Below are 72,089 nucleotides of genomic sequence, written 5' to 3'. Positions count from 1 at the left end.
GCAAGATATAGTGCTCTTCCTTATCTCTTTTAATTCAATTTTTGCTTTTGCTTGATCTGAGATCAGGATGGCTACCCCTGCTTTTTTGACTTCACCTGAAGCACAGTAAATTCTGCTGCAGTCTTTTATCTTTACTCTGTATGTATTGTACTGCTTCAAGTGTATTTCCTGTAAACAACATATTGTAGGATTCTGGTTTTTAATCCAGTCTCCTATCCACCTCCACTTTATGGGGGAGTTTACCCCATTCATATTTATGATTAAAATTATTAATTCTGTATTTCCTGCCATCTTGTAAATCCCAAATTGTACTTTTTTTCTTTCCTTTTCCCCTCCCTCTTCCCCAGTATTAAAATTATGAGCACCACTTGCATCATGCAGCCCTACCTCTTTAGGATCCTTCCCCTTCCCTTAGAGTCCCTCCTCTTTGCTTAAACTTTTCTCTTACAATTTCTGTATTCCATTATATTTAGGATACTCCTTCACTTTTTTCTTTTCCCCTCCCACTTTTCAATGAGGTGGAACAAATTTCTCTGTAAACCAAATATGTCTAAAATTTTTCTTTGAGCCAATTCTGATGAGATTAAGATTCACATTGTGTTTATCCTCCTCCCTTTTTTCCCTCAGATACAATAGGTTTCCTTTCTTCTTTGTGAGAAGTACCTCCACTTTTCTCTTTTTCTGGTACAATTTCCTTTCTAGATCATTTTTTAAATATTATAATAGTAAAACCAAATTATACATATACTCTTTTTGTATACTCATAACAGAAATATAGTTCTCTAGAGTTCTGTTTACTTTTGTATGTTTCTCTTTAGTCCTATGTTTGGAGGTCAAACTTTTTGTTTAGTTCTGTTTTTTTTTTCATTAGAAATAAATGGAATTCACCTATTTCATTGAATGTCCATCTTCTTCCCTAGAAGAAAATGCACACTTTGGCTGGGTAAGTTATTCTTTGCTGCATACCAAGTTCCTTAGTCTTTCAGAATGTCAGATTCCAGGCCCTTCAGTCCTTTAATATGGATGCTGCTAGATCCTGAGTAATCCTTATTGTGGCTCCAATGTATTTGAATTGTTTTTTCTGGCTATTTATAGTATTCTTTCCTTGGTCTGATAGTTCTGGAATTTAGCCACAATATTTTTTGGAGTTTTGATTTTGGGATCTCTTTCAATAGGTGATCAATGAAATTTTTCGATGTCTATTTTACTTTCTATTTCTATAACATCTGGGCAGTTCTCTTTAATGATTTCCTGAAAAACAGTGTCTAGACTCTTTATCATAATGATTTTCCCAAGTAAATATTTAACATTTTTTCTATTTTTCTTTTTCTTTTTTTTTTTTTTTTTTGTTTTGCTTGATTGATTCTTGGTGTCTCCTCAAGTCATTCATTTCCATTTGTTCAATTGTGATTTTTAATTAATTATTTTCCGTATTTACTTTTTTATTACTTTTGTAATTGTTCAATTGAGTTTTTAAATTAGTTGTTTTGTTCTATGGATTTTTTTTTCCATTTTACCAATTTCATTTTTTTAAGGAGTTATTTTCTTTTTGCAAACACTAATTCTATTTTTCAGAGAGTTAATTTCTTTATCCACTTTATCTTTTAATGAGTTACATATCATATCCAGACCCACTTGCAAAGCTTCTCTTTCTTTTCCCCATTTTTCTTCTAGCTCTTTTGAAAGAGACTTTTTAATTTCTTCTATGAGAGCCTTGTGTGATGTGGACCAGTTATATCATCATTTGGGGCTTCATCTGGAGACAATCTGCTTTTAGTTTCCTCAGAGTTTGAAGTCTGCTCTCTTTCAGTATAGAAGCTGTCTATAGTTAGACCCTGCTTTGCCTTTTTACTCATTTTTTACACACACACACAAAAAAAAAGCTGCAGTCTGCCTTTAGTGCAATGTGGGGTTACCAAGCTTCCTCTACAGACAACAGGAAGTATCAGTGAAGCAGTAGTGGGACAGCAATAACTATGTTGGGATTAGTGTCTGCACTGAGATTAGTATCTCTGCTGGGGTCAGTAACTGGCATCTGCACTGGGTGCACTGAGATTGTTCTGAGTCCCTCCCAGTGCAGGGTGGGTGTGGCCAGGTCATGAGAGACTCTAGCATTTTGGGGTTATAGTCTTTACCCCTGTGTTTATAGATTCTCTGTTGATCTACTGGCTTGCTGCCAGAGCAAAGTAACTCACACTGTGGTAAAAAAAACTCCCCACAAATTTTCAGCCTATGAAGACCACACCCCTCTCCCCTCCAGTATGCTCAGCCTGAGCTATTTCCTGAACTCTTACTGCCTATCTGCCTGAGCCTGTGTTCCATCGCGGCACACAAGTAAAAATAGATGTTTTCTGGATAATTTCAAGATTATCTTCTGTTAATAATGTGTTGTACTCCCAATATCTGTGGGTTTTGACAGTCAAGCACTAATTCCAAGGCTGATTTTCATAAAACTAGTTTGAAGGTAACAGAGAGCTCAGAAAGATACGTATGTCCTCTCCACCATCTTGGCTCTGCACTGGACTTAGATCTTTTCAACAATAAGGTGATTCAAAGTAATTGCAATATACCTGTGATGGAGAGAGCCATCTGTATCCAGAGAGAGGACTATAGAGAATGAAGGTGGATCTCAGCATAGTATTTTCATCTTTTTGTTGTTGTTTGCTTGCTTGTTTTATTCCTTCTCATTTGTCCCTTTTTGATCTGATTTTTTTGGACAGTATGATTAATGTGGAAATATGTTTAGAAGAACTGCACAAGTGAAACCTATATTGGATTACTTGCTGCCTATTGGAGGAGGTGTGGAGCGACAGGGATCAAAAATTAGAATACAAGATTTTTCAAGAGTAAATGTCATAAAGTATCTTTGTGTTTTGAAAAATAAAAAGCTTTTATTATATATATAAAAAAAGATTTTATGGAGTTTCAGGGAGAAAGAGGGAAATGCTATGATGGCTAGAAAACTTCATAATACCTAAAACCCTTTGAATAATGGTTGCTATATTTATACTATGCCTTTAAAATTACATAATCTTTGGCTAAGATGACAGGAAAGTTAATGATGAATGTTGGAGGGGATGCAGGAAAACAGGGACACTGATGCATTGTTGGTAAAGTTGTGAAAAGATCCAACCATTCTGGAGAACAGTTTGGAACTATGCTCAAAAAGTTGTCAAATTGTGCATACCCTTTGATCCAGCAGTGTTACTACTGGGTTTATATCCCAAAGAGATATGAAAGAAGGGAAAGTGACCTGTATATGCAAAAATGTTTGTGGCAGCCCTTTTCATAGTGGCTAGAACCTGGAAAGTGAATGGATATCCATCAATAGGAGAATGGCTGAGTAAATTATAGTATATGTATGTTATGGAATATTATTTTTCTGTAAGAAATGACCGGCAAGATGAATACAGAGAGGCTTGGAGAGACTTACATGAACTGATGCTAAGTGATCATTATACACTTCAACAACAATACTATATGAGGATCTATTCTGATGGAAGTGTCTATCTTCAGCAATGAGAGGATCCAATTCAGTTTCACTTGATCAGTGATGGACAGAACCAGCTACACCCAGTGAAAGAATGCTGGGAAATGAATGTGGAATGCTTGCATTTTTGTTTTTCTTCCTAGGTAATTTTTACCTTTCTAAATCCATTTTTTCTTATGTAACAAGAGAACTGTATAAATATTTACATATATAGTGTATTTAAGATATACTTTAACGTGTTTAACATGTATGAGACTGCCTGCCATCTAGGGAAGGGGGGTGGAAGGAAGGAAGAGAAAGATTGGAACAGAAGTGATTACAAGAATCAATGTTGAAAAATTTTGCATGCATATGTTCTGTCAATAAAAATCTATACTAATAAAAAATTATATAATCTTTTTCATATCAGTCTTATAATTCTTACATAGAATACATTTCAAATATACAGGTAAATAAATATTTCAGGAAAAGAGACATGGTAGCTAGTTCAGACAATGTAGAATATGCTTTTCATATGAGAAAATATGAGGATATTCCAAAAGTGCATAATATTTTTAAATATGGAAACAGATTTAAACAGATGTAAAACATGTTTCTCTGATAAATGTCTCCTTTCAAAGACTTAAAAAAGTGATTCAAATTTACAAGTTATCCACGATCAAGTAGGATTTATACCAGGAATACAGGGCTGGTTCAATATTAGGAAAACTATCAGTATAATTGGCCATATTAATAATCAAATTAACAAAAACCATATGATCATCTCAATAGATGCAGAAAAAGCATTTGATAAAATCCAACATCCATTCCTATTAAAAACTCTTGAGAGTATAGGAATAAATGGACTTTTCCTTAAAATAATCAGTAGCATATATTTAAAACCAGCAGTAAGCATCATATGTAACGGCGACAAACTTCAACCATTCCCAATAAGATCAGGAGTGAAATAAGGTTGCCCACTATCACCATTACTATTTAATATTGTATTAGAAATGCTAGCTTTGGCAATAAAAGTTGAGAAAGAGATTAAAGGAATAAGAATAGGCAATGAGAAAACCAAACTATCACTCTTTGCTGGTGATATGATAGTATACTTAGAGAACCCCAGAGATTCTACTAAAAAGTTATTAGAAACAATCCACACCTTTAGCAAAATTGCAGGATACAAAATAAATACACATAAGTCATCAGCATTCTTATATATCACTAACAAAACCCAACAGTTAGAGTTACAAAAAGAAATCCCATTTAAAGTAACTACTGATTGTATAAAATATTTAGGAACCTATCTGCCAAGGGAAAATCAGAAACTTTATAAGCAAAACTACAAAACACTTTCCACACAAATTAAGTCCGATCTAACCAACTGGAAAAATATTAAATGCTCTTGGATTGGGAGAGCAAATATAATAAAGATGACAATATTACCTAAACTAATCTATTTATTTAGTGCTATACCAATCAGACTCCCAAAAAATTATTTTGATGACCTAGAAAAAATAACAACAAAGTTCGCATGGAAAAACAAAAGGTCAAGAATTTCAAGGGAATTAATGGAAAAAAAAATCAAATGAAGGTGGCCTAGCTGTACCAGATCTAAAATTATAAAGCAGCAGTTATTAAAACCATCTGGTATTGGCTAAGAAATAGACTAGTTGATCAATAGATTCAATGGAATAGGTTAGGTTCAAAGGACAAAACAGCCAATAACTTCAATAATCTAATGTTTGACAAACTCAAAGACCCCAGTTTTGGGGATAAGAATGCATTATTTGACAAAAGTTGCTGGGAAAATTGGAAATCAGACAAAGAAATTAAAACTATTAATAGTCATATGAAAATATGCTCCAAATCATTATTAATCAGAGAAAGGCAAATTAAGTTAACTCTGAAATACCACTACATACCTGTCAGATTGGCTAGAATGACAGGGAAAGATCATGCGGAATGTTGGAGGGGATGTGGGAAGACAGGGACACTGATACATTGTTGGTGGAATTGTGAACACATCCAGCCATTCTGGAAAGCAATTTGGAACTATGCTCAAAAAGTTATCAAACTGTGCATACCCTTTGATCCAGCAGTGTTTCTACTGGACTTATACCCCCAAAGAGATAGTAAAAAAGGGAAAGGGACCGGTATATGCCAAAATGTTTGTGGCAGCCCTGTTTGTAGTGGCTAGAAGTTGGAAAATGAATGGATGCCTATCAATTGGAGAATGGTTGAGTAAATTGTGGTATATGAACATTATGGAATATTATTGCTCTGTAAGAAATGACCAGCAGGATGAATACAGAGAGGATTGGAGAGATTTACATGAACTGCTGCTAAGTGAAATGAGCAGAACCAGGAGATCATTATATACCTCAACAACGATACTGTTTGAGGATGTATTCTGATGGAAGTGGATCTCTTTGATAAAGAGAGCTAATTCAGTTTCAATTGATCAAGGATGGACAGAAGCAGCTACACCCAAAGAAAGAACACTGGGAAATGAATATAAACTGCTTGCATTTTTGTTTTTCTTCCCGGGTTATTTATACCTTCTGAATCCAGTTCTCCCTGTACAAGAGAACTGTTCAGCACTGACACATATATTGTATCTAGGATATACTGTAACCTATTTAACATGTAAAGGACTGCTTGCCATCTGGGGGAGAGGGTGGAGGAAGGGAGAGGAAAAATCAGAACAGAAGTGAGTGTAAGGTATAATGTTGTAAAAAATTACCCTGACATGGGTTCTGTCAATAAAATGTTATTATAAATTAATTAATTAATTGATTGATTTTTTAAAAATCAAATTTATAAGTTAAATACACTTCACAATAGATAAATAGGTAAACAATAACAAATAGACAGTTTTCAAAGGCCAGAATCCAAAAAAAAGACAGCCACACAGAAAAAGTATTTAAAGAAATAGTAATTTTGGAAAATATTAAAGGACTTTAGATTCACCCACACAGCCATCACATAGCTAATAGAATGAAAGAGGAAAATGACAAATGTTGGAGATCCTGAAAGAGGAAAAATGATGCAAAGATGGTGGAGCTGTGAATTTTGGCTGAATTATTCTAGAAATCAATTTGGAACTATTCCTCCAAATGATTAAGGTATGCATGATCTTTGACTAAAACATACAACTATTAATATATACTGAAGAGACAAGAAAAGAAACTACAGCATATGGAAATATATAGAGAAATTAATAAGGGTGGGAAGGTAAATATATTGTATCTTCTGTTTTTGATGTTCATATTTTATTATTTTGTTGATCAGTTCCAAAATCTGCCAAAGTTCTTTTCTTTGTAACTGAATTGAACAAATTCTTCTCCTAATTCTGTACATTTTGCCCTGTATTGGTACATACAACTCTTCAAACATTCTCAGAAGACATTTTAGGATTAGAATGAATGGTGACTGTACTGAGCATGACAATTGTCTCCCTGATCTCAGGAAATATCTTCTCCTTTTATTTCTGAAGAAGTATGGATTGACTGATTTTGATTGCTATATATCTCCCATTAACAATAAAAGAATGATTTCTAATGACATGGCACTAGGATTCCTTTTTGTATTTCAGACTGAATTCAAGGAAGTGACTGCTTCCTTCTGGGCCTACATATCATCACTTTCTTCACTGATTCAAAGCTGAGGCCCATAGATATGCTATTTATCCCCCTGGCATTTGTCAATGAACTGGTGCTTCTCTTAAAAGGGATCCCTCAGACAATGGCTATTTTTGGATTCACCAATTTCTTGAATAATGTGGGATATAAACTTCTCTTTTGCTTTCATAGAGTGGCTTGAAATCTTTTTCTCTGTATTACCTGCCTTCTGGCTTCCAAGCCATAACTTTAAGGTCTGGCACTTTTCAGTGGGCAAAACTCAAAACTAGAGCCCCAAAGTACCTTTTCCCATTCTGTCTCTTGTGCTGGACCTTCCATTTACTGGCAAATTGGATTATTCTTGCATATTTCAAAAACCCAAAGGGAAGCAATAACATTACTGAAAGCCATGATTTCATTTATTGTGTTGCTAACTTTCCTGTTTCATTTTATATTGCACTGTATGTGTTCATAATTTCCCTTCCTGATGCTTTTTCTTTAGGAATCATGATGGGGACCAGTGCATATATGATTTTTGTTTTTTACAAACACCATCAAAGAGTTCAGTATCTACATGGCAACAGTCTAACACCTAAGAGTTCACCTGAAACCAGAGCCACCCACACTATCCTGCTGCTTGTCATCCTGTTTGTTGCCTTTTACTCAATGAATTCTCTCCTGGCATTATATATTCACTATGGGAAATCTTCATCCAGGTTGGTTCATAGCTCTACCTTCCTGGCTGCCTGTTTTCCAGTTTGTAGCTCCTTTGTTCTAATGGTCAGTGACTCCCACATCCACAAAAACTATTTCAGTTTCTGGGAAAAGATCATGATACAGTTTTGATATGGCTTAGTTTATAAATACAGTTTTACCTCAAACTTTTCACCAAGGATAATATAAAGAAAGAGAAAAATGATAATTATTGCATGGGATGCAGGAAATTGGGAACAATAATGCAGTCATCCAGCTATGGACAGATCTGACTATTGTAGAAAGCAATTTGAAATTGTACTTCCAAGATGATTTGTGTAGCATACCATTTAACTACTCTCCACCAATACTTGATAGGATGGAAAAGGAACTTATTTGCAAATAAATATACCCAGAAGCTTATTCCTTAGTAGACCCAAACTTGAAACTAAAAGAGTATTCTTCTGTTGGAAAATACCAAGAAAAATGTAGTAGTATGTTATTAGAATTATCTTTTTGATATAATAAATAATGTAATAGTTTTCCAGGAAATTAGAAAAACTTCTATGAACTGATTCAGAAAAAGTAAATAGAACTAGAACATCTTATACAAGATTGTAAGTGAAATAAATTTGAAAGATTCTAGAACCCTGATCAATTCAAGGATAAATAATGAATTCAGAGAACTGAAGAAGAAATACACTGCTCAACTCCTTCCATAGAAATGATGAACTTAAAATTCAAGCAAAAACTTTCAGATATGCCAAAATCCAAATGTTTTTTTTCCTGAACTATATGCATTTCCTATGCTTTTTTCCTAAATTTTATGGCTCAGTGGGAAATGGCAATGTAAAATATATATATGATAAATGCATGTAATATATATCTTTAAAGTTAAAATACCTGAAAATACCAATCATTTAAATCATAAGGGTCTGAGGAGAAGTTCCAGTATAGATTCTATGACTCCAAATTCAGTGATCTATAGACCATAGCTTCTAATTACATGTTATTCAGTCTCCTTTCTAATTATTCTGCCTCTTGGTATAAGAAGGGTAATATCATTTCTATAGCAGAAATAGTAGAATGGATGTTCTCTCTTCATCTTCTCTTTCTTCATTCTTCAATCTTCCTCTCACTCTTTCTTCATCTCCATCCATAGATGTCTACACACCATTATACATTTCAGTGAGATTAAAAACTCAAGCAAAATCAAAGATGGCAAATTAAGGAGCAACAAATGAAAGGAGTCCCAGCAGTACCAAAAGTGAAAAAAAAAGGAAATAAAAAAGGAAATTCAAACATATTAAATTCAAAGATTCCTGAATGCTTGTTCTCTCTCTCTCTCTGCTTTCTACATTCCCTCCCTCTCTCTTTTTCTGTCTCTCTTTCAACACACACACACACACACACACACACACACACACACACTATCTCTCTCTATCTATCACCTAAACATAAATGCACAACCATTAAGGTACTTACCTAATATCTTATAGAGATCATATAATTTAAATATTTCTCAGACTTCAAAACCAAAGCACAAAAATACATCTCTTCTTCTGGATACTCTGTCTTCTGACAAATTGCATTATTCTTGGATATATGACAGGATCAAAGAGAAAGAAAAAGATCACTGAAGTATAAGATTCCGTTTGTTTCCTACTACATTTTTTTTAATTTCAGTTAATATTTCTTTCTCTTTTTTCTCATTCTTCCTTCCTGATGTTACCTATGTAAGAACATAAATGAGCAGGGCTATAAGGATCAATGCGGAACACACATGCAAAATGAGTAGGACATGGATGATTTTTCAAAACAGAGAGGGAAAGACAGACAAAGAGAGACATAGAGACAGACAGACAGGTAGACAGACAGAATGAAAGAGATTATTTAGACAGGTAGGAAGCCCCAGAAATTTCACTTCATACACATATTTCTTTCTACTGTACAACATCCTTTTATAGGGGCTTGCTTGCCCCTTTAGACCCAGAAGCAGTCACATAGCCTTCTGCAGGTGTTTAATTAATGTTCATTTCCAGCAACATTCTGGAAACACAGAGGACTAAAAACAACAAGCTAGAGTTCTAGCCCTCATTATCCCTCACCTAAATGATCATGACAGTGCTTTAAAATATCTGATAATAAAAATTGTCTTGAAGGTTCAATTGGACATCTGTCAAAATGATTTTCATATTTTTTTCAAAGACAGCTTATATTTTCTTGTAGATCAAATATTATTTATCTTGGATATCAATTACTCCTGCTTTGTACTTTTTTCCTAATTTGAAACTTAATAATAATACTATATACTTATTAAAGACACACTTGCATTACACATTCTTCATTACAAGATAAATTTTACTCCAAAGTCATAATCTAGCTAAATCATAGACAAATGAACATATCAAGCTTTTCAAAATTTTTCTTTATCCCTATTTTAGAAATATGTATTCATTTATATTAATTTAATGGCTACCTAATCAATTTTGGTCTTTGCAAGCACATATAAGATCACTCACTGATTTTTTTTCATCCTTGAAGTTACATATCTTTGCTCTGTGTAAGGGTGGAGGAGGAGTCATGTCCTGAGCAATCAGGAAGTAAAAAGCCTTGTAGTCTGAGATCCCCAGAAGTAGATTTCTGTGAACCAGCACAGATTGCCTTGTAGGTGGGAACTCTGGTCGCATTAAGGTCCATCATCACTGGCAGGCATCTCCTTCTCTAATTGGCTATGTGTGTGACCTCATAGACCTATTTAAGCTGTGGAGATGAGGAAGTAGGTCCTTTTTACTGGGAGTTCTACTAGGAGCAACTAAAAGTGGGCAGGAGGCCAGAAGGATAGGATGTAAACATGTGAATAAAAGATCCTGAGCTTACATACAACTGCTCTCGAGTGCTATATTGTACTTTAAACCATCGCTCCATGAGGTGATAGCCAGAGATCTCTGAAGACCTAAGATTAAGGTAAGATTAGTATAAGCACTGTACTTGACAGTGTGATGACCGTGTTTAGCACCCAGGGTATTTTAAAATCAGCTAGAGTCAGGATAAGGGAAAATCCTTGATCTTTATTCTTTGTGAAGGTGAAGGGGAATGGCAATATGAAGTGAGAGCAATCGCAACACGAATCCGGCCGGCAGTGCCTCTGGCTCTCACACTCCACCCACCAAATCTTCTACGCATTCTCCTATACAACACAGTAAACTTGCACAGAGAGTGTGTGGGGCCATTCTTTCTCCAAGCATATATTAATAGAGTATTGTCCAATTGCTAATTAGCTTCAAGTGCTTTGACCTCAGTGCATCTGCTCAGCATCAGCCCATTACATCTCCCACTTTCTTTTGTTTTAGAACACAGGTGTACATGCTATCCCTGACCTCTCAGGAAAGGAGGTGAAAGCACTAAAAAGGAGATAATCACGCCCTCCCTGACATCTCAGGAAGGGAGATGAAAAGCACCAAAGGGAAGTGGAGCTTGCTAGCGGGTTTCTGGGCTGAAGGGTCTTCTTATGCACAAACCCATCAGCATGGGAGGTATTACACAAACACATAGCAATAACGCAGAGGCTATTAGTGATGACTCTCCCCACAGTCAGTGCAGGCTTATATGTGGTGTAACAAACATGAATTGTACATGCAAGTAGTGATATAACAAACAATATAAATCAACATGGTGTTGTAAAAGATTTCTAGAAGTCCTAGAAGGAGGGTATGTAAGCAGCAGTCACACATACACCTTCTTCAGCAGGCAAGAGATAGTTCAAAACCAATGTATTATTCATTGCTTCACATGTCAGGGAATCCAATGATCCCTCCAAGTTTTTGAAGTCCTGCAAAAGTCTTTTTATGTGTTAGGGAATCCAATGATTCCAGCAGATTTTGAAGTCCTGCAACACTCTTATCATTTCTCAGAGAATCCAATGATTCCTTGGGGCTTTCAAGTCCTACAACAGTCTTATGTCTCAGAGAATCCAATGATTCCTGAGGGTTTTGAAGTCCAACAATTTTCGATGTCCATGAGTCAAATGCCATAACTGCCATGCTCTTTCAATGGTGAGCACAATCAGCAACAGAACCACCTGATATTTCTTGGGTCTTCTCCTTCGTTTCAAGGGTCTGCTCCATCTCTCTGCGATGGACAAGGCGAATATGGCTCGTTGGCACCCATCTGATTCCTTCTCCACCTGGAGAGATACAAGCAAATCCTCTCTCCAAGCAGTTAGCCTATCTGGTCCCTTCCATTCACCACTTTCTGGGTCTCTCCACATCACCCGGAGATTATCTAAAGATAGTGGAGCTGCTCACACTGGACACTGCCCTTCCAATGGGTTATAAAACCTGTCTGCTGGAGCCAATGCATCTTTGTCAAAAATCAAGAAGTTAATAGTATAAAGGGCTAGATTTAGAAGTTCTCTAGGGTTACTTGTGGCTCCCCCTTTCTTTTGTTTTTAGAGAAGTGTCTTAATGTCTCTGTTTCTGCTCTCTATTATTGCCTATCCTTGAGGATTTAAGGGTATGCCAGTGATGCGTAAAATCTTGTACTGTGCACAAAAGTGTGCAAAATGTTTAGAAGTATATGTAGGTCCATTATCTGTTTTTATTGCTTGTGGTGCACCCATAATTGCAAATGTTTGTATAAGGAATTCAGTGACCACTCGGGCTCTCTTTTGCTGCTGGTATTGCAAAAGTGAATCCTGAAAAGGTGTTTACCACAATGTGGATAAAAGACAGATGAACAAAAGATTTATAATGGATCACATCCATTTGCCAGATTTCATTGGGTCTCAAACCATGAGAGTTTTTCCCTGGAGGCAGTGTAGGAGTGTGGAAAGGAACGCAAGCCATACAGGCTTGTACTATGTTCCTAGCTTCCTCTCTTGTTATTCCAAATTGTAAACGTAAAACTCGAGCAGCCTGATGATATTTAGAAAGATTCCTGGGCCTTTTGGTGTTGGAAGCAGAAGGCCCCGGCCCAGGTGCCTTTTCCCCTCCCCTTGCTGCAACAGAATCACGCAGGTGGTCAAACAATTCTGAGAACTGCAACCAGGCAAAACGGTCTTGAGAATCAATCTTGAGTTGTCACCATACTATGTTCCTGCTCACTGGACCAGCTATAGTCCATGTTCTTTTCCCAGACCCTACTCTACTTCTCTTTCCCATGCTTTTGCTATATAAGTTGTATCCTGAGAGCAATAAACTGAGACCTTGGCAATAATCAGCTTGGTCTCCCTCCTCTTTCTCGCCCGTTTCTCTTTTAGGCTGGATCCTCCTCGACCCCCCATGAATGACTGAATCTTGGTGGACGGGACATCTTGTAATAAAGGAGTATTGACCAACATAGTTAGAAGGCTATCTGCCTTTGAATTACCATCAAAAATGGGACCTGGAAGTCCACTATGAGAGTGGACATGCAAAATATAAATCTTACCTGGATGCTTTCTCACTTGCTCTTGAAGTTTCTTAAAGAGCTGATATATATTAGAGGATGCAAATTTTATTTGGACTGTGGCAATTCTTTGTACCACACCTACTGAATAGGCTGAATCAGATATTATATTTATATCTCCTGGATAATAAGTGAGAGCTAAATGATCACATAAAATTCATTCTGCTGAGTGGACTGAGAAGGGGTTCTGACTACTCTCTTTATAGTTAAATCATGAGAGTATACAGCACAAATATTATGTTTGGATGCATCTGTAAAGATAATTGATCCTTTAAGAGGAACTTTAGAAACTTTCAAGAATCCATTGCCAATTATGTAATAGTCTGGTTATCTTTCATGGAGACCCATGTGTAAAATTTGGAGCCATGGCTAATAAAATTTGCCACTCTGGGATGATCTCACAGCATACATTAATTTGTGTATTGGTATAAAAGATGTATATCTTGTCAGGTCTTGTCCCAGATAATTGTACTGCTCGCTTAATGGCCTTTAATAAAATTCTAGCCACAAGCACTGGGTAAGGAGTAAGGCTTTGTTCTGGTTGTGCCGGGAGGTTCACCCACTCTATCACATTGTCTCCTTGATGAAGGACTGCTGTAGGTGCCTCTTGTGTAGCAAAAACTGATATTTCCAAGGGGTTTTGAGTGACTCTTTCAATCACATTGGATAAAGCCAGTTCAACTTCTCTCAAAGCCTCGTGAGTTTCTTTTGTAAGTTGGCGTGGTAAATTTAAAGCAGTGTCTCCTCTTAAAATGTCATATAGAGGTTGCAATTGATAGGTAGTCAAGCCTACCACTGGTCGCATCCATTGGATATCTCCTATCAATTTCTGAAAATCATTTAAGATGTTTAGCTTCTCTGTTCTTAAGGACAGTTTTTATACTGTGAGCACCTTGGGGTATACTTCATATTCTAAATATTGAAAAGGAGCATGTCTTTGATTTTTTTCTGGAGCTATGTACAATTTGTAGTTCCTTATTGTTTCTATGGCCATTTGTACACATGCTTCTAACATTTGTTCCTCAGATGTACATCCCAATATATTATCCATGTAATGTAATCACATTATTTTTGGAAATGCTTTTCTTACTGGAGCAAGAGCAGCAGCAACATACATTTGGCACATGGTGGAGCTGTTTGTCACTCGCTGTGGCAAAACTGTCCATTCATATCTTTTATAAAGCTCAGCTAAGTTAACACTGAGCACTGAAAAAGCAAATCTTTTCATACCCTCCTTATGCAGAGGGATAGAATAGAAACAATCTTTAATGTCTATGACCCAAAGAGGCCACTCTCTAGGCAATTGAGTAGGAGAAGGAAGTTCAGGCTGAAAAGTTCCCATAGTTTCCATCTGTTCATTTACCTTTCTTAAATCAGTCAACATCCTCCATTTTCCAGATTTCTTTCTTACAACAAATACTGCGGAATTCCAAGAACTTAGAGAAGCTTATACTTGTCCTTGGTCAAGTTGCTCCTGTACTATATCTAATAAGGCCTGAATTTTATCGCTACCTAAGGGCCATTGTTCTATCCACACTGGTGTATCAGTTTTCCATTGGATAGGAACAGGTGAAAGTGTTGGTAGTCCTTCAACAGCAGCCCTGCCTAAAAAACCGAGGTACTCATTTTTAACCCTAATTGTTGTAAAATGTTTCTTCCCCACAGATTAATGGGGATTTTTTCAACTATAAAAGGAGTAAAAATTCCTGTTTTGCCTTCAAAAGTCCATCTCATAGGGGTAACACTAACTTCAGCTGCTATTGATCCCCCTATGCCAGACATGTAGGCGTCCGCTTTAATCTTTGGCCAGTGACTAGGCCAGTTGGCACTTCTAATGATTGTACTATCTGCACCTGTGTCTACCAATCCTTCCAATGGTAGGTCATTTATATAGATCGTGAGCATAGGTGAGTCAGCTGTTACAGCTGCTGTCCAGTATATTCCTAGATTTTGTGGCCTGGAGTCAGAATCTGGGTAACTATCACCAGGTTGCTTATTTGGAGTCTCTATCAGTAAACTTGATGCTACTACTTCTCCTGGGTGATAAGTCACACATTATCTACCTATATTAGTGACTGGGATATTATCTACACATTCCCCAGTTTCCCACATCAGTGTGTGAATGGACACTGTTTTGTACATACAAAAAGGAGGTGAAATGGTCAAGCCAACTGTGCCTGGAGGCAAGGTATCCATAGGCTGGAGAGGAACAGATTTCACCTCTCCAGGGGTATCTCAGTTGTCTCAGCTGCATATAACTCTATTCTCCCCAATTGTAATCTTTTTCTCCCATCAGATTGCTTCCTGGCTGATTGATTGTATAATCCTTTTCTCCTATCAGATGGCTTCCTGGCTGCTTGGTCATGTCTGGGTACTGGACTTTTAGGCACTCTCTGGGTATAGCATCAGCTGCCATCATGCCTCAAGTATTTTTTGCCTTGGGCCCTGAGGCTGGGCCCCTCATCCCGTTTACCTGAGTCAGTCTACATTCTGAGGCCCAAGGGAAGCCTCTGTTGCATTTTGGACATGGGGTTTTGGGTCTTGTTCTCTCACCCTGATTTCTCATTCTGTCTCTATGCCAACATTGAGCTTTCAGATGCCCTACTTTACCACATTAAAAGCATTGACGAGTATCAGTGGAAGTCCCTTGCCAAAAAGGATCCTGTCTTCCCATGTTGGGATCTTGGGAAGTCTGTATCATAGCCTGGCTATAAAAGGCATTTGTGCCCACTGTGGCACAGCATCTTATGATCTCCTCTAAAGGAGCATCTTTGCGCAGTCCTAGAATAATTCTTCTGCAAATCTCATTAGCATTTTCCTTAGCAAGTTGCCTTATCAAAATGTCTGTTACTGCATTTTCACCATTAGTTCTTGTGATAGCTGTCTGCAAACATCCCACAAAGTCAGCAAAGGGTTCATTTAGCCCTTGTGTTATTTTTGTGAAGGCCTCACCCTTGTCATCTTCATTGTGGAGAGAAGTCCACGCTTTGATAGCATTAGCAGCAATTTGCTCATATGCTGCTATGGAGTAATTAATCTGTATTGCAACGTCTGCATAGACATTAGTTGGTCATAGGTGATTGCAGTATGAACTCCACTTTGACTATTTTGTTGGGCTTGTATCCTACAGAGCTCACTATATTCAGAAAGCCTCAGCAAGTTTTGTCCAGGTTCTAAGCATTTCCTTCCTATAGATTTCCAGTCTTTAGGGGTTAAGATTTCAAAAGCCAAATTCTGTAATAACATCTTAACATAAGCTGATGTAGCCCCATAAAGAGTGCAAGCCTTTTTCAGGTCTTTGAGGATTTCTATATCAAAAGGAGCGTATTTTCTACTTTCCTGACCTGAAGAATTAAACTGTTGAATCACAGGAAAAATGTGAGGTTGGAGCTCAGTTACATCTTTCCCTTCAGCCCTGGCTTTGAGTAGTGCCTTTTGTAATCTACTCATAGGAGCAGTTGGATGCTGGGGGGAAGGTGCTGGTGTTGTCACTACTCCCCCTCCACCCACTAACCCTCCCTAAATCCCGGAAGGTGGAGTTGATGGAGAAGAGTCAATTAATTGCTCCTCACACCCTTGAGCCTCACTTAAGTCTCCATGCTCTGTGAGGATATGGTCATTAATCTGTTCATTTTCTTCCTCTTTTTTCCTCAGGCTTCTTCATCTGGCTATTCCTAGAACTTTTCTTTTTTCTATAACTTATAGGATTTTTTAAGGCCAACTGTATTGTATTGTATACATAAAATGCTTCAATGGAAATTGAACGAGGATCTCTCTCATTTTAGTCTGCACAGAGTTGTTGCTCTATTAATGTCCAATTATCTGGAGAGATTTGCTCTTCCTCTAAGAACCAAGGGGAGGTGCATTTTAATGTACCCAGAAGTCTAGCTATTTGTTCCCAAGTTATAAGTAGCCCTTGTCCTTCTATCAGCTTAAGCAGGCTTTCTATAGTGCCACTTTGGGGTGGGGGGGGATGGAGAAGAATCTTTTCCTAACATCTGTCTCATTTCAGCCAGAAAAAGGTTACTAGTTTAGTCCTTAAGAAAGTAAGTTCCCTGTTTGTCTATTAAAATACTCACCTAAGTTTCTGGTCACCAGAGACTTCTTCAGTGAAAGTAGGGTCCTTGGTTCCCACATTGGGCGCCAAATGTGATGACCCATATTTTAAAATCAGCCAGAGTCAGGAATTCAGGTTAAGGGAAAATCCTCGATCTTTATTCTTTATGGAGGTGAAGGGGGGTGGCGATAGAAAGTGAGAGCCATTGTGACACAAACCCGACCAGCAGCCTCTCTCCCTTTCTTCCTGCCTCTTTCTCTCCACCCAGCTAAGTCGTCTCTATGTCATTTCCTATACAACACATTAAAACTTGCAGAGAGTGGGCAGGGCCATTCTTTCTCCAAGCATATATTAATATTGTCCAATTGCTATTTAGCCTCACGTGCTTGGGACCTCAGTGCATCAACTCGAGCCTCAGCCCATTACATAGACCTTAGTCATGGAAAGGATATACATGGTTTCATAGCCCTTTAGACAGAGTTCCAAATTGTTGTCCAGAATTTTTGAATCACTGCATCAACATGTGTCATTTATTTTCTGTCATCTTAGAAAATCTGATAGGACTGAGGTAGTACTTCAGAATTGTTTTAATTTGCATTTCTCTAATCAAGAATGATTTAAAACATTTTTTATTTCACTATAATAGTGATAGTTTTGATATCTTTGAAAACTTCTTATTCGTATCCTTTGACCACTTATCAATTGGGGAATTACTTGTATTCCTATGAATCTGACTCAATTCTGTATATAACTGAGAAACAAAACCTTTATCAGAGAATTTGAAGTAAAAAAAAAATTTCAATTATGATTGCTGTGTAATTTCCCTCCATCCTATTTTCCCATTTATCCTATTCTCTTTCTTTTTATTCTGTCTATCCTCAAAACTGTTTGCTTCTGACTACCACCTCCCCAATCCATCCACCCTCCTACCAAACTTCTCCCCCTTCTTACCTTTCTCCCTCTACTTTCCTATAGGATGTCAACTGGGCCTGAACTGTACTCTAAACTGTGGGTAGCTGGAGATGAACAGAGAAGGCAAGGACAGAAGGGAACAATGGCACAGTTGTCTCATAGCATGATACAGAGCCAGAGTTAGCATGGTAGGCAGTACTTAATTCAGTTTATTTGGGCTCTTACAAGAAACAGAGATTGTGATTATGTCAAGAATTGTGATAGATCATCTGATTCTGGCTTTCAGGTCCTTGGGAAATAGGAGGAGCTCCCTCAGTGAAACCTTGGGCTAGTCAAAGCAATTCTTTGTCATAAAGTGAGATTATCCACAGTGCAAAGGATTGATATTATAAGAAGCTCAGGATACAACCTGATTGCTGGGCCTTGGCTCTGGGAAAGAGGTTATTTCTACAGTATATATAATATAATAAAAATGACAATACTACCTAAATTAGTCTATTTATTCAGTGCCATATCAATCAAATTCCCAAGAAATTATTTTACAGAGCTAGAAAAAATAATAACAAAGTTCATCTGGAAGAATAAAAGGTCAAGAATTTCAAGGGAATTAATGAAAAAAAATGCAAACAAAGGTGGCCTACCAATACTAGATCTAAAACTATATTACAAAGCAGTGGTCATCAAAACCATTTTGTATTAGCTTAGAAATGGAGTAGTATATCACAGTAATAGATTAAGTTCACAAGATAGAATAATCAATGACTATAGTGTTTTGATAAACCCAAAGACCCCAGCTTTTGGGATAAGAACTCATTTTTCGAACAGTGAGTTCAGCAAAAATTGCTGGAAGAATTGGAAATTAATATGGCAGAAACTAGACATAGAAAGAACCACATCTAACATGCTCTACCAAGATAAAGTCAAAATGGGTTCATGATTTAGATATAAAGAGTGATACTATAAGCATATTAGAAGAACAAAGTATAGACTATCTCTCAGATCTCTGGAGAAGGAAGGAATTCATGGCCAAAAAAGAACTAGAGTACATTATGGAATGAAAAATAGATAATTTTGATTACATTAAGTTAGAAAGTTTTTGTACAAACAAAATTACTGCATATAAGATTAGAAGGGAAGCAATAAACTGTGAAAAAAAAATTATATCCAAAGGTTCTGATAAAGATCTTATTTCTAAAACATAAAGAGAATTGATTCAAATTTATAAGACTTCAAGCCTTTTTCCAGTTGATAAATGGTCACAGGATATGAACAGACAATTTTCAGATGAAGAAATTAAAACCATTTCTAATCACATGAAAAGGTGCTCCAAATCATTATTGATTAGAGAAATGCAAATTAAGACAACTCTGAGACACCACTACACAGCTCTGAGATTGGCTAAGACAGGAAAAGATAATGACAAATGTTGAAAGGAATGTGAGAAAGAGAGAAGTGGGACACTAATACTTAATTGGTAGAGTTGTGAACAGATCCAACCATTCTGGAGAACAATTTGGAATTATGCCCAAAGAGCTATCAAACTATGCATACCCTTTGATCCAGCAATGTCTCTCCTGGGCCAGTATCTGAAAGAGATCATAAAAAAGGGAAAAGGATCCACATATGCAAAAGTGTTTGTAGCAGTCTTTTTTTGTAGTGGCAAGGAACCAGACACTGAGTGATGCTCATCAGTTGGAGAATGGCTGAATATGTTATGGTATATGAATGCTATGGAATATTATTGTTCTGTTAGAAATGACCAATAGGATGATTTCAGAGAGCCCTGGAGAGACTTTGCCTGATGCTAGTACTGATGCTAAGTAAAGTGAGTAGAACCAAGAGAACATCATACAAAGCAAAAAGATTATACAATGATCAATTCTGATAGACATGGCACTTACAGCAAGGTTTTTCAGTCCAGTTCCACTGGACTTGTGATGGAAAGATCCATCTGCACCCAGAGTGAGTACTGTGGGGAATGAGTATGGATGATAATATAGTATTTTCACTTTTTTTGTTATTTGCATTTTTGTTTTCTTTCTCATTTTTTTTCTTTTTGTTCTGATTTTTCTTGTGCAGCATGATAATTGTGGAAATATGTATAGAAGAATTATATATGTTTAACATATATTAAATTACTTTCTGTGTAGAGAATGGGATAAGAGGAAGGGAGGGAAAATTTTTGGAACACCACATTTTACATGAGTGAATGTTGAAAATTATCTATGCATATTTTTGAAATTAAAAAGTTTTACTAAATAAATAAAATAGAAAAATCTAACAAAAGTGAAAGGGAAGAAGTGGGAGACTTTAGTTTAACTGATTGTAGGAGAAAATAAGGGGGAAAGAGGAGGATATTAAGTAACTGAATAAAAGAAAAAATTTTAACTAATAAATCAAGTAAAACTCTCAAATAAGGAAAGAGATGAGCCAATAGAAGAGAGACAGAAGTTGAAGGAGAAGAGAAGAGAATTTATATGAATCAGTTGTTTGTACCAGAGAAATTCACAAAACCAGTAGTGGTAGTAATGCTATGAAATAAAAAATATATATATTATATTCACAGAAATAAGGAAATTACACCACACTTAAAAGAGCCATTGACAATGAATCAATCACATTTTTAAACTTAACAAACCTAAATTTTATAGAATATAAATTCAGGGGGAGGTATAGCCAATATGGCTGGAGTAAAGGCATGGACTCCCAGAGCTCTTCCCTAAACCCCACCAAATTCCTTTAAATAATGACTCTAAACAAATTTTAGAGCATTAGAACATACAAAAAGATGAAGTATTACAATTTTCTAACCAAAAATGACTTAGATAGAAGAACATAGCATAGTATAGGCCCCAAGTATTCCCAATGCCTACTGACACTCTTGTAATTCTAAAACTTAAGTGACCTTGCTTCTTTTGTGCAAGTGTATTTTTGGTAATGCTCTGGCCAGTAGCCACTTTTGTCTATACCAAAATGGCCTGCTTGGGGCAAGGAGAGGGGAAGCTGGGCTAAGACCTAGAGCATTAGTTCTGATTAATGCTACTGAAGCTGCTTCTGGAGCTGACTGCCACCCCCAACCCTTCCTGCTCCTCTTGATTTGTATAAAATTGAGCTATTATTATTACTTCATATGTTTTAAGAAACAACTTTTTGTTTCTCTTGCACTCAATTTTCTCTCATTGTTCAGCCTTGTATGTTCCACATCTCTTACTTATTTTGAGAAATTCTCCATCATGGATTCAGTTTTTTCCTATGCTCACAGAAAATGTATGTGAATTTTCAAACTGGTAGACCCATTTCACCTAGAAAGGTAAAAAGGAATTTAAAAGGATGCCAAGCAAGGCTGAAACACAATTACCACCATAAAGAGAAAATGAGAAAGGAAGAATTGTTTTGTTATATTTAATATAAAAAGGGCTACATGTACCATATATTGGCACATGAAAGAAAAATGAAAAGTTGATGGTACAGAAAATGGGGGCTGCGAATAAATATCAAGAAAAAAAGGGGTGGACATTTCAGTGCCACAGTAAATAAATATATCCTTATCAGTAAGTCCAAATGTTTTATTTCCATCCAGAATCAAAGGAATTTGTTGTATAAAGCTAACTGAAAATTGAGAATGTAGCCTACAACTGCTGTCTTGGACAATTGGCATACAAATGCCATCATCATTTGGATGAGGATAGTGCCATCAAATGACATCAGACTATTTAAGAAACATCAAAATAAAATATATTTATGACCTCTTGAAGATTTTGACATTAGTTACCTGAGTGGCAAAAAAAATACCCAAACTTCACATATATTGGAGTGACCTTAGAACTTCTTGAAAAAATTGCTAGTGTCAACAAGGCAGTGGACTTTTTGTGTGTCCAAACACGATATATGTCAATGTACTGTTAACTCTCATTAGAACCAATTCCAGTCTGGGATATTAGAAAAATGCTGCAAACAAGGAGATTTGATCTGAGATTCACTCTTTGATCATATTGCAGTCCATGAAGAGTTATATAAAAGAATCAAGTCAAGTGGTAGCAGTGAACATTTTAAAACATTGGCTTCTCAACCTCTCAAATGGACCCAGAGCAATTTGACATTCTGGATTTCCTAGCACCAGAGGAAAAGGAATGATTGAAGGAAAGATTCACAAAGAAAACATTCATGTTCTCCCTGCATAGGTGAGATGTGAAATGGTACTGAAGAACAACTCACAAGGTTGTTCTTCTGACTTCTGGCCATTTCAGAAAAATCTAGAAAAATTCTTTTGTCTGGGAAGGATGACTTCTGGGACTATCTCAAATCCCAGTTTGTTAATGACATCAATATAAAGTACAAAAGCTCACACACATCACCCCTAATGATAGTATCAAAGGAAAAGATTTGAAAGAAATTTATATAGAGAGTCTATCAGATTTCAAACAAAAGAACAAAAGTGGAACAGGATACCAGATCAGGAGTCCAAGATACCTCAGACTATCAATTAGGTAGCCTACCACTTTTCTATACTGAATTTTCACAGTGGTTACCAGATTTCTGTGATGAAGGAAAACAAAGAAAAGATTGATTTCCTCTGTCCAGCTGTATTGTTACAGTTTAAACATATTAACAAGATTTCTCAGAAGCACTTGTCATTTTTCAGACTAGTGTAGAAAGTAATTAGAGACTAAAGACAAGTTTCCTTCAAGTGATATACATTGATAACACCCTTGTTTTGGGGAAGATTCTGGAAATACTATGGAAATACTGATGAATATTGGATCCAGAAAAAAAATCAGAATGTTTCTTACCTGGACATACCCAAAAAGTTTTAGGATCTAGGGACTTTTCTAGGATTTGACAATTATCATTACATTTTTAGGAAACTGCTGTGATAACTAAAATATTGCATTATAGCCTTGGATCTGGAATCAAGAAATCCTGAAGTTATCCAGTCACAGACATTTATTTGCTGTGTGACTCTGAGCAAGGTACTTAACATCCGGATGTTCCAGTTTCCTCAACTGCAAAAAAAAAAAAAAAAAAAAGGATAATATATTGTGAGGAAATGATTGTTCAGTGTATGAAATTCTTACAGGAATCTAATCAGATCTAATCAGATCAAGGTAGATATGATGTAAAAACACTGCTTCATCAGGCATCAAAAACCTCAAGGAGACAAACAAAATTGTTTTTATAACACACTGATGAACATGTTAGGGATACTGAAATCAGGAAAAACAATGTCAATGAAGTCAATAGATGATCTTCACAATGCATTCAAACAATTTTACTAGGTTTTATATCACTAGCTTACATACTACCTGCTAATATTTGAGCAGAAGCCAAATCTATTGATTTGTGATTTGAAGTCTCCATGGAAGGAGAGACTTTTGGTACTCATAATCCGTACATCTTTCTGCTGAGAAAGTAGTTAAAGATACTTTGCCAACTACATGTAACTTGTGTTCAGAAAAATGATGAAAGATAAAAATGACATGATGCTAAAGTTCACTTTTAATATTTTCAACAATGTGATAGTTTTATTCAGAAACTTTATCATTCATGGAACACACAAATTAGCATTTCAATAGAAAGTAATTACATACTAAGCTGTGGAGAGATTGAGCAATTCGCTTCTTTATAAAATAGCCTCAGATACTAGGGGTTAGAATAGGAACACAGGAGGATGAGGAGGAAGCTTAGTCAAGATAAGGCATTCACATAGAATACACCAAGATGAGTATCCAAATAACTCACCTGGACTCCATGATGAGCAAATTGAAACTGAAGGATGCTCAACTTGGTGTATTCTATGTGAGAGTGAATACTCACTAATGATGCAAAACTGCCTAAATTAGATAATCGCTCAGTTACCAAATATCAGATATCAGACTTTAGATATTTTAAGATTCTGTGTACTCTACCAGTTCAAATTATGGAAGAGGACTAAAATTAGAAAACACATTTTCTCACTAGCACTTAATTTTTATAGACATTTGAATATACATACAACACCACAATGAGGTATATAATCACCCCCATTGCAATGGTAGTTAGGAGAGCACAGGTAGTTAGGGGAGAAAAGTAAAGTCACAGAAATGCTATGACAATCTGACTAGTAATTGAACTAACCTATATATGTCCCAGATGGAACTGGTGAATGCTTACACATGTAGCCAGATTGCAATGCTAATGTTTAAACATACATTCTATGCCTTTCATTTAATTCCATATGTTTTTGGTGGACATGTAATTTTTATGTGCTTTAAGTATGCCTCCATTTTGAAATTTTTTAAATTTTACTGCTATTTTTCACATACTGGTCTTTTACCATTAGTCTGTTAATTACGCTTAGCTTTACCATTATATGTGCATGATTTTACATTTTGAATATTTGCTTATTTTGTAGGTTTGCTGATATGAATTAACCAAAAAGTATTTTAAGTACATGATATGTGATAAGCATTCTGCTGAAACTAGAAATAAAAGACATATTTTAGTTTTTTTTTTTACTATTCCTTATTTATTTGAATACTTTTATGCTTTTGTAACATGCTTGTATTATATGCTTCAAATAAATTATATTTGTAAATTTTGATTTTTTTCCCAATTACAGTTAAATGTTAACATCAATAATTTTTAAAGTTCCAAATTCTTTCTCCTCCCCCTCATTAAGAAGGCAAGCAATTTGATAGAGATTATACAAGTGCAATCATACAATACTATTTTATAATTAGTCATATTGTAAAAAGAAAATAGACCCCTCCCATAAAGTTTTTTTTTTAAGTAGAATTTTTTTAAAAATTTAAGCTACATTCAGAATCTTGTCAGTTCATATTCTGGAAGAGGATAGCATTTTTTTTTCATTCTTCATGTAATTTTGACTTTTAGTCATAGAAGATGCCTATTGAGCAATATTTTGTATTGTGCTATGGCTATTATATTGTTGATATTCATTTGGTGAGAATAATGCACTCCTGTGATTATCTGTGATTCTGAGTTAATCATTATTATATTAGTGTTTATGTTTATTGTGATATGTATTGTATAATTTCAGATATCAACTGTACGAGAGCTGATCTTGCAAGAAAACCTAAATTCAGGGAAGAATGAAATAGGCCTTTACTCTTGTCTTCTACTGAAACTTATCTGAGGATCCTAGTATTTACAATCCTCCCTATTCTGGGAAATAATAGGAATGCATTATGAACTCTAAGCTGGAAGGTGAGAAAAATAGTCTTCACTATGTCTGAATCCAATAGATATACAGCATCTTCATCCAACTAAAGTAGACAAAATAGTGATAACCAGAATGTGCAAAATGTCCCATTGATAGCAAACTTTCCCCCGGCCACAAATCTAAACAACCAATGAAGTCACTCTCTTCTTTTTCCCTTTTTTTCTATCCTCCCAAAATAGATGCTGACCTTACAAATTTTCTATTTTAAATTATACATTGGCTGTTTTAATACTGTCTTAAAGGTGGTGTTTTTCATTACAGATTATTTTTGGTTTTGATTGCTATTAAATGTTTGCAATGGAAGGGGAATAAGCATTGTTTGAACCTTAATCTCATCATATTTTGCTCAAAGAGATAACATCAGACATATATAGAAACTTGTCTCACCCTATAGGGAGGTAGAGAATGGGAAAAGGAAAAGGTGGAGGCTAATAGAAGGGAGAATGTAAATAGGAGGAGGAAAGGATAAGAAAGAGAAGAAGGGCTGTAAAAGAGGAGGGCAGATTGAGGAGAAGCAAAACACTGCTGAAGAGGGCAAGGGAAAAAGAGACCATTTTTACCTACCTCAAAGTCCTATGGCCCCAGGCATGGATACTTTGGAAGCTATAGCCACAATATTGCACACAGGTAATCCAGGCCATAAGGTTACCTCTTCATGAGACCAAAGCAACAATGAGATGCCACAGTCCCTGGGTGTATGAGCAGCCTTTTTTTTTTTTTTTCATTTATTTAGTATTTTATTTTTCTCCAGTTACATGTAAAAACAATTAATGCAATTCGTTTTTTAAAACTTTGGCTTCTAAATTTTCTCCCTTCTTCCCTCATCACCCCACTTCATTGAAAAAGCAAACAATTTAATTTAGGCTATATATGTGTAGTCACACAAAATATTTTCACAAGTCATGTTATGAAGAAAATATAGAACAAAACAAAAACAAATAAAAAAAACTTAAGAAAAATTAAGTTTAAAAAGTAGGCTTCAATCTATTCAAACACCATCAGTTCTTTCTCTAGGTATGTATAGTATTCTTTATCATAAGTCCTTCAGAGCTGTCTTAGATTTATTGTATTACTGAGAATAGCTAAGTGTTTCACAATTGATCATCTTACAATATTGCTACTACTTTGTACACAGCACATTTCATTTAGTATCAGCTCATGGAAGTCTTTCTAGATTTTTCTGATAGCATCCTGCACATCATTTCTTAAAGCATAATAGTAATCCATCATAATTACATAACAAAATTTGCTTAATCATATCCCAATTGATAACATTTCCTCAATTTCCAATTATTTGCCAACAGAAGTGCTGCTATAAATACTTTTGTACATATAGGTTCTTTTCCTTTTTGCTTTTTTAACCTCTTTTTGGATACAGATGTAGTAGTGGTATTGCTACATCACTCACTGGTTTTATAGCTCTTTTGACAAAGTTCAAAACTGTTCTCTATTATGGTTGGACCAGTTTACAACTCTACCAATAATGCATTGATGTCTTATTTTTCTCACATCTCCTCCACCATTTTTCATTTCCCTTTTCTACTCTTTTAGCCAATCTAATCAGTACTATCTCAGAATTGCTTTAATCTGCATTTTTCCAATCATTTTTTCCAATGCATTTTTCATATAACTACAGATAGCTTTATTTCATTTAAAAACTGTTCACATCTTTTGATCATTTATCAATTGGGGAATCACTCTTATTTTATAAATTTGACTCAGTTCTCTATATGTTGAGAAATTAGGACTTTGTCAGAGAAATTTGCTTTAATTTTTTTAACAGTTTTTAACAGTTTAAAAACAGTAATTTTTAACAACTGCTAAATTCTTGTATTGTTCTGATCAGCTATACTGTACTTTCACCCTAACATGGTGGTGTCATTTTGATCCTCTTCAAATACAAAGGACAAAACCCATAATACCAAGAGACACTCCCTAATAGTTAAGAGGTCAAATGTCATGAACAAATGATTTTCAAGAGAATAACTAAAAATGATCACATGAAAACATGGTTTAAAAAAATCACTAATACAAAAAGAAATGCAAATGAAAATAAATCTGGTCTCACATACTTATTACCTACGTGATACTGGACAAGTCACTTTACCCTGTTTGCCTCAGTTTCCACATTTGTAAAATGAGGGAAAAATGGAAAATCACTTCAGTGTCTTTGCCAAGAAAACCCCATGAACAGTATTAAAATTGTAACACATTTTATATCAGGTTGGAAGATGTTCAACAGGTTACTAAGGAACAGCAGAGGACAACTGCAAGTAGCTCCAGAAAGAATGAAGTCACTCAGCAAAAGGTAGGAAATTCAGCTCTAAGTCTATCTGGTGATGAAAGGAAAAGCCAATGCTGAAAGATCAATATGCCAAAGGAACCTGGAATGTAAGCTCTATGAAACAGGGTAAACTGGATACGATCAAACAAGAGCTAGAAAGTTGAAACATTAACATCTTGGATGTCAGGGAACTTAATGGAGAGGAATGAGTGAATTTAATTCATGTGATCATTACATACACTATTGTGGACAAAAATCCCTTAGAAGAAATGAAATAGTTCTCAAAGTCAGTAAAAGGGTGGAAAATGCAGTATTGGGGTATAATCTAAAAAATAATGAGACTGTTCAAATCCAAGGCAAACTGTTCACTATCACAGCTCCAAGTACTGATCCCAAAGAAGACAAAATTGCTCCAAGACCTAAAGATCTTCTAGAAATAGCCCCCAAAATGTCACATTCAACATTGGGAATATGAAAAAAAAGAATTGGAAAATTTTAGCCTTAAATTATAAAATTAAGCAGGGCAGAGAATAATGGAGCTTTATTGAGATAACTTACTACTCACAGAAAATACTTTTTAGTGACTTTCTATATGAATATTGCCATATGGTTAATAAAATCAGATTGATAATATCCTTTGCAACCAAAATTAGTTAATCAGTTAAAATACGACGGGAAGTTTACTGTGGCTCAGATCATGAGCTTCTTATTGAAAAATTCAGACTTCAATTGAAGTAGGAAAAACTATCAGACTGATCATGGCAACATGACATCTCATCACTCCCTGAGAAACAGGAAGAAATGGAAGCAGTATCAGATTTTATATTCTTGGTCTCAAAGATCAGTGCAGACAGTGATAATAGCCATGAAATTAAAAGATGCTTGCTCCTTGAAAGGAAAATTATAGAAAATGTGGATAACATACTAAAAAGCAGATATATATATATCTTTATATTCTTTATATATAGTATATATCTTTGCCAACAAAGCTCCATATAAATAGTAGTGAAGTAAGACTGTGAAAGTTGAAATATAAGTTGAGCACCACAGAATCGACATTTTCAAATTATGGTACTGTAGAAGAGTCCCTTTGTTGCTGTTCAGTCATTTCATTTGTGTACGCCTTTATAGCCCCATTTGGGGTTTTCTTGGCAATGATACTAGAGTGGGTTTGCCATTTCCTTCTCCAGCACATTTTATAGATGAGGAAACTGAAGCAAATAGGTAAGAGTCACAAAATTAGTGTGTAAGGCTGGATTTGTACTCAGTCTTCTTAATTCTAGGCCCAGTACTCTATTCACTATATAACTTAGTTTCCCAGGTAATCAGTCAAAAGAGTACTCACTGGAAGGGCAAATCCTAAAGCTGAAGTTTTACAAAGATTTACAAAATATTTTAATTTATGTACACAATACAAAATATTTTATTTGCTCCTCACAACAACTCAGTGTAGTTGCTATTATTCCCATTTTTTAAATGGGAAAACCAAGGTGTAAGTGATTTGCCCACAATGAACAGAGGTAGTATATGGATGAAGAACTAATTGAAGCCATCTGAGATATTTAGCCAAGAGGAAAAAAAAAAAAAAAAAAAAAGGAACATTGTTGCTTTGAAATGTTTGAAGGGCTGAATTATGAGAGATTAAATATTTTCTGCTTGATTCCAGAGGAGTAAAGTGTGGAAATGACAGAAAGAAAATTTAAGAAAAAAGACTTCTTTAAAATCAGAGCAATACCAAGAGAATGACTTTTTTCATAAAGCAAAGTGACCCCATCCTCTAAAGGTTTTCAAATAGACAAGATGACCATGGGTAAATTACTCTGCTTAGAAGATTCTTATCCAGGAACTTAATATTAGTGGCCTATGAGATCCCTTCCACCCCTAAGATTCTGAGATAATTTCAAAAGTTTTAAAGTGAAAAGTACTACATAATAGAATGAAGAGAATTTTTAAAGATTTGATTTAATAAGGTAAAGTCTTGGGCTTTTTAAAAAGCAACTTCATAAATTCAAAATGAGGAATACTGTTTAAAAAGAATTCATCTGAAAACTAAGTGATGCTTGTAATTGACTTCAAGCTTCAAATTAGGAAACACTATGACTGATACAACCTCCAAAAAACTAAATACCTAATTAAGATCTGTTAAGGAACATAGTATTTATACCTTGGGTGATGATAGCATGATTGTAATATGACAGTCAAATCACATATAATGTATTAATTTTTTTTTAGTTTTTCAGTCGTTTTTAACTATGTCCAACTCTTTGTGAACCCATTTGGGGCATTCTTGGCAAAAATACTAAGTGGCTTTCCATTTCCTTCTTCAGAGGCCAGATTTGAACTTAGGAAGGTTAAGTCTTCCTGATTCCAGGTCTGATACTCTATTCATATAATTATGCCACCCACCTCCCCTCAGGAATCACATTTTAAGGCAAAAATAATCATACTTGAAAATGTCCAAAGAAGATGAACAAGAAGGTTAATTTAAAAGTCTTAAGTTCCTGCCAGATGAGGAAATGTTTAGCTTAGGAAAAAGAAATATGCTAATGGTCAAGTACTTGAAGGGCTCTCACAAAGGTATTATCCTGGTTAAAACCAGTATAAATGGCTCTAGAAATCAGAACTAGAACCAATGAATCAAAGTCACAAAGAGGAAATTTGGGCTTGACATAAGGCAAAACTTCCTAATTATTAGAGTGATCCATTGGTTAAATGGATTGTCTCAGAAAGTAGTGGGTTTGCCTGTACAGTAAATGATAACCACTATGTGTGTGTGTTTAGATTTTTTTGGCACCTGAAGAAGCCCATCTCAATTTATTTTTATTTTTTATATTATTTAAAAAATAGTATAAAACATAATATTTCAAAGGAAACCAATTGAAAAAGTTATCCAAAATATTGAAAAGGCAAACAATCCCTAATTATGAAGCCCTGCTGGAAAGTTGTTATTCAAGAATGGACTGGACTACATTATTGCTCAAGAACCTTTCAAATCTAATCTCAAATTAGTAAGCAAGAAGGAAAATGTCAGAGTTCAGGCACTTGCATGTGGGGAAAAGCTTTCATGATGAGGCAAAAAAAAAAAAAAAAAAAAAAAAGACTATCTTCTATGAAGTGACTACAGAGTGAAAAGAGGTCATAGGAGTTGAGGACACTGATGAATTAAGAGGCCAGGAAAAAACAAAGCTCAGATATGAGTATTAAACATCTAAGATAAGAGAAATAAAAATGGGATGAATAAGATATGTCAAATGCTGAAATGTGCATCTGAATATAAACTAGATTGGTAGAATGACTGAGTTAGGGTCATACAATTACCATGAACTTCAAAGGGATAATTTGGAAATGTGGAGAATTAGAAATTTGTTGGTAATACTTACTATACTAGGAGACAGGGAGAAGAAGAAAAAGACATTTCAGGAGATGAGAGATGTGTTATCTTCAAGAAAAAGTCATATCAGTGCCAGGAGTAGGAATGTAAGAAAGAAAAGATAAAGAATAATTTGCTAATTACTAATAATTTCATATTAATAGCAATAAAAATAGTTTATATGTGACAAAAAAATTGTCAAAACTGTGTCACATTTTTTATGACTTTGCCATCCTTTTAGAAGCAAATGGGAAATTACAAGGTTGGGGGCTATATTTTTCCTTTGTTTTGTGAACAGCCATGACCACAAAATTAATCAGCAAATTACCAAAATACTGTTGATGATCCTCCACATACTTAAATCATACTGTACCTCAGAAAGATTAAAGTATGTCATGAGGTATTTTCAATTTTGTATAACCTGTCAGAAATCATTTTGTTTTACAATGCCCTGTTGAGAAATCAGAGTGATCTTCATGGCACAAGGTACCAGAGAAAGGCTTTTATGGAGTGTTATTATCACCCCATTTTAAAGATAAAATTGTTAAAGCTTAAAAAGATAAAAATGACCTTTACAGGGTCATACCACTTAAAAGTATAGAGAATGGGATTTGAATTGAATTCTCCTTTTTCTGATTCCTAGTCCAGAGCTTTCTCCAATAACATTAAAACAGCAGAAGCAGCAACAGTGGTAAATCATGCAAAAGAAAGAATTCTGAAGGGCAAATAAAATCAAAGAGGGCATTTTTGTTATTTGTTTGATACCATTGACTTGCTTTTTTTTTTTTTATTGAGAAAACTCTATTTAACAGTTTATAACAATCATAGATATAGAGTGTGAAGGGATCTTAGAGACCATCTAGTCCAACCCCCTTAGGTTACAGATGAAAAAAAAAAACAAACCAACAGTCACACAGAGGTTGTGATTTGCCCTATGTCACAGAAGGAATGTCAGAGGAATTTTAATTCAGGTCCTTTAAGGCTATCACTGATGTTCTTTTCCAATGTAATATGCTTTAAGATTATGTCTTAACTATAACTAGATTATTTTTTAAAGAATACAAAAGATATAATTATATGATATTTCAGTGACTTTACTGAATAGTTTAAAAAATATATTGTAATTTAGACCCCATTTCTGCACGCAAATGCTGGCTATGCTAATTCATGTAATTAAGCCATTAGATGGCAGCCAGTATGTATTACAGGAAGAAAGGTTAGACCTCAGAGGTGACAAACTCTGCCATCTTCAATTCTCTAATACAGATAGTTCTCATCTACTTTCTGCAGACTTCTCCTTCTTCCTGAAACTACATCCTAGCAACCCAACCTGCTTCAGTACTTACAGTTCTCACAGCTAGAGGGGCTTCAGTGTTTGGAGAGAAACCCTGCCTTGAGGACTTGCTGCCCACCCATCTGAAGTCAAGTTTACATAATGCACACATATGTAAAGCAACAACTGTCTGTATTTCTCTCCCTTCCCTAAGGAAAAAAAAAAAAAAACCTGACAGAGCTTCATTATGCATTTCCCACATTATTACATACAGCTAGCATTTATATACTATTTTAAGGTATGCAAAAACACTTTATATGTTACCCTATTTGATTTCATTTGATCCTTACACCAATCCTGTGAGGTAGGTGCCATCCTTGTTTTACAGATAAGAAAACTGAGGCTGAGAACAATAAAGTGACTCGTCCAGAGTTACACAGCTAGTAACTATCTGAGGCATGACTAGAACTCTGGTTTTCCTGGGTCCAAAACGATTCTATGTAGGGCATCACAATTCTACTGATAATCTTATATGAAGTATCTAACATATGATGAGGGATAAACTACTCTAAAACTTTTAAAAGTAAATAACAGAAGACTCTCCTTTAATTAGTTATCTGGTGCTTTCTAGGCCTTCAGTTACTACTGGTTTTCCCACATGCAATACTTATATATAATTTTTTAATATTATAAAGTTTCTGATAATATCAGGGATTATCATGATTGCAGTATAAATCCTCTAATATTCATTAAGCTTTCTTTTATAGACAAAAGGATTTTCATATTTTTTACTTTCAAAAAGCTTCTCACCAGTATGAATTAAAGTATCTGCTGTGGCTAAAAAATTTCCCACAGTTACTGTACTCAGTAAATTTCACTCAAGCATGAATTCTCTGATGATAAATAAGGGATTTCCTGTGAGTAAAGGCTTTCCCACATTCAGTACATTCAAAGGGTTTCTCTCCAGTATGTATTCTTTGATGTTCAGTAAGGTTTCCTCTCTGGCTAAAAGCTTTCTCACAATGATTACACTTGTAGGGTTTCTTTCCAGTATGAATTCTCTTATGTAAGGTAAGATAAGAGTTGTCACTGAAGGCTTTCCCACATTCATTACATTCAAATGGTTTTTCTCCACTATGAAGTCTCTGATGATAAATGAAAGATTTTCTGTGGGTGAAGGCTCTCCCACACTTATTACATTCAAAAGGTTTTTCTCCAGCATGGATTCTTTGATGTTCAGTAAGACTGCTCCTGTGACTAAATGCTTTCCCACATTCATTACATTCAAATGGTTTCTCTCCAGCATGCATTCGTTGATGTTCAGTGAGACTTCCTCTTTGTCGGAATGCTTTTCCACACACATTACATTCAAAGGGCTTCTCTGCAGTATGAATGCTCTGATGTGCTGTGAGGTGTCCCCTTTGTCTAAAGGCTTTTCCACATTCATTACATTCAAAGGGTTTCTCTCCAGTATGGATTTTCTGATGCTGAGTAAGGTATTTCCTTTGGCTAAAAGCTTTTCCACATTCACCACATTCAAAGGATTTATTGCCAGCATGAATTCTCTGATGTTCAGTAAGGTAACCCTTCCGACTAAAGAATTTCCCACATTCTTTGCATTCAAATGATTTTTCTCCAGCATGAATTCTCTGATGTTCAGTAAGGTAACCCTTCCGACTAAAGAATTTCCCACATTCTTTACATTCAAAAGGTTTCTCTCCAGCATGCCTTCTCTGATGTTCAATAAGTTTCTCTTCCTGGCTGAACATTGCCCCACATTCAGTACATTCAAATGGCTTCTCTCCAGTATGAATTTTCTGATGTTGAGCTAGACGTGAGTTTTTGATGAAGGTTTTCCCACATTCATTGCATTGAAAAGGTTTCTCTCCAGTATGAATTCTCTGGTGTTCAGTAAGACTTCCTTTGTGACTAAAAGCTTTTCCACATTCATTACATTGAAACGGTTTCTCTCCAGTATGAATTCTCTGATGTTCAGGAAGATACCCCCTTCTACTAAAGGTTTTCCCACATTCATTGCACTCAAAGGGTTTCTCGCCAGTATGAATTCGCTGATGTTCAATAAGATTTCCTCGCTGACTAAAAGTTTTACCACATTCATTACAAAGATATGGTTTCTCTGAAGTATGAATGTTCTGATGTGTAGTAAGGTGACCTCTGTGGCTAAAAGCTTTCCCACATTCATTACATTCAAAGGGTTTCTCTCTAGTATGAATACGCTGATGTTCAGTAAGGTTTCCTCTCTGACTAAAGGCTTTCCCACATTCATTACATTTAAAGGGTTTCTCCCCAGTATGAATTCTGTGATGATAAATAAGGGATGTTCTATGACTAAAAGCTTTTCCACATTCAGTACATGCAAATGGTTTTTCTCCAGTATGAATTCTCTGGTGTTCAGCAAGATGGCCCCTATGGCTGAAGGCTTTCCCACATTCTTTACATTCAAAGGGTTTCTCTCCAGTATGAATTCTCTGATGTTCAGTAAGGTGACCCCTTTGACTAAAAGCTTTCCCACATTCTTTACATTCAAAGGGTCTCTCTCTTGTATGAACTCTTTGATGGGATGTAAGGTTTCCTCTCTGGATAAAGGCTTTTCCACATTCATTACATTTATGGGGCTTCTGTCCTGTATGAATTCGCTGGTGTTCAATAAGGTATCTCCTCTGGCTGAAGGCTTTCCCACATTCATGACATATATATGATTTGTCTCCAGAATTTGTTATTCGAAATTGAATAAGGTCTGAATGGTAACTAAAGGGTTTCCTATATTTATTGTATTTAGAAAGCTTTTTCCCTAAAGAAATACGATTATATTTAAGGAGACCTTTTCCTGTAGTAACTTTGTGTTGTGGAACAAAGACTAACCCTGGGCTAAAACTTTCCACCAATGTATTATAATCATCAGATGTTTTTCTGGGAGTGTTTATTACTTGTCTGGATTGTTTTTTCTGGTTGCTCTCTTGCCTCTCTAATTTGATATTACATTCCCAAATTTCTCTCATCTTAGAATTCCAGGTGACTTCTTTTCTGAATCCTTCCTTGGTTATTTCCATACAATTAGTCTGCTTTGAAGATGAATATTCAGTTTCATGTTCAATTTGCAGGCTAAGATAATCTGAAAGAAATAAAGAAATAGTGTCAATATTTCTACTGGTAAAAAACATTTTATTAAAAAAAAAATTCTCGACTCTGCTTCTTCCATCAAAAAGGATGATGATCAATTTTAAAAAGGAAATTAGGTAGTCATCAGACCCTCATTTCACAAGATAGCAAAATAAATTCTAAATAAATGCATGATTGAGATATAAAAAAGTCACAATATAAGTTAGGCAAGGAAGAAAGAACCTTTTAAAATCATAAATAGAAGATAAATAAAAGAAAATAAAATGAACAATTGTGGTTTATGTAAAATAAAAAATAAATGTCACAAACAAAATCAATATAGCTGAAAAAGAATTAAAAATTAAAATAGTTAAATGAGGGAGGGAAAGTTTGCAGGAAGTTTCAGATAGAATTCTAATATCAAAAATGTGCAAGGAACTGATTCAAATATATAAAAATGACAACCATTCTTTTTTTTTTATTATTATAGCTTTTTATTTACAAGTAATTTTCATTTTTTCATGGGTAATTTTTCAGCATTGACAATTGCAAAACCTTTTGTTCCAATTTTTCCCCTCCTTCCCCCTATCTTCTCCCCCAGATGGCAGGCTGACCAATACATGTAAAATATGTTAAAATATATGTTAAATACTATATATATATATATATATATATATATATACACACACACATGTCCATACAGTTATTTTGATGTACAAAAAGGATCAGACTTTGAAATGGTGTACAATTAACCTGTGAAGGAAATCAAAAATGCAGATGCACAAAAATAGAGGGATTGGGAATTCTATGTAGTGGTTCATACTCATTTTCCAGAGTTCTTTCACTGAGTGTAGCTGGCTCAATTCATTACTTCTCTATTGGAACTAATTTAGTTCATCTCACTGTTGAAGAGGGCCACATCTATCAGAATTGATTATCATATAGTACTGGACAATATTCTTTTAGAAATAATTAAAGAATATGAAGTCAGTTCTTAAAGAAACCTAAGCTATCAACAACATAAGAAAAAATATTTCAAATCACTAATATTTTTAAAAATTTAAATGAAAGGAATTCTATTGTTTTATCTCTCAGATTGGTCAAAATAAATTTTTTTTTTTAAAAAGGAAATTGATAATTACTGAAAAGGTCATGGGAAGATAGGTACACTGGTACTGTCACAACTGGTAGACTGTAGTTCAATCATTCTAAAAAACTAATGAAGCTACAATCCCCAAATCACTAAAGTGTACATATTTTTAAAACTCCACTAGGTCTACACCCCAAATAACCTTATGCAACAAATATTTTTAGCATTTATTTCTCTTGTTCACAACTATTTGTACCTATCAACTAGAGAGTGAGAAAACACTGTATGTGAATGTTATGAAATATACCACAAGACATGATGGAGAGTTTCAGAGGTATGAGTAAATCTACATGAACTAAATTGATAAAATGAAATGAACAGAGAAAAATCTACATAGCAACAAAATTGTAAAGAAAAACAACTTTGAAAGACTGAAGAATTCATATCAATACACTGTCCAATAACAACTTTTAGAAGACCTATTTTTTCACAGAGTAGTGATGAACTCAAGATAGAAAATGAAATATACAATGTTGAACATGGCAAGTGTATAGATTTATTTGACTTAGCTATTAACAAGTTAACAAAGACTTTATACACACACACACACACACACACACACACACACACACACTCATTTGGGGGAAAGGAAAAAGTGAGAAGAAGCTAGCAATGCTGTTGCCAAGAAAAAAAAGTCCTCAAGAATATTTTAAAATTCACTAAGGTCAAAAGTACACAGAGAACAGCTTTGAAAGTAACACGATGATTTCATTATATTTATATATATATATTTTTTTTTAAAATAATTTGTATATCTGAATTTCATAATTTCATATAGCCTCTTTTTTCCCATTAAGTTCAAAATAAGAAAAATAAAATCTATGGCACAGTTGTGTGTAAAATAAATTAGAGAGAGAGATGAGGCAAAGAGAACAATTAAAAAACCAGTGCAAAACTTCAAATAAGAGGTGATGAACCTAAACTAGAGTGGTGGTCATGTTAAGTAGATAGAGAAGAATGGATGTAAGATGTTACAGAAGTAGAACAAAACCTGGCAACTGCCTGGATACGCAAAGTGACTTAAAAAAAAAAGGAGTAAAAAGATGACTTTAAGATTGCAAATTTGGGCAAATGATATGATATGATGATGATGCCCTAGGCAGAAATATTAAGTTCTGAAATTTGGAAGAGGGTCAGTATTTGAGAAAAAAAATTATGAATTGTTTTAGATATACTCAATTTCAGTTAATTATAGAATATCCAGTTTAAGATGTTCAATAGACAGTTAATTAAGTACTAAAGCAAAATGACTGAATTTTATCTTATTAAGAGTCTGTTTATTATATCTGATCCAGCTTATTAACTACATCTTCCAGCTTCATTTATTAACTTAAAAACTTGATTAGCAAATAATGTCTGCCTTCATTAAATTTTGTTCCTCCTGCCCTGGGGTAAACTATCCAAACTGGATAGATCTCACTATGTCTAGCCAGCCCCAAATCTGACCATGCTATTTCATCTATGCTAACTCCAGACATGCTACTGTGCACAGACTTGGTCAACTCTTTATCTCTTGGCATCAGAACTATAATCAAATTTCTGAAAAATGCATGTCAATTGTCTGTCCTACCATTACATTGACTATACCTGTGACTGTCTTTACCAAAAAAGCATTACTTTATCAACATAATATTCTATGTATTATCTCTCCCATTATAACATAAGCTCGGGGAGAACAGAGACTGCCTTAAATTTTTATTTGCACATTTCCTATTTATTTAGCACAGTACCTGGGAGGTAATAAATTATTAAATGCCTTTCTATTCATTTATATAATTTTTCATTAGTAACATATTAAAACCTATTTATACTTACCATGAATCTTGTAATTGCCATTTGGTGACATTCATTAGTAATACAGTATTACCAAAAGACTAATACTATAAAAATATGAATATTTGTTCCATGCTGAAGCCTGGAATTCAGAAAAATACTTTTACAAATTCCCAAAGACCATTCTTTTCCTCTTCAGTTCTAGGTACTGTGCCTCTCTATTTATATTTTATTAATGGATAAACACTATGAGTTGTCCATTCAAATATAGATCATAATCTATACAATGACCACTATTACCCATTTGTTTTTGGGGGGAGATTTTCAATACAAATAGTACATCTCAACATTTATAGCTGACTTAGAACATATTTCAATGTTCACAGACTTGATTCCATCATCACAATATCATTTACAAAAAAAAGGATCTATGTAATATTCTTCTCTAAAATAAAATATTCTCTGGGAGCAGGTTTTTTGCGGGGGTTTCTGGAGGCAGCCTTAGTTTCAGTTCAGTATTATCATCACAAATGCAGCCAGGAGTTAAGGTCCAAATCCTTTATTGTCTCCTTCAAAGTTTTGTCTCCTTCCTTGGGCCCAGTTAGCTTTCTTAGAGGCCTATCTCTCTCCTTGGTTCCGAGAGCTTAAGCTGCCTTCTTTGGCTTGTGAATCTCCTCAACTGAATCCTGGCTGAGGCTCAGAGCTTCTAGTTCGCTTCTCTTTTTTGGCCCTTGAGCTCCTCTTTATATATGCTCTCTTAAAAGTGTAAATCTTGAAGAATTATAGTAAATACTAAGTACATATAAATTAGAGAATCATTATCTCATTAATTCCACTGACTTAGCACCTTGTAAGAATCCTAACAGATCTAGAAAAGATTAACATCTACAAGGAGCTCCTCTTGCCCTGGATTCTATGTTAGATATCCCCATTAAGAGTGCCATTTTTGGTAGGCAAGCTATTCCCTGTTCTATGTCTTACTTAATACTAATAATCAGAAATCTGAACAAATTTATCTGTTGTCATATCAGTGAAAGAACTTTATATAATTTTGCTACACAGCAGGCATCTGTGTATTAAAGGAAAACTTCTAGAAGAGTATTTCACTATAACAAGTTAAATAGGGTTTTTGTTTATGTTATTTTATAGTCAACAATAGGCATTATAAAATCTTATATTTCCTATAGCTTTTAGTCAATTTTGCAATGATAAAGATACAGAATATTTGCAAAATGTCAGCCTGTTCCCTTCTCACACATTTAACAAGGATGCTCTGCATTGACATATAGATAACTCATAAAATTATTATATATGAAATGAAAAAGTAGATTTATGAGTTAGTATTGATATTTTGAAGTAATAAAAAGGTCTGATTTTTCTTCTATTATCTATCCTCTTTTTAAAATATTTTTAGAATCAATCCCTTAACACCCTCCCCTCTTTCAGATATTTTGAGAATCAATCACTCAACCTCTGAAAAATTGGGTTGCCTATAACATACTTGTTCTAGTACAAGATGCTCTTCTTATTTTGGTTTGCTTTAATGGTTACTCCTACATCTTTATGCATCAATGTTGGGTGCAAATGTGATTGCCGTTTTAGTGAATGAGAAAGGGATTAAATAAAATTTAATCCTCCTTAAATATTTCCCTAAGTTAATCTATTTGTTGTACTCATTTCAGTTTCACTCTTTAAATGTACTTGGATTGTATTTAGTTGGATCTGTAAGCTTTCTTTAAAACTTTTCCTCTACTGCTTCTATTTCTAGAGATCAGAATATTATCATCTACTTATCCTTCATGAGATTTTATAATAAATTTTACTAATCTGAGCAAGTTATTCTTGGCTGTAATATTTCCCTCCTTGCAAGGAGATCTCTGGCAGAGATTCTTCTAAGCACTTTTAGTTCCTATAGTGATTTCTTAACAGAACAGAAGAATTTCTTCTTCTTCAAAACAAACTTCAAGAACTACGTCAATGCCTGTATTTTTGTCCATTTCCATTTAATTAAGTCAAGGGAGAGATGCCTTAATTTTGTGCCACAAATTCTAGATTTTTAATTATTTTTTCTTCCGTCTGATTTTAATCTTTGATCAAATATACTGGTAATCTAACTGTACATGGCTAATATAGAAATGACATTCATAGCAATAACCAGTTACTTGCTGTTAGAACATAATCAATTTCACATTTTCACCACATATGCCTTAATATTCATGTCCAGTAAATCCCAAACTCTTTTCTAGAAGGGATTCCTGATGTGATTTCTGAATTGTGCAAAGTATGTCTATAAAAATCCACATATATATATAGGCAAAGGAGAAAAAGCCAGTAAACAGGAAAAAGTTTTTAAAAAAGAGAATTATTGGCAAGGTCAGTTCACAAGCTGAGTGCTAGAATGGATAAGGAGCTACTCCTACTGCTTACAGATCAGAAGAAAAGGTAAAAGAATACATAATAAAGATCTGTAGTTGCATATGAAAATGACCTTTTATTAGTGTTTATTAAATTTGGAATATTTTTAAATGAATATGAAATAAAGATGTTTGCATTACATAACAAATTGAAGTTCCTTAAGAGAAAGAAAAGCCTATTTCCTTTTGTATTGCATATATGATGCCTAGTAAACTATTTAATAAAATGTTACTGAAGAAGCATCATATGCAATGGGGGAAAACTGAAACTTTTCCCGGTAAGATCAGGAGTGAAACAAAGTTGCCCACTATCACCATTATTATTCAATATTGTATTAGAAAAGCTAGCTTTAGCAAGAAGAGATGAAAAACAGATTAAAGAAATTAGCGTAGGTAATGAGGAAAACAAACTATCACTCTTTGCAGATGATATGGTATACTTAGAGAACTCCAGAAATTCTACTAAAAAACTATTAGAAATAATTCATAACTTTAGCAAAGTTGCTGGATACAAAGAAATCCACATAAATCCTCAGCATTTTTATACATCACCAACAAAATCCAATAGCAAGAGATACAAAAAGAAATTCCATTCAAAATAACTGTCGATAGCATAAAATATTTGGGAATCTATCTACCAAAGGAAAATCAGGAATTATATAAGCAAAATTACAAAACACTTTCCACACAAATAAAGTCATATTTAAATAATTGGAAAAATATTAAGTGCTCTTGGATAGGGCGAGCGAATATAACAAAGATGACAATACTCCCTAAACTAATCTATTTATTTAGTGCTATGCCAATGAGACTCCCAAGAAAATATTTTAATGACCTAGAAAAAATAACAACAAAATTCATATGGAAGAACAAAAGGTCAAGAATCTCAAGGGAATTAATGAAAAAAAAAAAAAATCAAACGAAGGTAGCCTAGCTGTACCTGATCTAAAACTATATTATAAAGCAGCAGTCACCAAAACCACTGCTTTTTTTTCTTATCCAAAGAATAAGAAAATATTCTTCTTCTTTCATAAGAAATGAAATAGATTAATTGATCAGTGGAATGGGTTAGGCTCACAAGACAAAATAGTCAACTATAGCAATCTAGTATTTGACAAAACCAAAGATTCTAATTTTGGGGATAGGAATTCATTATTTGACAAAAACTGCTGGGAAAACTGGAAATTAGTATGGCAGAAATTAGGCATGGACCCACACTTAACATTGTATACCAAGATAAGATCAAAATGGGTCCATGATTTAGGCATAAAGAACAAGATTATAAATGAATTAGAGATTATAAATAAATTATAAATAAATAAATTCATAGGCTAGTGTACCTCTCAGACTTGTGGAGGAGGAAGAAATTTGTAACCAAAGATGAACTAGAAATCATTATTGATCACAAAATATAAAGTTTTGATTATATCACATTAAGAAGCCTTTATACAAAGAAAACTAATGCAAACAAGATTAGAAGGGAAGCAACAAACTGGGAAAACATTTTCACAGTTAAAGGTTCTGATAAAGGCCTCATTTCCCAAATATATAGAGAATTGACTCTAATTTATAAGAAATCAAGTCATTTCTCCAGTTGAAAAATGGTCAAAGGATATGAACAAACAATTTTCAGATGATGAAATTGAAACTATTTCCACTCATATGAAAGAGTGTTCCAAATCACTATTGAGTAGAGAAATGCAAATTAAGATAACTCTGAGATACCACTACACACCTGTCAGATTGGCTAAGATGACAGGAAAAAATCATGATGAATGTTGGAGGGGATGCGGGAAAACTGGGACACTGATACATTGTTGGTGGAGTTGTGAATGAATCCAACCATTCTGGAGAGCAATCTGGAATTATGCCCAAAAAGCTATCAAACTGTGCATACCCTTTGATCCAGCAGTGTTACTACTGGGCTTATATCCCAAAGAGATACTAAAGAAAGGAAAGGGACCTGTATGTGCCAAAATGTTTGTGGCAGCCCTGTTTGTAGCAGCCAGAAACTGGAAACTGAGTGGATGCCCGTCAATTGGAGAATGGTTGAGTAAATTGTGGTATACGAATGTTATGGAATATTATTGTTCTGTAATAAACGTCCAGCAGAATAAATACAGAGAAGATTTGGAGAGACTAAGCGAATGCTAAGTGAAATGAGCAGAACCAGGAGATCATTATACACTTCAACAACGATACTGTATGAGGATGTATTCTGATGGAAATGGATTTCTTCAACAAAAAGCCGATCTAATTCAGTTTCAATTGATCAATGCTGGAAAGAAGCAGCTACGCCCAAAGAAAGAACACTGGGAAATGAATGTAAACTGTTTGCATTACTGTTTTTCTTACTGGGTTATTTTTACCTTCTGAATCCAACTCTTCCTGTGCAACAAGAGAACTGTTCGACTCTGTACACATATATTGTATCTAGGATATACTGTGACATATTTAACATGTATAGGACTTCCTGCCATCTAGGGAAGGGGGTGGAGGGAGGGAAGGGAAAAGTTGGAACAAAAGTGAGTGCAAGGGATAATATTGTTTAAAAAAAAAAAAAAAATTACCCAGGCAATTGTTCTGTCAATAAAAAGTTATAATTGTTAAAAATTTAAAAAAAATTTTTTTAATGTTACTGAAGTTGCAGCAATTAAGGTTCAGATAATGTTACAAGACCATAAAATTACACACCTAGTTAGCTTGTATGTTTTTTCCACCTGGACTTAAAGTCTGTAAAATAGAAATGGACAAGCCAAAGTAGGAAGCAAACCAGAACTGAGAATAATGAACAAAAAAAAATAAAAAGGATAAAAGGCAGAGATTCAAGTCATAAAGAATAGAGGGCAATGCTGTTAAAATACTGCCTCAAAGCTATAAAGGAGGAAAGAGAAGTCAAAGTAGGGATGTCGACTGGAAGAACACAGAAGATTAAGGAACAAATTTCATGACCAAAAAGCACATCCAAAAAAAGCAATGTGGAGGGGAGAGGCAAAATCCTATGGTCTTGGAGAAAAAATTTGGAATTCACAAATCTGAATTTTGAAGGAAGTTTCAAGTGATGGTAAGATATAAAGTACCTCTATAGGTGTCTCCAGAAGGGTAAAGATGAATATCATTCAAATGTGCAAACTGATGATCTGGGAAATTAAGTGGTTAGCTCAACAACATATTTAAGAATATGACTTAAGATTTAAGAATCTGATACCAGTTGATGAATTTTTTAAAAGGAAGATTAAGCCAGATTTTAAAGTTACTGATAAATACTTGAAAAGGTTGGTAGAATGAATGGGACAAAAGGATACAAATGAATGTTGTGGGCGTCAAAGGAAATTCCTCAATGAAAGTGATAGAGTAATAAGAAATATGATGATTTCCAACTGATACTTTGAATTAAAAGGCCACAAAATGGGTGAAAATATCAGTATGGTACGATGTGTTATCTTCAAAAGAAAATCAGCTGGTGAAAAGGATGTGACAATATATAAAAGATGAAATGGAATTTGAACCACAGAACAAGGATCTTATACTGGGAGCATCCATTTAAATTTGTCTTTATACATAAAAATTGCTGCTTGGCACCCTTTTCTTTCTTTTATGTCACTTTATTTCCATCCCTATGGAAGCAGGACCCACAGAATTCAGGGCTGTTATGCATTTTTATTGTTGTTGTTGTTGCTGTTGTTTTCCCCTTAAGATTCATGGTTTCTATTGTCAAAGAATATATTACCTATTGGCTAGGGACAATATTAGCATATATTGGATAGAAATAGTCAAGGAGACTTGATTCCAATTCTGCTTCAAACATTTTCTACCTGTGTTATATAGAGAAATAAAATTAACTTCTAAGCCTTAGCTTCCAATCTGTAAAATGGAAAAAATAATATGCCTGCTCAACAGGGTTGTTTATACATATCAAAATGTACATTGAAGCATTTTGTAGACTTTAAAGCAATATAAAGCAGTGTCAGCTATTATGAGCTTCTATGAAGGTAATTAACCTCTTTGTACACTTAGCTAGCCTGATCCTCAGACAGATATAAACTGCCAAAAGCATTATATCTGAACTATTTCTAGAACCTGTAGTCTACTGACTTGCCCTCAAAAATTCAGGATCACTGAGCCTTATATGATAAACATAGTGGGAAGCTGTTATGGCCCAGAACTCTACTTGAAACAAGGATTCTTAATTATTAATTCCACTGACTTAATACCTTGTAAGAACCCTTGTTTCAAGTACAGAGTTCTGGCCCATAACATCGGATTTTTGCAGAATCCAAGAAATATTATCCTTAGGTTAAAAACTTCAGATGAATTATCCATAATTTTTGTTTTTATAATGAAGAAAGTGCAATTCATGGGTCTGGAGTATAATGTTCACTTAAAAACAGCCAGTAAAATTTTGTAAGATTAGGTATATACCTAGAAGAGATCCAAAATTCCATAAGTGGAAATATTTAATGAGAGTAATTAACTAATTATGATTAATAAACTTGGTAGTAGATAATATTTTTAGATGTTGATTATTGGATTTTGTAACTAAATTATTGTAAAGATCATCTAGGTAGCACAATGGCTATAATGCCAGGCCTGCAGTTAGAGAGACCCAAGTTCAAATCTTGCCTCAGGCACTTATTAGCTGTGTGTGTGTGTGTGTGTGTGTGTGTGTGTGTTTGTGAGAGTGGGAGGAAGGGAGGAAGGAAGGGAGAGAGAAAGGGAGGGAAAGGAGAAAGGGAGGAAAGGAAGAGAGAGAGGGAGGAAAGGAAGGGAGAGAGGGAGGAAGGAATCCTAGGAGAGTCATTCAACCTTTTTATCTTAGTTTTCTCAACTGTAAAATGAAGATAATAACAGTACCTATCACCCAGCATTCTCAAAGCAAATGAGAAAGTAATTATAGTTTTTAGCACATTAGTTTGTTCATAGAAAGCATTGTGTGTTGACTATTACTATTAGTCTTGATTTAAATTCATGTGCCATGTTGTATTTTGCATTTATATTAATATTCTCTTAATATTTGCCTTTGTGGCTTTCTCCACATTCTCCAGTATAAAGTGGTTCAAATTTAATTGTAAATGGTTGGGGTATTAAAATTAGATGTGAAGGTACTTTTTAAAAAGATTTAATTGTATTCTGGGAAAATAATAGCAATGTCAGCAGTTAGTCAATAAACATTTAAGTACTAATTATATCCTTGAATTAAGCATACAAAGATACAAAGAAAAAGACAAAAAACAAATCCTGTTTTCAAGGAGCAAAGAGTTTTTGGTTATAATGCTACAAAAGCAACCAAAGTATCCTGAAAGCTAGATTAATATACATTTGCTTAAATAGAGATAAATGGATCCTATGGATAGCATTTTGATTTACTACACTACACGTTAACATTATTTATGTTTTAATATCTTTTTGTTTATTTTGTTAAATATCTCCCAATTTCAGTTCAATCTATTTCAGGCAGCACTTGGAGGTATGATGTAGAATGTGGATATTTTTACATTTCTAGTTTATACTAGATGCTACATTGCTGATAGAGAAGCTTAATTCTACTTATTAAATAGTGTGGAGATTGAATACAGCTGAATTACTTGATACAATAAAGAGTTAAAGTGTAGGGAAGTGGTTTTGCTATTATATGGTATGGTTGTAGATAAATAAAAATAAAAAGTATTAAAGAGAAATTAATAAAATATAAAAGCAAAGTTTAATATAATATTTGCTGGAAATGGACAACATGTTAGATACAAAGCACTGATGAGGCTATTTACCTTTAAGGTCGGGTTATTTTTTTTTTTTAACATCAGTAAATTACAATTAATGTGATACTGACTGTACTAGTTCTAGTTTGGTCATTAGGCAGCTCATATTGTGTACTACAGGGTAAAAATAGACTTGGAAGTTGTAAAAACAAGAATAAATAAGAAAATTTTCCAGTGATATTGTTATAAAGAACAAAACAGAGTGTGGCAATCCACAATGAGCAATAATGACTTAAGTTTCAGTTTCAGTACAGAATAATAAAGTCAGGTTTGTTCTTAAGTTTGGCCATTATTGAAGCTCTTTTATCACAACAAAAACAAAAATAGCAACAAAAAGCAAAATAAAGATTTAGAAAGAGAAACAAAAGCTGATTGTTATGATCTTACTAAAATTAGCATTTTTAATTTAGCAAACTGGATAATAGATTATATTTTCATGTAAGGCCATTTTGCATTCTGTATGGCAAATGTTTGTTTCATTGATAATTACTCTAGAATAAAAACAAAAACAAAAAAAGGAAAGGAAAAATATCCCCTTGTAGTGTTCTCTCTAAAATGTAATGTTCTCTGTTGAGGTTTTCTTGGGGTCTCTGGAGGCAGCCTTCATTTAAGTTTCTCTGGTAACTACAAAATTTCTCACACACATCCACAGGGTTATTACCCAAAATGAATTATCTGAATAAAAAAAAAAAGATGTTCAGTGACTATAAATCTTCCCACCTTCTTTACATTCAAAGGGCCAAAGGGTTGATTTCCTACATGAATTCTCTGATGTTTAGTAAAATTTCCTTTTTGGCTAAAAGTTATTCCACAATCATTGCACTCAAAGGGCTTTTCTCCAGTATGAATTCTCTGATGTCGATTAAGGCATAAATTTATGCTGAAAATTTCCCCACAATCCTTATGTTCAAATGGTTTCTTGCTCATATCAATTTTCTGTTCAGTAAGGCTTCCCCTATTGCTGAAGTTTCCCTCTTTTATCACATTGAATAGGTCTTTCTCTACTGTGAATTCTCTTATGTGCAGTAAGTTATCCACTCCAGATGAAAGTTTTCCTGCATTCATGATACTAAAAATGTTTCTTTCCAGCATAAATTCTCTGATAATCAGTCAAGTTTCCCTTCTAATTAAAGGTTTTTCCACATTTTTTTTACACTTATGTCTCTAGGATTTGTTACATGAAGTTGAATTAAATTTAAGTGGCAGTTAAAGGTCTTTATTTATAAAGGTATTTAGTAGACTTACAAAGGTTTTTACCTGAGGAGCACCTATTATGTTTAGTTAAGTCTGAAAATTGTTTGAATTTCTGTTGAAGAATACCAAATTTATGGCATCTTTTGCCTATAGGATCTCTCAGTTTTACAACTAAGATGGGCTTGGGATTGGAATTTTCCTGTAATGTGTTATATTTGTATACTACCAATTTATTCAAGGTTTTTCTATGAGTGATTGTTATATGTCTGGATTGCTGCTCCTGGTTGCTCTTCTACCTTTCTAACCTGATATCCTATTCCCAAGTTTCTCTCATCTTGAAATCCCAGGAAACAACTTTTATGAGTCATTCTTTATATGGAATACTCCTGTACAAGTGCCCTTTCTTGAAAGTGACTTCTTGATTTTTCCCCCTAGTCTCCTGATTAAGAAAATCTGAAAGAATGAAAAAGTGTCAATATTTGCTCATTCTCTGTGCTGGAAGAAAGGAAATTGCTCTCCCCCACCAAGAAAGATGATGATCAATCTGAAAAATTAGTTGGTCAAGTTAGCCTTATTTGGCAAGAAAAAAAATATTTAATAACAATCCTCACTGGTAGGAATCTTCAGGAAAAGAGTAACACTGAATCCAGAAGATTTGCTTTTACAAACTGACACAAGAGGCAGGTGAAATAAAAAAAAAGCCATTAATTTTATTCTAATAAGTTTCCATTTACAAACCTCTACTATGCTCAACTGCTCTTTGCACTGGGACTTTAGAAGGGATTTAGAAGTGATTAATGACATATAAAAGTGGCTGAACAAGTTAGCTTAATCACACAACAAAAGGCAGGAATTCTGTTAGAAAAAATTGAATATTCAGAAGACCCCAGTGATGTGTAGGTAGCAGACAATTTCCAATAGATGTTTGTTGAAGAGTAATCAATTCACCTGATATAAGACTGAGGAGTTTAATCATTTTAAAGGCAAGGATTGTTCTCTAATATCTCAGGGTACTAAAAGATTTGGCAGACACAATTAAGGCAAAATTCATAAAGAAAAGTCCACAGAAGACTAATTTTTCCCCAATTTATCACAAAATAAAGAATTGTAAAATCCTATGTTATATCCCACAGGCAAGTAAGTTTTACTTAGATTCTTGATAAGAACCTCGAATTTATTATCAAAGAGATGGTTACTGAACATCTAGAAAGGAAAAAATATTCACAAACATGAAGCATAAGTTTATCAAGAATATGTCACATCAAACTAATCTCACCTCCTTTTTGGAAGTGGAACGTTAGAGATGTAGTTTAGCTAGATTTTTAGGAAAGCAATTGATTTCTCTCACATAATTTTTAATGAACCCAAATGAAAGTCTTAAGCAAGGACTAGATGATTAGGTATGCTAGAAAAGTATTCTTATTTGGGTAGCAGTAATAATAATAGTAGTAGTAGTAGAAATAGTAGTTAATAATAGCAGTTGGATCAGTAATAACAATGATGAAAATGACAATGATTTTAGATAGCATTTATATAATGTTTTAAGATTTTACAAAACTCTTTACAAATATTATCTCAAATATTATCTTTACAACTACCTTGGGAGGTAGGTATTACCTAGAATATATAGGTATTCTGTATTTATAGCAGTCTGCTAGAGGGGTAAAAGGCAAATTATTCCAGTATCTTTGCCAAAAAAATCCCAAATGGTTTCATGAAGAGTCGTAACTGACTGAAAAACAATTGAACAACAATAACTGAGGACCCAGATGAAATTATAACATAAATTTAGTATAAACATCCAGTTCACATTGTGACTCTTTCCACCAGCATTTGACAGAAGAATAAGAGTATAAAAAATTAAAAAATAAAAAGCAAATGATTAAGATAAACTACAGATGGGATTTGAGATAATATGAATGATTACAAAACAAGAGGGATTCAAATATAGATGGTAACATATAGCTGAATTGTTCAATATGAGGTCCCAAATGAAGTAAGTTAAATGAATCCAGAGTACATGTTAAGGAATAAGATAACAATGAGAGAAGAAATACTATATACCACAGTTAAAATGAATGGAACATTTAGCAAGAGTAAGGTAGAAAGTATAGAGGCATACATAGAACTCTATGGACCGAGAGAAGATCAGACTTCAGTGTTGTAAAGATAGCAATCACTATGAGTTATGAAGTATGTGACATTGTCGTGTAGAATGTTCCATGCAGAGTCCAAATGAAGAAGGGATTCCTCAGCAAATGAGATCTCCTAAATGTTTCTATTTGTAGATGATATTATGATGTTTCAATCACAAGCTAGAGAACACCAGAAAATCTCTTCAATGATATCCATCACTACTCCAAAGACACTGGCCTAATAATCCATAAAGGATTGGACCAGGGGTTTAAAATGAATGAAAAGTGCCTACTGACTATAATAACAAGTAGTTAATCTAAAGAATTATTAAATATGCCAGTATATTACATGGCAAGAAAGGACAACAAGTGGGGTCAAAAACTGAACAAAAGTGGACTACTATGCTTTTATGAACCCCAAGTTGCTTCCTTATATTAAAAAAAAACATTTTTTTTTATATCAATGGTGGGGAGAGGGGGAAATAAGGCTTTTCTGATTATGTTGTGAATCTTAGAATACCACAGTATCTAAAAAATCAAAGCTACCCAAAAGGCAATGAAAAGATGTATGATGGATTTAAGTTGGTTGTAATCTATTTCCAATGATGTTTTATGTAGAAGAAGTAGCTTAAAGAGTATCATCTAAGAAATGTATAAATGGAAAAAAAGGTTGCCTATTTATATTACAAGAATAAGGCTAATTAATGCACAACCTGATTAGTTAAGTTGGTAATCTTGAATACAAAATAAAAGTAAGAGGAGGTTTGACAAGGTAATAAGAGTAATTAATGGACAACCTAATTAATTAAGTTGGTAGTCGGGGCAGCTAAGTGGTACAGTGGATAGAACACCAGCCCTGAAGTCAAAAGGACCTGAGTTTAAATCTGGCCTCAGATACCAACACTTCCCAGCTGTGTGACCCTGGGCAAGTCATTTAGCCCCAATTGATTCAGAAAAAAAAAAAAAAAAAAAAAAAAGTTAAGCTGGTAGTCTTAAATACAAAACAAAAGTAAGAGGAGGTTTTCCTACACATTGTCAATAACAGCAACAGCAACAGCAACAAAAATACACAGAAGACAGTTCAGAAGACACAAAAATAAATGACTTTTTTTTTTCCAAAGTAAATAGCATGTTTTTATTCCTATATTAAGTGATACATACATTTTTAAATAAAATATAATGGAAATTTATCAAGTAAAGTGTAAGCCTTATTCTTTGTTTATATATCCAAATGTTTTTGTTGATGTTGTTAAATTAACAAGGAGAAAAAAAAAAAACATTTTGCAAGATAAGAAAATGTGAAAGGATACAGGTATCAGCAAAGTAAAAAAGGAAAAACAGAAGAGAATTTGAGCTAGATAGCTCCAGATCTTACCCATAGGCCTAAGATGTGAGAAAGATTATGTTCAAAATTCCAAAGATTCTGGTGCACAACTGACTGATTGTTGCTTACTTCTTTCTGCATAATCATCATTCACTCACCTATATGAGTATTTTTGGGGAATTCTTCCTCTGGCATCCATGGTGCATTTCCTCTCTCCAACTGGGAGATCACCTCTGGTTTAGAATCTGGAAGACCTGCTCATGAGATAGAAGTGAGAAAATATTGTGGATAGACAATCTTCTCAGAAAGCAAACCTACATCCTTTTTTTTTAAGGGAAAAGAGTATATAGGAGAACAGTATGAAAACGCCTCTATATTTATTTCCAAGAAATTATGGGGAGATTAGAGTTGATTGAGGCTCAGAAAGAAATTTCAAATGACTTCATATGACAGGGTATGGGGTAGTAGTGTTCAAATTGTTAGGGCAATGGAGAGGGCTAGAATGGGGGCAAGAATAAATGTTGAGATGGAAGAGGTTAGGGGGTGGAGGGGTTCTTTGGTAAATAGTTTTACTGCATTTACGAATGGTTGCAGGAGGCCATAGGGTCTTATGATGTTTGGTTCTTTTCGGAATTGCATGTAGCTTAGCACTTTACGTTCAATAAGTGTAAGGCAGGCTACTGCTAGGAAAATGGGGATAATATAGAGTAGAAGGTTTAGGATGAACATTTGTTAAGAAGAGGGTTTGAAACTCTGGGAATAAAGGCTTAAGCTTTACACAATTACCAATTCTGCCATCTTAACAACCCTGTTCTTGGGAGTAGTAGAGACTGAATTAGGATATTGAGATGTATTCATATGTTGATTCTAGGGCTCATTCGGGATGTTGGCCCTATTTCTTTTGTCCTTTCGTACTGGGAGAAATGAACTTACAGATAGAAACCAATCTGGATTTCTCCGGTCTGAACGCAAATCACGTAGGACTTTAATCATTGAACAAATGAACCATTAATAATGGTTACACCGTTTGGATGTCCTGATCCAACATCGAGGTCGTAAACCCTAATTTTCAATATGGGCTCTCAAATAGTTTTGTGCTGTTATCCCTGGGGTAATATGTTTTGTTGATCAAGAGATGGATCAATTACTGGTATTAATATGCTTAGATGGGTTAATTTAGGTTATTTCATGAGGAGGTTATTTTATGCTCCGAGGTCATCCCAACCAAAGACTATAACTCAGTGGCTTATACAGTTTGTTTCAGTAGGTTGAATGGGAGTAAATTTTAGTCATGTCTCTTAAGCTTCACAAGGTTTTCTCGTCTTGTATAAGTGTTCCCACCTCTGCATGGGAAGGTCAATTTCACTGATCGGGAATAAGAGACAGTTAAACCCTCATTATACCATTCATACTAGTCCCTATTTAAGAGACAAGTGATTATGCTACCTTTGCCCGGTCAGGATATCGCGGCCGTTAAAATTATAACTCACCATGTGCCAAGAGACTAAGATCCATTCTGGAGTATTAGAGGATATCTAGCCTGAACAAACAAAAAGTAGGCAAGGTGCAGCCTCAAGGCCAGCACAGAGAACTTGCTGCTGAATTTTAATTGTATGGTAGAAAGCTATTTCATCTGAGAGTAAAAGAAAGAAATACTCTCTCAGCCATGAGGGATTTAGAAGATGTCCTACGATCCACTTAGTAAATATTTTAAATTGCATAAGTACTTTTCATACTTTAGATACAAAAAACAAAAGTCTTTTAACTTTTAGGAAATAAGAATGAGAAGACCTTCAATGGACAGGTTCTCAATCAGGGAAAGCTGTCCTTACCAATGGATACAAGGTTCCCATAGTTTTCCAACATCACATCCCTATACAAGTCCCTTTGAGAAGGATCCAGTTGCCCCCATTCCTCCCGAGTGAAGTTCACAGCCACATCCTTGAATGTCACTGATTCCTGAAACAATAAATAAATTCTAATTCAGCCAAGGACTATCATCATCTGTCCCTTACACAGACTATCATGGAAACACAGGATTGAAAGCTTATCTATGAAGTGGTTCTGACAACTCTGAAAGTTTTCAATATCCCATAATAGATATTAGGGAAATTGTGTGTGTGTGTGTGTGTGTGTGTGTGTGTGTGTGTACACACATATATAAAAATCTATGTATATGTAGAGACATATGTGTATACACATACATACTATATATATAGTGTGTATATGTATGTGTATGTGTGTGTATATCTATGTATCACTTTGTGTCAAGCACTGTAGCAAGGAATTAGTTTAAGTATTTCCTGACAAATCAACTCTCAACAATAACTCTCAAGTGAATCATATACTTTAATCCTAAACTTCTAGAATCAAATTTGATTTATATTCAATGAAGATTTATTACCTAATTACTATGTACAAAGTATTCTTGTCATGTATTCTTATAAACTCAGTTCTAGTGGAGGAAAAAGAGCATGCATAATGATAAATACAATACAAGAGGAAAATAAAAGAAATGCTAAGGAATACTCAAAGAAGGAGAGGATGTCACCATCTAGAAGAAACAAGCAAGGTTAAACACAAGTTAAACCAACACCTAAAATGAGCCTTGAAAGGTAGAAATGATAAAGAAATGCATACCAGAAATGTGAAACAGCTAAAACAGCTGCAACAATTGAGCATGAGAATTCAAGGGAAAGAGAGGAGTCCAATAGTACTAGACTATGTTATAAGAAAAGGAGAATGCAATGAAACTAGGCTAGAAACATATTGGAGCTCAGACTTATCACTAAGTCAGAATGACCAGGATTTTGGCATCTAATGCCAATGGTTGTGGCATCTAATAGGTAAGGATAACAAATTACAATTGAAAGCTACAATCTAGCTGGCCAAAATAAGTTTCTTGAGCTCCAACATCATTCTGGAATCAATGTCCCAGAATCTCTGCAATGTCTCCTATCTTCCCTCCTCCCCCACACCTAAATACATGTTTTGTACAGCTTGCTTTGGACCCAAAGATTCTTGGTTAGAGCTCTAGTGGAAGCAGACTGTGGCTGGCCTCAAGTACAAGGCCAACAATTTATATTATATCATACCATGAAGCAAAAGTGACCTGTAAAATTATTTTGTCAACTATATGAAATATATACTATGAAGGGGAAAGTCTAACTCCCAGATAAGACATAATAAGGGTCAAACTTTTATCATGGCAATAGGAACAGAGAAATTGGAATATATGTGGGAGCTCCTATATTGGCAGAATCGATAGACCTTATAGCTTATCGAGAGAGATAATATTAAAATGACTCATGGCTCAAGCCTGTATAATTGCATGAGAGGACTTTCAAATCTGCATGAGCAGATAGTGGCATAAAGGGACAAGGACAGTGGAAGGAGGAGAGCACTAAGTTCTATTTTGGATATGTTAAGTTTGAAATACCAACAAGCTATGCAGGTGGAAACATTCCATAAATAGAGATGTGGGAATGAATTCAAAAGAAAGACTGAGGTTGATTATACAGATTTGTGAATCATCAACATAAAAGTGATCATTGAACTAAAAAGAGCATATGAAGAAAAAACCAAGGAAGAGAGTATAGGGAAAAGAGAGAAAAAAATTACAAAACTGTGTCTTTCAGAAAACTCTATGTTTATGTGAAAAGAAGTGGATGAAAAATAAGTAAAGGAGAGAACAGTGAGAAAAGCAGATACAAATTCAATAAATATTTCTTTTTTTGTTTTTATGCAAAGGATATAGATTAAAATTAAGACACTGGTAATAAAATATATCATACAAGGATGATATAAAATAGCAGGAATGGCAATAATGGTATCAAACAAAGTGGGTTTCAACCTACAAAACAATGAGAGTGGGACTCTGTTTTCATTGAGTTTGTTAAAGTTCACACAAGAAAGGTTTACAGTGATACAAGAAAAAACAAAATATAATAATAGTAAAGGAAATCTACACCCCAATCAGTCAGCAAGCCTTTATTAAATGGCTTTTCTGTTTTAGGCACTGTGCTAAGTGCTTGGGAAGCAAATACAAAAGTTAAGAGTCACTGACCACAAAAAGAGTTTGTATTCCATTACTGGAATATTTGCAAAGTATATTTGCAGATAATTACATTTAAGGTATATATAAAAAATAGATGTGACATAGGAGGGGAGCGCAATTCCACACAGAAAGGAGAACAAATGGAGAAAGTGGAAAAAACCCTTCAAAGGAGATACCTACTGACCTTAAACTTAAAAGGAGCCTAGTGTATCAAGAAGTAGAGGTGAGGAGTGAGAGCATTGCAACATGGGACAAGGTTTGTACAAAGCCTCACTGGCAAAAGACTGTGTGGAAGGTTGCGTGCTTCCTTAGTTCATAATGCAAATCACACCCTCAAGTATGGATATAAATCAAACTTGTCTTTTTACCTATACTCTCTTACTATGTGACCACAATACCTCCCACAGTAACTAGACATGAACACCACACTCCAGATGAGGTCTAATGAGAGCAGATTCCAGTGGGACTATTGCATCCTTAAGCCTAGAAGCTCTGCCCTTCTTAATGCAGCCCAAGATCTCAATAGCTATTCCAGCTGCTGCTAGTCTAGTCAATCTCATAGCTAATACATAATAAACTTGTAATCTTCTCCAGTCTCAAAATCTTTTTCAGAACTACTGTCTAATTATGCTTCCATCACCTTTTACTTGTGATTTTGATCTGTTATGCTTAAATATAAGACTTTACATTTATCCCTACTGAATTTTATTTACCTAGATTCAGTCCAACATTCTAGCCTACAGAGATCTTTTTGGATCCTGCCTGAACTCTTGTGTAAGCTCCATGTCAGATGTACTCCACAAATCTCTTAATGATGCTTCATCCGAACAATTTTGTACTTCTAAATTGACAAAGCAGAGTAAAACAAGAATCTCATTTCCAAGACACAGATAAAAACATTGAATTCAGACCCTGTTAGAAAAATCTTGGGGAGACATGGGAAGAGGGAGATGCACTTCACTACATACTTTCCTTCAATTTATTAATTACTCCTTTTTGAAATCAGTCATTCAATCTCATTGAATCTATATAGCAGTATATTGCCTACATCTTTTCACCTTATTTACAAAGTTAGCAGAGAGACTTTCTCAACTACTTGGCCAAAAACTAAATGAACTTATATCCATAGCACTCCCTTGATCATCATCTCCAGATGAACAAGGAAGAAAATAAAATTTGTTTTGGATTATATATTGTTCATGAAGTCATGCTTATTATTGGTGAACATTGCTTCTCTTACTAAATAGTCATTTTTTTAATAATTCAATTTATTATTTTACACAGAATCAAGCTAAAGATATCTGATTATAATTTAGAGACTCTATTCTCTTCCCTTTTTTGAAAATTGGGAAAACACATCCTCTAGTGATACAGTACCTCTCTTGTTTTTTCTAATTTTTTTAAAGCTAATTGATGATGGTTCAGAAATCATTTCAGCTAATGCAGGGAATATGAGAAGCAGTCCATATGGTTCACAGAAGAACTCACTGAAAAGCTGGGTGCTCTTTTACACTTTCTCAGTTATCTATTATTTCAAGTCAGCAAGTCATCACCAAGCATGTAGCAAGCATTTACAATATGCCAGGTACTGTATTAAGCCCTGGTGATATGTTGAGGACCACAGATAGTGAAAGAGTGTCATCTAGGGTGTAAAGATAACAATAGACTGCAAGCCTGGGTGACATCAACAGACAAAGATCTGAATTCAAGCCTGGCCCCAGATATTAACTAGCTGTGTGAGCCTGGGGAAGTCACTTAATCTCTGTTTGTTTTAGCACCCAACTCCTAAGTTGTAGTGAAGACCAAAAGAGATCAAGGTAAAGCAATCAGCAATAGCACTTGGCCTGAAGTAAGCACTACATAAGTGTTAACTAGCATTATTATCATTATGGAAGCCAGAAGGAAAGGTAGGTGTTAGGGGGGAAGACAAAGAGTTCAGTGTGTCGAGTTTAGGACTTCTTTGGGTGGTCCAATTCAAGATGTCCAAGAGGCAACTGAAGTGTGAGATAAGGCTTCAGGAGAGAGGTTAGAGATAAATAAACTGACATAAGAACCATGTGCACAAAGATGATTTCAATTCCCCAGGAACCATTTTAGCTCTCTCTTTCCCCTCTGATCCCTTCTGGAGGAAAGCAGTGGCATTTGAACTAGGCCTTGAAAGAGGTACAACCCTTGTGGGTTTTCCCAGCTAACAAGAGGTTTCTTGTGGTTCAAGATATAAACAAGATCAATACTTCAAAGGAAAAAATCACCACCAATGCATAAGTTTTTGAAGTTGACAGTTTCATGATACATTCTCAGTGTCAAAAGCATAGACCAAGGGCCAGTTCCATTCTTCTGACTTAATAGCAAAGGCTAGTGGTTCAACCTTTACCTTTCTCTGAGATGTTTAGGAAGAAAATGAAAAGAAAAAAGAATATACCAGCCTGACGTTGTCTCATACTCAAGGCAGGAGAATCTCTAGCACTGACTCAAGAAACTCTAACAGAAACTTAAACCTAAAAAAATCTGTAAAAGTCAACAGAGATCTGAGATCCATTAATCCACCCCTTCATTAGCCCTATTTTCACACAGTGTAAGGCACACAAGCTTTCCTGGTCGTCACGTAATACTGCTGCATCACATGGAGTTTTCAATTCACTAACAAGAGCAGGCTTTTCAGACTGTGTCCTCCACCTTGTATTTCTGAAGCTGATGAGCGTGATCAGCCTGCTACTTGCTTCTCAGTAACATTTTCAAATGACTAATCTCTAGTTTCTATGACTTTTTTGCTTTTATTTTGTTTTGTTTTTTTCTTTTAAATGTGTGCTATCTTCTTAATGGAATCCCTTTTTTAAATACTGATATTACTTAGCTAGGTCTTTCTTTAGACTTAGATGACTGGCACCCTTTTCATATTTGGCTCTCCATTCTGTATTCCCCTATTATCCTATTGGCTTCAACAGCCATATCAATGACTCACCCCCTTCAAAATTCCCTAATTTCCATTACCTTCACAGGTCTCTCTATTAAGATGGCAAACTCTTGTACATTCTGATCACAGGGCACTGATGTGCTTCCAAAATTACACAATTGAGAATGTCAGTTTCTAAGCACAACTTCCTTACTTCCATTTTTTTTTTATTTGCATTGAGCAACTAAGGGACTTACTGAAGGATCATAGTCAGGATGATAGGCTTAGCTCTAAAAGAAATTACAGGCCATTTAAATTAATTGCCTTGCCTTCCTTGATGATAAAGAACTAAGATCAGAGAGATGAAGACAGTGGCTAGGGCCATACAGCTAGTAAGCATCACTGAGTGAATTTAAGCTCTGGCTAGCTACTAAAATTCTCTGAGCCCAGAGATCAAAGAAAGTCAGAAGATGCAGGCTGAACAAGCAAGAGCTTAAGAAGGCAAAAGGCAGAAATCCTGGTGACCAGTTTCAAAAAGAAGTAGAGACCTTGAAAAACTAGGCCTAGGGCCCAGCACCAGAGTCTTCAAAGAACCTATCAAATAATGTATGATATGTTTATAAAGGCTTTTTAAAAAGAGAATGTGATAAGAGTAAAAAAAAAAAAACTGTTGCCCCTGGTATTATAGGACAGTGAATAAGAGTTCAGAGAATTTGGGTTCACATCACATTTTTAAAACGTACTTCCTTTGTGAACCTGACCAAGTCACCTAAACCACTCAGGGCTCTACTTTCTTCACCTTTGAAATGAGGGAGTAGGACTAGATACCCTCCCAAGTCCCTTTCACTACTAGATCCATGATCTTAGGATCAATGGCATTTGGATGCTCCGAAATAAAATACAAATTCCATTTATCTATTATTCAAGGCCCTCAGTCATATTCCACATATAAATTCTCCACGTCAGCCAAATCAGTCTCATCACTGGCTCCTAGAAACTATAGATATTTTCCACTGAGAAGCAGCTGGATAACACTATGTGTAGAACCCTAAACATGGAGACAGAAAGATCTTAATTCGATTCAGCCTTAGACAGCTCTGAAACCTTAGGCAAGCCAATTAACCTCATTTGTTTCAGTTTCCTCAATTGTAAAATGAGGATAATAACAGCACCTACCTAGGAGTGTTTTTGTAAGGATCAAATGAGATATTATCTGGGTGGCACTTAGTATGGTGCCAGGAAAGTAGCAGATGCTATATCCTTTCCCTTCCCCTTCCAAATTTTTGTTTATATGTTTCTGTCTGACTGGGATGCTATAACCTCCATTTCCCAACCATAACTCCATATTCATTCATCATGAATTAAGGCCCTATCATATGTTAAGTATTGGGCTAGGTAAGGGTTAGGGATACAAAGAATCAAATAACCAACTTCTACTCAAAAAGAATTTATATTCTAAGGTAGGAGACAAGTACATAAATGAAAGGTGAACATAAAGAGAAAATGAATGTCAAACAGTTAAATACAAGAAAATTTGAGAAGGAGGAAGCAGTTGGGGAGATAGCAACAATAAAAAAGTGGTTCATGAGGTAACTCCTGAAAGAACAAAGAGACTCTATGAGGCTGAAGTGAAGAGGTGAAGTTCCAGGCACAGGAAATGGCCAACGTAAAGACATTAGCCTGGAAATAGAGGGTTGAAAAAGAAAAAGACCAATCTGGCTAGATCATAGAGAGTAGTAGGGGAAAAAAATATTCAATGAGAGGAAAGAGGAGGGGTTAGCTTGTGAAGGGTTTTAAAGGTTAAGTACAGAAGCTGATATTTGATCCTAGAGGCAAACAGGAGCCACTGGAATTTAATAAGTACAGGTCATATATGTGTTAAGAGAAATCACTTTGGAAGGAGTATGGAAGATGTAATAGCATGGGGAGAGATCTAAAAGGGTCAGTTAAGAAACTTTCAATAGGGGCAGCTAGGTGGTGCAGTGGATAGAGCACCAGCCCTGAAGTCAGGAGGATCTGCCTTCAAATATGGTCTCAGATACTTGACACTTCCTAGCTGTGTGACCCTGGGCAAGTCATTTAACCCCAATTGCCCCAGCAAGGGAAAAAAAAAAAAGAAGAAGAAGCTATTGCAATAGTCTACATGAGAGTTAATGAGGAGCTGAACTAAAATGGAGTCTGCATGAATAGAGAAAGGGAATCAGCACAAAGAGACGATATGGAGATAGGAACATTAATATTTGAGAATAAGCTGAATACACGCACAGAACAAGGTAAAGTAAGGATTGGTAGAGTAGAGGATAATGTCAAAATTACAAAAGACAAAAGAAATGGTGGTATCCCAAAAGAATTAGAGAAATCTAGAAGAGAAGACTATCTGTGAAAAAGAGAACAATTTCCATTTTGGACATGCTGTGTTTCAATCTAGTCAGTCTAAATACTATCACCTTTGGAAGCCTTCTCTGATCACTCTCTCCCATGAGAATCTCTCCTTTTTCTAAACTCAACTCATGTCTATGCCACAAGTCTCAGCAATAAATCATGTGCCTTTATATTATCATTATCTATACTTTCCAAGAAATAGTATTACTTGCATGGGTTTGTTTATATACCTGCTGCCTCCCAACATATCTATTTAAGGATGATCTAATATTGTTAGCCTCATAGCATTTAATTCAATATTAAGTCCATATTGGACTAAATATGTGGAGAAAAAACAATGAGGAAACAATTAATCAAGAGGGAAGAATACTATGCTGAGCACTACTAAAGGAAGCAGAAAATAGAATTTCAAATTTCTCACAATGAACATGAAGAAGCTACTTAACATCTTCATGTGTCAAATTGAAGAGAAAAGATTACATCCCCTCTACATCCCTTTCCAACTTAAGTAATCTAAGAATTCCAACTTTAAGAAGAGGAAGTCTTAGGTGGGAAAATAACTGATGTTCTGATCCCCAGGGAACTTGAGTGAATATAAAAAAATCAAAGACAAATGAAAACTTTACCAATATATGTATATTGCATGTGTATGATCTATATCAAATTGCTTGCCTTCTCAAGGAGTGGTGAGGAAACAGAGGAAAAGTGAATGTTAAAAAAATGTGATTAAAAGATTTTTTTTTTTAATGTGAATAAGGAATTAGGGGGAGAAATAAAATGCAAAATTTATATTATTTTGTTTACTAATTTTTGTAGTTTTATTTTTTATTGTATACAAAAAGAAGGAATGAAGAGTGTATCAATGCTTTGATAAGTGAGATGACATTTAGAGGGAAAATCTACTCACCTGGGATCTTGCTGAAAGTAGAATAGAAGTCATTTCTAGCTCCTTCTTTTCCTCTTTGTATTAACTTGGAGAAAAGTAGATTTGTAAGACACTGCAGTAAGAAGAGAACAAAAATGTCATGAAAGAATCCAATTTTGCCCTTTAACTCCCAAAAGCAATAGAATGATATCCTCTAATCCCAATGAGGTATAATTTACATAGTTTCTATAGAGCAAGAAGCCAAATATAAACCAGGGACCAGTTACCTCTCTTATGATCAATGATAAGAATAACAAACATTAGGATCTGAAAATCTAAGGCTGTCCCAATGTTCACAATGGGAACCATAGGACAGAACCCAGATCTGGAAAATAGGATTTACAGGAAAACAAATAATTTGGACCCTCTTGTGTTCTCTGAAATTAAATTTGCAACTCAATTTAGAGGTGTAAGTGATGGAAATTAGCATCATGTAAGAGTTGGCTTTGCTGGACTCTAATGTTGTCTTGTTCGGTTTTCTTGGGGTCTCTGGAGCAGCCTTCCTTTCAGTTCAGTAATCACCACAAGAGCAGCCAGGTGTTAAATACCAAATCCTTTATTGTCTCCTTGCCTGATGCTGGGCAGCTTTCTGGAGAGCCTTTCAGTCTGGCCTTGGCCTTAGTAGGGGAAGTGTAGGAGGCCAGGCCAGGCCAGCCACCAGGAGCTTGACTGAAGGTGAAATGAATTTCTGTCTCCTTGGCTTTGAGAGCTTCTAGAATGCTTGTCTTCTGTGCCTCTGAGAGCTTCCCTTCTGTGACTCTCAGTCCCTGCTTATATGCTCCACACTGAGTATAAACCAATCATTATATCTCTAGGAAACAATTATTTGTAGTAAGATTAAATCAATCATTCTGAACTTAGAGTACCATGCTAAACTAGATAACCATTGTATTGATTGAACTGATAAAATTCCATTGACTTAGCTCCTTGATTCAAGTTCAGAGTTCTGGCTCATAACACTGGACAGTCAAATATGATGCTTATACTTCTGAGCCTTCTGGTAATTAAAACGAGCTAAAGGAGGCTTAAGCTACCATGAAAAAGGAACTGAGCAATATTACAACTGAGATCCAATTGATAACTATAGAACCTTCAGTTTACCCATTGGACAGTATAAAAATCTGCCTCAGTGTCTCTGGTCTAGCATGTTCTAGTCTCTAAGGAATAGCTCCTGGGAAAAGTTTAACTCAGTGATTCTCAAACTTTTGTTCTCAGTATCTTCATGTTGTTAAAAAACTATCAAGGATCTGTTCAAAGATTCTGTTCACATGGGTTATCTTTATAGCTATTTACTATATTAGAAATAAAAAATAATTTTGAATTTGTAGAGCCTCTGAAAGGGTTTCAGAGACCCCAACAATTCTTTGGACTACACTTTGAGAACCACTGGAGCTGTTCTCGGCTGGGAAAAAGAGTAAGATAGAAACAAGAAATTGGGAAATTTGTACTGTGACAATGCAATGTGAAAAGTTTTGATAGAAAGGTCATAGAATGAGGCATTAAAAGTCTCACAGCTACCAAGAATGCACAGCTTTGTCATGAGACCATAAAAATTATGATACCTACTTTATATCGTAAGCTTTTATGAAGAACAAGTATAGACAAAAAAGCATCTTGAGAGGTAAAAATAAAACTTATTTAAGGGAAAAACAGCAAAACCTTTTAGACAAAGGGCTTACAAAGGGCAATTTCCCAACATACAAACATCTAATGAATGATGTTTTCTTTACCCTTACTCCTTCATATGGCTTTATGTACATCAAAATTAGAAGTCAAAAATGGGAATGGAGAATGTGAGACAGTCCCTACTATAGCGATACCTATTAGCCACTACTGTGGCTATTGACTCCCTGAGTTCCCTAAATTTTAAGCCAAAGACTTTCCTGTCCCTCAATTCATATGTTCCTAAGGATAAGGTTATGATTTCACTGGTACAGATATCTTTCAAGTGAGGAATTTCCTCTATTTGTACAGGACAGTACCTTCGCTGTAAAATATTGTTAGAGAGTTTACCCAGAGCACTGAAGTGCTAAGTGATTTGCCCAAAGTTACACTACCTATATGTGTTAGACACAAGATTCAAACAGAAGTTTTTCTGGCTCTGATGGCTACTCCCTATCTACCATGTCTCCCATTATACTAAAATAGAATGAAAAGCCTCCTTTGAGGTCTAGAGGCAGAAGACAAAAGGCAAGGTAGGTATTCTTCATGTCCAGGATCCATCGAAAGTTTCTTGGAGCTTGATGTCTTTGTGGAAGGAAGTGACAGGTTTAACGAATCCATCATCCCCTACACCAGTTCAAGTCTCAACACTATGGTTAGGTAAATTAAGAAGGTGAATTTTTCCTACCAACACAAAGCCCACGGCAAGAAGGAAGAGTTTCATATATTCATGGAATTTCAAGACATGTGCTCCCTCTCTTTAATGTGGCAGATATAGTTATACATGAACTAGTATGAGCTCAACATCGTGAGCTGGTTAGAGAGATGATCTAACTGGAGGAAAATATGGCCATCTATCATGAAGAAGCTTCTGTTTTGGATTCCAGAGATCCAGTACTTTAAATTAGCGAACTCTTCTCAGAAGAGTATTTGGCATGATGAAAACCATTTATAGTGATATTCAAAGGCCTCCTGTCAGATATTAACCAAGAAACTCAAAGCAATTTAAGTTTTCTAAGGAATTAAATATATCTACCCCATCAGAGATGTCATTTTATATTGTGTAAAAACCTTCAGGATGCCAGTTAGATCACCAAGATGAGAACAGCTATTTGCCTCATTGTTTCCTCCAGAATTTACAATCTAGATCTTCAAAACTAATTTTTTAGTTGCTCTGTATTTAGCACAGAGTAAGACTAAATTCAATAACTTCAACTAAATCACTACTATATCATCATTATATTATGCCTCTGTACCAGATTTAAGTTTGACCTGCTTTCTGAATTTCTCATCTATCTCCTTTTATCCAAGTGGTATATGGTGTGTTCCAATTACAATTATCACTTCTGCTTCCAACTATGTTGATCTTTACTCAAATAATTTCCTCATTCCAACTTCTAGATTTTCTCAATAGGAAAATCTTGTTTAAATATACAAAGCTGCTCTGAAAAGTTGTGGATAGATCATATTTCAAAGGGAAAAGATTTAGGGATTTCAGTAGATTGCAAATTTTAGCAGTAGGACAAAGAGCTTTTTTCCCCCACTGTCTCAGGGTGAGGTATTTAACGTTAATCTTCCCTTTCACTTGGGATTTTAGGCTTTTATTTTTGTTTTCTGTTTGACTTTAATTTTTCCCTTTGTTCTTTAAAGTTCCTTCTTAAAACCTCATCTGAGTTTAGATTACAAAAAAAGGAATGCTTCTTTAAGTAAGGTAATATATGATGGAAACCAGTCTCATAGGAGAAAGGAAACTGGACCATCTCACAGCCTAGGCAGCATGAGCAGATTTGAGGCAGACAAACATTTGTATTTACTTGGAATATGATGGAGAAATAGAAGGACAAGGAAAGAAAAGAAGAAAAACATTGTTAGGATTAGCACAGATGCCCCACAAAGACTACACTCCATCATGTATCTTTTTCTCACAGTAGACAGATATGGCTGCCTCTTCCCTGATTCCCCACCCCAACTCCCACTAACTCCCTTCAAACATTCTGTAATTCTTACCTTTCAAGTCTACTATAGTGAAGTCCTCTACAATCATTCATTCCCTCCTTGCTATTAATGGTTTACCAAAGTCTTGTGTCTCTGAGCACGATGAGTCAGTTAATTCCTTTGCCACAAGCAGTCCAGGATCTGCTTCTTCATCTCAGTCTCTATCCTGAAGCTCTGGTGAAAGGTCTCTGACCACATATTTCCACTAAGATTGAATCTTGCTCTCCAGGGTTATGTTCTAGCAACATCATGGTTCTACAAATTAGTGACCTGGAATAAAAAAAAAAATCAAGTCATTTTAGCTGGATCCTTTCCCCTAGAAGTCAAATCTGTATTCCCAGAAAGGAACCAGAACCCTGGTCGTTCTTGAAAGGTTTGTGGCTCTTCAGCCAATATTAATGAATGAATTCCCATAATCTCTCAAGGATTTCTGATTTCATTGGTTCAATACTCACTACAGAAATGCAGGTAGCATCCCTGCTATGCTTTAGTTCTTCATAAAGTGCTGTAGCTGAAGTCCTCTAACAAAAGACAAAGAGCTCATTTTCATGCTTTTACCAGAAGTCTTTCCAGTTTGATAGGATCTAACTCAAGTTGTATTCCACTGGAAAAGCCTTCCAGACTCTGCATTATCACAGCACTGTAAGGCACTTGAGCAGGAGGACATGAATATATAATATATAAAAATAAATATTTATAGACAAAACACATATCCATATGTATGTAAAAACACTTACATACAAACACACACAACACACACACACATACACACACACATATGTGTGTGTGTGTATCCTATTAAAATAAAAAAGACTTCAAGAACTAGCTTAGCTAAGTTTGAAGAGATTCTTCCTTGGAGTTTGGTAATAATATGATAGCATTTCTTTAATCATATCAATTCATGAAGAAAAATCTACTAAAGTATGGAGGGGTGAAGTTCTGAATCAGTACAGTATATACTAATGAAATCACAAATCTTTCTATCCTATCAAGCAATTACACACTCAAACTTATTGTATTATTAACAGGTTGAGCGCCACAACAAAAACCTGAATGCAGAAAGAAAGAATACAGAAGGCCAGCTGGAAAGAGAGGAAGAAATACATTGTAAATTAGTAGAGTGATAAATAGGAGGAAGAAAATGGAAGAACTGTAGCTAAAGAGTGAGATTCCAATTGAGTGGATGCCCTTCAGTTAAGGAATGGCTAAATAAGTTTCGGAATATGAAGGTAACGGAATATTATTGTTTTATAAGAAATGATGAGTAGCCTGATTTCAGAAAAGCCTAGAAAGAACTGCATGAATTGATGAATTGATACTGAGTGAAGTAAGCAAAACCAATAGAACATTGTGCACAGCAACAAGATTCTGCGATGATCAATTGTGAAAGATTTGGCTCTTTTCAATAATTCAGTGATTCAAGGCAATTCCAATATACTTGGGATGAAAAAATGTTAATTGCATCTGACAGAGAATTATGGAAACTGCATGTGGATTGAAGCATAATATTTTCACCTTTCTGTCTGTCTTTTTCTTTCTCATGGTTTTTCCCCTCCTGTTGACTTTTCTTGAATAACATAACAAATAAGGAAATATGCTTAAAAGAACTGCATATATTTAATCTATATCAGATTGCTTGCTGGGTGGGGGAGGTAAAAAAGGGAGGGGGAGAAATTTAGAATACAAAGTTTTACAAAAATGAATGTTGAAACATCTTTACAAGTATTTTGAAAAATAAGTTTCTAATAAATTCTATGTGTTACTTTAAAAACAGTGAAAAAGGAGTGTATATAAGAAAAAAAGTAAATCTCAAGGGGTAAAAGAAAAAAAGAACATAGTCAATAAACATTAGCATTAATGTTTACTTTGAGCCAGGCACTATGCTAAGTATAAGGAATAAAAAGAAAGGCCAAAACAGGGTCCCTAAATCCCAGAGAGCACTATGATGAACCTCAGATATCTAAACTGGAAGACTGAAAGGATTACTAAGTGGAGAAGTAAAAAGTAAAAGGAGACTGGGGGCAGAATATGGATAAGTAAATTCAGTTCAGTACTATGGCAGCCTACCCAAAGTTATCCTTGCCTGTTTCTTCAATTTTCTCAATAACCTCAGGCCTACAGACCTGGAACCCCTATCTTTGCCTGCTCATCTTCACCCTCAACTAAAACTTGAGTTTCCTTCAACCTTTATTCTCCACATAACTCTTCTTTTCCCCCACATCACTGCTCAAATGTACCTCCTAGATGCGGGACCCTTGGCAAGTGAATAACTTTGAGCTATATGAGAGATTTGAATTAGATCAGGGATCTTAACCTGGAATCCACTAACTTATTTTTTGTTTTGTTTTGTTTCTTGACAACTATTACAATATGACTGGTTTCTTTTATAATCTATTATCTTTAAAAATGCTATTCTGAGTGAGAAGGTACACACCGATTTTAGATTGCAAAAAGCCTTTCCAGGTTCCTCTTTAATGTAGCACCTTCCCTCTTAAGTACTGTTTCCAATTTATCTTGCATATATCTTGTTTGTACAGTTTTTACATACTGTCCCTCTCCTTAGATTTTGATCACTGAGGGCAAGAACTGTCTTTTGCATTTCTTTGAATCCCCCTAACAGTGCATGGTAAACAAAAGGCACTTAAATGGTTGTTGACTTGACTGCTAAAGGAGTCCATTTCATTAATTAAAAAAAAAAAAAAAAAAAAAGTTAATCATTTAGAACTCCAAAGGAGTTTCCAGGCAGGCACATAATAGGTACTTAATAAATGCTAGCTGTCTCAACTATCAAAAGAGATTTATCTCACACACACACACACACAATTTAGAGCCCTTGGATTGGATGAACTCTCAAGTCACTTTCCTATTAGTCAACTCCTATTTATTGAGCATCTATGTATAAAAAGTCCTTGCTCCCAAAAGGTATATGGAGGATAAATTGGAGATGGTCTACAGAGGAAGGAACTAACATCAAAGGAGATACAGAGAGGCTTACTTACAAGGGAGTTTTAGCCTGATCTAAAAGGAAACCGCGGAAAGGCAGGAGGAATCTCCCAAGCAAGTGCTCTCCCAAAATGGGGGAGGGTGAGACTGAAAGAGAAAAAACTCCGAGTCCGGAACTGGATTGTCCAGGGCAGTAAGGAGACCAGTCACTGCATCATTTAATCCCCTCCTTGGCTCCCTGCTCGAAACCCACGTCTCGCCCTCCCTAGGCGCTACCCGACATCCTCTGTCCAGCAGGGTCCCGATTCCGGTCTTGACACTTCCTGTGTGACTTCACTTAACCTTTCCGGGGCCCAGAGTCCCCAAGAAATCAGGCCCTTGGCCAAGATCTTAAGTCTGTCGGCCTTGCCCATCAGGCCGCCCAGTACCATAGGAGCCCCCTGCTAGGCAGCCCCCGGGGGAGCCAGCGCGGCACCGCGCATTTTCGTGACGGGCTATCCGACCTTCTTTTCACCAGAACACTAGCGCACGGACTCTAAGCCCTTTCTCCTTCTCCGCCATGTCTGTGGCCCCACTGCGTTCTCTCCCTTACCTGCCGGCGGCCTTCCCCGGGAAGCAATGGCAATGATCACCCCCGGCCAGAGACCAACTGCGCCTGTGCACATCCAGGTCCCTCTCCCACTTGAACTACCATTCCCAAAATTCCCGGACACACAAGTTCCTTTGGGCCGAGCCAAGGGTGGCGGGGAAAAGGGGAGAGAAATTTCTTTAACGTGAATACTAGCATTCTCCGACTTATCCACAGACCGTCCGAAGTGACACCCTCCGCTTGTCTGTGAGTTCTCAGACAAGGGTATGGACAAGCTAGAAGTCGCGCCTGCCCACTGACAGCATCTGAACTACCTTTCCCAGAATGCACTGATACCCGAAGGCTCCTCATCAAAGTTCAACCAAAGGCCACCAGGGGGCAGGTCGGTATCACCGGGGATAAAGCGCCTGGCCTGGAGTCAGGAAGACCAGTTCAAATGAGGTCTCGGACACTTACTAGCTATATAAGTCATTTAAGCCTGTTTGCATCAATTTCCTCCTCTGTAAAATGAGTCGGAGAAGGAAATGGCGAACCACGACTGTTTCTTAAATGAAAAGTTGGAGACGACTGAAAAGATTAAACCATATCCTCAAGGCTTTCATTACCTGCCGAAAAGTTTTTAGGCAATTGTGGGGAATTGGAGCGTGGTCCCAAGAACCGTAACAGGCCCAGTGAATTCTGGGAAATATACGGATCGTTTCTCAGAAGGATTGTTGAAGGGGGAGGAGTGGTGATGGAGAGACGCTCCCCATAGATAGAGGACGCTGCGGCACATCGGGGTAAATGACTTGCCCAGGGTATCACAGCTAGTCATTCAGTCAAAGTTTGAGATAGACACAGGTTGTCCCTAAAGAAATAAAACCACCAAGACTTTTGGGGAAATCAATCAATTAAAAAAAAATTAAGCTCCATTAATATGCCAAGAATTTTGCTAATTGCTGTGGAAAAGATGCAGAATTGGACAAGTTATTTGACCTATTTCTTTATATGTCGAAAGTTTTTATTTTTATAATGAATGCTAAGAATAGTCACATATAATTGGAAAAAATAATATTAAAATAAAAAATTATGCTGAAAAACATGTCAAAAAATATTGTTGAAATAGACTAATGGAATTTTTTTTTTTAATTAGGCAAAAGTTTACATTTTTTCTTCAAAAAAAGTCATTCTCTCCACTATTCAGGAAAGGACTATAGTGGCTAAGGATCAAAACAAATCTGTATCTCTATGGCTGACAACATTTTGTAATCATGCAGGGTATTCATTCAACCCTACCAGAAACAGTTCTGGATATTTATAACTGGATTAAGCGTGTAATTATGACCAGACCTAGTGTGTAATAACCTGAGGATTCATTTGACTTTAGGAAAGGAGACTTAAAAGCATGGAACACTAGGAGTTAATGGACAGAATTCCCCTTAGAAACCACCAAAGGACACCTGGATACTCCAATCTAGAAGGTAGTTTCTGAAAGGTTGCCTTTAACTAACTAGCATCCAGGTAGCTTTTACAAAGTGATATTCACTTAGCAGATATAAGAATAGAAGTATAAACATTTCTTTCCAACAACTAGAGACATTCTGGAAAACTAAGGTCAGTATATTATCTATTTTTCTGAAAATAGGTAGAATGATTTATCATGAATCCTCTGGACTTGTGGTTGTTCATTATTGATCAGAGCTCCTAAATATTTTAAAGTAGTTTGTCTTTAAAATATTGTTTTTATTCCATTGTTTTCTTGAATCTGTTCTCTTAACTTTGCACATATAAATGTACAGATATACAGGTCTATGTATAAATATATGTATGTATATATATGTGTGTGTGTGTGTGTGTAGGTATATATGTGTATAAAGAGATAGATAAATATTTCCCCATTTTTCTCTGAAATCCCTCAAGATTTCTTACAATACAATCGTAATTTATTACATTCATATACTGTAACATGTTCAAGAATTTCCCAATTAAAGGCGTCAATTAAAGGACACCTCCTTAATTTCAAATCTTTACCACTACAAAAAAAAAAAAAAAAAAAAAAAAGAATTGCGATTGATATTTTCTGCAGATGTGTTTTTTTTCCTCTCCTGGATTTTCTTGAGAAATAGACTTAGTTGCTATGGGCCAGAACTCTGAAGGATTCTTAAAAGATTTTAAGTCAGTAGAATTGATGAGACAATGGTTATCTAGTTTAACATGGTACTTAATAATTCTCTAGTTCAGTACATGTACTTAGTATTTAATATAATTCTACAAGTTTCACACCTATGATAAGAGAGCATATAAGTTCTGACAAACTCAGCCAGAAGCAGAAGCAAAGAAGACAAGAGAACTGGAGGCAAGAGCTTAAACTCTCAGAACCAAGGGAAGAAATTCAATTCAATCTTCCATCTTCTGTCAGACTCCTGGTGGCTGGCCTGGCCTTCTGCATTTCTCCACTGAAACCAGAACTCAGGAAGGCCTCTGAGAAAGCTAGCTGAAGCCCCAGGCAAGGAGATAAGACTTTGAAGGAGACAATAAAGAATTTGGACTTTAATACCCGGCCAGTTGCGGGGAGATTACTGAACTGAAGTGAAGGCTATCCCCGAGACCCCAAGAAAACGGAACCAGAACAATTGATATGTTGTATTTCTTTCTTTGAAAAATATTGATTCTAATTTTTGACCATGTGTCAATCAGAAAATGACTCCTATTCTTATAATTTATTTTATATATATATATATATATATATATATATATATATATATATATGTTTGCAAATGAGACTTTTATCAGACAAATGTATTACAAAGACTTCTTCCTAATTTTCTGCTTTTAATTTTAGCTAAGTGAGTTTGGTCTATGCAGAAACTTTTTAAATTCTATATAATCTCATCTATTTTATCTTTAATGAATCTTGCCAACTTGTATCTGGTTATCAATATTCTACTTAGCCAAACAGTTAAAAAGTATATTTTTCCAATGTCTTCTAATTTGTGTATGATCTATGCCCATATTATGTCCCCACTTGCAGCTTTTCCTAGTTTGTAGTTTGAGATTTGATCTTTTTAATTCATTACTATTTACAAAGAAACTTTATAAGGAGCAGCTAGGTGGCACAGTGGATAGAGCACCAGCCCTGAAGTCAGGAAGACCTAGGTTCAAATCTGATCTCAGACATTTAATGCTTCCTAGTTGTGTGACCTGGCCAAGTCACTTAACCCCAATTGCTTCAGCAAAAAAAAAAAAAAAAAAAACTTTATAGATATTGAAAGAAAAGGAATGAAAACATTAAGCCTCAACAGTTGGATACCCCCTCTTTACTAATGTCACCTTGATTCATGGTAAGAGTAAAAACATCCTTCATTCAGTTTTTCCATGTCATTCACAATACCAGTCACAATCATATCTCTGGGGGTAGAGCTAATAGCAGTCCAAATTGAAACA

General features: G+C 35.2%; 1 protein-coding gene across 1 annotated transcript; it reads right to left on the bottom strand.

Moving 5' to 3' along the window:
• Positions 1-28,235: 28,235 nt before the first annotated feature.
• On the bottom strand, positions 28,236-70,185 carry LOC127555377 (zinc finger protein 420-like). The gene is made up of 6 exons (XM_051987621.1): positions 68,670-70,185; positions 65,147-65,404; positions 61,460-61,550; positions 53,053-53,179; positions 51,379-51,474; positions 28,236-35,487 (listed from the first exon to the last, which is right to left on the bottom strand). The coding sequence occupies exons 3-6, from the start codon at positions 61,490-61,492 to the stop codon at positions 33,233-33,235; spliced, it is 2,511 nt and encodes an 836-aa protein (XP_051843581.1). The 5' UTR covers positions 61,493-61,550; positions 65,147-65,404; positions 68,670-70,185; the 3' UTR covers positions 28,236-33,232.
• Positions 70,186-72,089: the final 1,904 nt, after the last annotated feature.

The sequence above is a fragment of the Antechinus flavipes genome, chromosome 3 (assembly GCF_016432865.1).
Source record: "Antechinus flavipes isolate AdamAnt ecotype Samford, QLD, Australia chromosome 3, AdamAnt_v2, whole genome shotgun sequence".
Classification (NCBI taxonomy): domain Eukaryota; kingdom Metazoa; phylum Chordata; class Mammalia; order Dasyuromorphia; family Dasyuridae; genus Antechinus; species Antechinus flavipes.
This window is presented reverse-complemented; position numbering and strand designations above follow the sequence as displayed.

Bases quoted from the DNA above. Each gene is read 5' to 3' on its own strand.
- LOC127555377 (XM_051987621.1), bottom strand. From the start codon at position 61,492: ATGACTTCTATTCTACTTTCAGCAAGATCCCAG. The intron at 51,475-53,052 runs GTAAGGACAGCT...TCTCATGAGCAG, and splicing joins TGGGAACCTTGTATCCATTG to GTCTTCCAGATTCTAAACCA. The intron at 35,488-51,378 runs GTGAGTGAATGA...TATTTCTTTCAG, and splicing joins CCCCAAAAATACTCATATAG to ATTATCTTAGCCTGCAAATT.